At 37.0% G+C, this 61,115-nt stretch overlaps 2 protein-coding genes across 2 annotated transcripts; one reads left to right on the forward strand and one right to left on the reverse strand.

Moving 5' to 3' along the window:
- Positions 1-44,825: 44,825 nt before the first annotated feature.
- On the reverse strand, positions 44,826-48,414 carry LOC139716655 (metalloproteinase inhibitor 3-like). The gene is made up of 4 exons (XM_071628183.1): positions 48,411-48,414; positions 47,180-47,419; positions 46,283-46,410; positions 44,826-45,053 (listed from the first exon to the last, which is right to left on the reverse strand). Exons 1-4 carry the CDS (start codon positions 48,412-48,414, stop codon positions 44,826-44,828), a joined length of 600 nt encoding a protein of 199 aa, XP_071484284.1.
- Positions 48,415-52,918: 4,504 nt separating this feature from the next.
- LOC139716662 (uncharacterized) lies at positions 52,919-59,752 on the forward strand. The gene is made up of 4 exons (XM_071628188.1): positions 52,919-55,530; positions 56,296-56,445; positions 57,106-57,321; positions 58,227-59,752. Exons 1-4 carry the CDS (start codon positions 52,959-52,961, stop codon positions 58,532-58,534), a joined length of 3,246 nt encoding a protein of 1,081 aa, XP_071484289.1. The 5' UTR covers positions 52,919-52,958; the 3' UTR covers positions 58,535-59,752.
- Positions 59,753-61,115: the final 1,363 nt, after the last annotated feature.

The raw sequence follows: 61,115 nt of genomic DNA on the forward strand, positions 1-61,115 counted from the left end.
GTTTCCATAAACTTCCTGGAAAAAAAGCTGGCAAATACTTTGGTCATGCACACTTTGCACACCTGTTGACTTTTATAAGCATACTTCATTACTGAATGAAGAAGCATATTGATCATATTGCTGCTTCCTTGAAAAAAGGTTAGTTTTGTCAGTATTTTCTCAACAGCTTAGCCTTTAAAATTGAAAGGAACAAAAATGCAACACAAATGTAAATGACATGTTTAAGGAATGAAGAAAACAAGTCCTAGCAAGCAAACTTTTGTACAAATGAAATTATGTTTTCATGTAAATTGATGATTATGAATATGTATACTACATTCATGTGTTCATCTGTCTTAGTGTGCATGCAGTCTTAATTCACTGCAAAATAGGATCATATGCCTTGCTTTAAATCTTTAACAATAGATGTACACTCAGAATCAAAGAGTTAAACAATTGTATCTTTTTTTTTATTTTACTGCTCATCTACAAAGCTAAGAATGTTTTGCAGATTGTGTTATCACACCATACATTCATGGCAATTATTTCTTCTCTCTAAATGAAATATCCTTACCAACACTCTCAGCTGATCTAATGTTGAATAAATCTACCATCAAGTCTTCATTTTTTTTTTGTAAAGCACTTGTCAAAGATTAGCTTAAACTGCAAATAGGTTCAACAGATATAAAATGAAAGGAGCAATTGAATTTCCCTTTATTTTCTGTAAATGTGCTCTACATTTGACTTCTTAACCCCCCAAGAAATCTGTACAAGACCTTCTAGGGTTTGCTCCATAGCCAAGATCAAGATTGTTCAGACATCTTAAAGGGTGTGTACAGTTCTGGTCGAGGTGAAGATTTAGCTTTTAACGTTTTGTGAGATATTCAGAAAACACTCTATGAGATGTCAAAGAGCATGCAGTTCTAAGGGGTATCAAAAGTTTATTCGATGAAAATCGGTTTTGAAATGGCTGAGATATCCAAAAACAAGGTGAAACAAAGAGATACTAATAAAGTTGGGGCATGTCGCCTTTTTTTATTAGCACTTTTTTGGATATCTCAGCCATTTGAAAACCAATTTTCATCAAATAAACGTTGAATCCTTCTTAAAATTACATGCTCTTTCATATTTCATAAGAGGCTTTTCATTATCTCACTTAGGAATGTTCAAAACATGAATCCCTACCTCAACCAGTACTATACAGTCCCTTTAACTCCCCAAAATCATGTTTTGTTTTGTTTTTTATTCTGTAGCAGTTTGTCTTGTTTTGATGATTTCTTCTTTTTTTAATTGAGGCTTCTCATTCACTTAGGACATGCAATGCTGTATTATTTTGATCATAGCTCTACGAATGTTATTCTCTATCGATTGGTAATGCAGTATCACAATGGTGATAGTATACAAATATTGACTGCTCATGAGGATGATGGTGGAAATTATCATTCCCGAGGTGCTTTTCATACCGACCCTTCTATCAACCCGAGGCGTTAGCCGAGGGGTGATGGAAGGGACGGTATGAAAAGCACCGAGGGAGTGATAATTTCCTCCACCATCCGAATACAGAGCAGTTAATATTTGTTTTATATACCTCATCGTTTAAGACTTAACCAAGATCTAGGGCTAGACAAATACGAAGTAGTTGTAAATTAGGCCTAAACGTTAGCCCTAAAATCAGGCCACAGCCTGCGCTTGCTTGCATGGTTTTCGTGCATTTCGTAGACTACCCAGTATGCACGGTACATTGTACTCACTCACACGGCCTTCGGCGAGCTCCTGCATAAAATCGTGGCAGTAGATTATAGTATACATCCAGTTTCCCGTCGCTCGTGTTTCAATTTGATATTTCCAACATGCTGAGATTTGTCTCTGCTTCGGGATCGTAAGAAATCTTAATTGCAAAGTGTACGATCTTTGATCCAGCTCACTTCAAATCACGGAGGAGCGCTCGATCACCATGCCAAGTTGAAACATGCCTGCTGTGCGATGATTTTGCATGACTTGTGTTTACAGTATACGATGCGCGTAGTGAACGTCTTTGGGTGGAGGGGTTGCGGACACCGCGCGCGAAGTCTAGTGTACTTAATTATGTGTACAAAAGTCGCGGAGGGTTTACAAATTCTATCACGAGGGTTTTGCCTTTCTATCACGAGGGTTTTGCCTTTCTATCACTTACATGAAAACCCTAAGGCAAGATAGACGGGACTACACCTTGTCACGTGATATACTTTTGACCAATCAGAGATACGAATCTCACTTATGAGGTATATAATAACTGTTTTGGAGATAATGATGTTATATAGCCTATGATGTATGAAGTATCAAAACAGGAGAAAAGGTGTGCCTTTAAGCGTTTTATGTTTTAATAGTCAAGTTTCTCCATCAGGAACTATGCATTGTTAAATTAGTTGTATCCAATATCTGTGTGTTCCTTAGCATTGCCTTCTACCATTACACCATGACTCCAAAATTACACATTTTAACTACCTTTAAAGGTGTGAGCACCACGGAACCGGAACATCCCCATTTTGCAGAGACACACCTCCACTGGTTGTGTCCTTGGTGGCCAAATAAATCAGATAATTGTTTACCCACATTTTGACACACCAAATTCCACCTAATAACCTCCATCTAATCACTTATATCAGGCTGATACAGGTGTACACGTGTATGTATTTGAAAAGAGAGGGTAATCTTCTGCTGGTTGGTAACATCATGCATGCAGTTTAAGATGTACAATTATATATATGAATGAAGAGTTTGTTCGCAAAAACCGATAAGTCCATCTTTGCCAAATGGAGATATTTGCAATTAAAGGTCAAGAAAAATAAAGAGAATAATAAGAAAATTTTGCTTCTTTTGACCATAACTTCAAAATGCACCTTTATATGTAGTGACCAATATATCATTTAATAGGTATTATTTTGTGCTTTATGACAGAAACCGTACTTCAAAATCTTCAAAAATGGAGTTATCGATTTTTGCGAACAAGCTCTTCATATCAAGTGTCTATTTTTTCAACTGCCTGTTGTGACTGATTATTCAATAGTCCTAGTTGAAATTGGAGCATTTTTTTTTCCAAATCAATACTTTTGGAGATTTTGCTGCTTTTCAAGTATATGAAATCCAAAATAAGAATACACAAACTAGTCCCATTTTGCACAAAAACAGCCAAATCATATAACGTGTTCTCCACAAGCTTATTCGTTACAGAAGGTGTTTACTGTGAACGTCACATTTTATGGATCTGCGCCCGATTTTATAGTCAAGGTTTATTGTCAAGATACAGGATGGAGTCCACATTTTTTACATTGTTCTGTCATTTTTCTTTCCTTTTTGATTTTCTCTCCTTCAAGATCACATACATTCCAATCTGATTGAATAGTCTCCCGTATCCTTGATGTTATTGGTGGGGGAAGTGTTTGTGAAACAGATTCTCTTTGAACAAAGAGAAAATGGAGCTGCGGCTTCCATAATTTCCTTGTCCAGTGATATTTGCGCACTCGTGCAGTCGTGCACGTTTTCACTGGAAATTCGTCCACATTCTTTCAAAGGAATTTTTATGAGGTTCATTTCGTCTGCCCCTGACATACTTGAAATAATTTGGAGTTTCAGCCAGTGCCTGATAGACGTAAATACCATTAATTACTCCGTCTGAAATACACTCTTATTTCCATGGCAACCATTCTGTTAAGCAATCTTGAAGAAGGAGGTTTGTTCACTGTTGCGTCCCACCCCGGCCTCCAACGGTAAATGGGAGGATTTCTGGCATTATCCATAAATCAAACATGCGCACAGTTGTTGAACAATGACCTTGATGCTTCAAGGTGGTGATCTGACCCCTTGGGGGTGGGGCAAAATTTACTCCAAAAAATGGCATAAAAGAACAAAAAGTGCCAGACTTGCTAAGGCCTAAAGTAGTGAAAAAGTACCCCTGCCTGCTCGAGAGGGCAAAGATAAGATGTAAACACAAGTTTTTAGTCTCTCTCCTGATTCTGGATATGTATGCATAGTAGACAATCACAATTTTAACAGTGACAAATGGGATAAATTTTAAGGTAGGTTACACACACAAAAAAGAGGAAAATATGTAAAATTGCTGTATTAAAGCAAAATATCATGTTTCATTTTCCCTAAATTACATCACAAGTTTCTATTGAGAATTCTGACGATGAGAAAGTGATGGATATGGAATCTGACCACAATAGTCGGATTAAATTCGTTGCATATTCCATCGCCAGGAAAGGGGTATAAAAAGTTACCATGCAACCAAAGTGCTTTTCCACATGTCTGTTTGATGCCATTGCACTTAACCCATAAACTGGTATGTTTTATACCTTTTTGATAATATCAGCTGGCATCTGTGATGAAAATTCATGATATTTTACTTGAATATATTTATTTTCATCAAGGCAATGTAGAAGACATGAGTTTAATCATGAGAATTAAGTTTCACTGCTACAAATGATTTCCAAATATGCATTTATTGCACGAAGTACCTCAGGAAAAAAATATCATATGGGACTACACGGACAGTGCAGACATGCTTCACAATTACACAAACATTTTAGCAATGAGAAGAGATAAATACCTAGAAATTTCTGTATTGGCTTCCTAAGATACCAATCTACACAATTAGGTAGAAAATGTAAAAACTAAACAACAGTAAAATTAGAAAAATATAATTTTTCGTATTTTGTAACAAAAAAAAATATGGTATTTTCAACAGGAAATCCTGAGTTTGGCATAAGATATTGTAATAATAGTTGAAATTCATCAATATGAAATCTTATTTGTTAAAAAAAACAATCTATCCTCTTCAAAATCATATGTAACATGACATAAATAATAGACATATTATATTTTTGAATAATTTCCACAAATTTGAATGGCGGAGAAACCAGAAATGCTTAAAAGAATATGGTTGTGGGTGTAAAAACATAATGGATGGCAAAAAGACTCATCAAGGTGTGGCATATTGTGATTGTTAGGATGGTGGGGGTGGTTGGAAAATAGACGCTACTCATTCTTGCAATCAGCGTTGTTTGTAATGGGAATGTTAGTCATGTAAATGAGGAAAAGAGCACTCGGATGATTAGTTCCTGTCCCAAGCCGGTCACTAAACTTGATCCAGCACATGCAGGAAACTGACTTGGTGTCTGTCCTTCTGTGCCAAGATTTCTGACCCCTCTCTCTCTTTCTTATTCCTCACTCTATCTTTAGCTCTTGCTCTCTCTCTCTCTCTCTCCTGCCACCCCCTTCTTTTCTTTTTATTTCTCTATCTCACTTCATTGGTTCATTGTCTCAGAAAACAAGCCCGCACTGCCAGCGGGCTGTCAACTACTTTTAGCCAGCGTAGGACAACAGCTCCAAACCACATCGCTCTGAGGGGACAGTCCGTTCGTGCCAGCTCTTCCTGTCTGTCTGTCTGTCCCTCTCTGTGCTTGATACTAGAACTTTCTCTCTCACTCACTTTCCTGCTCTGTCTGACCAAAGACACGCGATGTCCACCTTTTCCCCCCTTGCTGTGCCAAAAAGTTTCGATTTTCTGCTAAAAGGGGTTAGCTGACCAAACTGGCGCTTGTGGTATGTTGACTGCATGCCTCGAGAAACATCTTGCAGTGAATGATATGTTGAGGAGTGAGTGTCCTCTGCAGACTTGTGGTTAAGGGTGCATGGGATTTTGTTTCATCACAAATTGTGATAAACACCCCACCAGAGAAGCCACAAGATCGTGCCTGATAACTTGTCTTCTTTTTTTTTTTTACTTTGTTTACTGAAGAAGACGGTTGCACTTCATTCCAATTGAACTCTAATTGGGAGTCATGTGGTATGTTCACAGTGGGACAGCATTCTTCTCTCATATTTGTGGCAAAGACATCATCCAAATATTCCAAATAAACAGGCTTTAATCTCATTTTGTTCTCTATGTTAAAAGTAAGGTGTATATAATCTTAAAAAAAAATAAATGTGCATGCACACACACACACACACACACACACACACACAAAAGTTTCCATGTAGGCCTACATACACACACAAAAAAAGCATATACACACCTTTAGCCCATATTTGCTGTGATTTACTTGTTATTGATCAAGGTTTTGAAAAACTGTTCCTTGATGATATCAATTACATGCTTCTCATGATTTTTCCCCCTATGTTTCTTACAAATTATTTGTGACTAGTTTCTTAAGCTATTGTCTTACTGTCAAATTTCAGTAATCGTATCGCATCAGAAAGGTTGTGTTTCATTACCAAAAAACAGTATCTGTAAATTCAGAAATAGCCACTGCAATTTAGCTATCCATGGGAATCATTTTCATTTGTTTGAACATTCACGATGTCATGTTGGGCCACAAACCACAGAAGGAATGTGTTCAAGCTGCTCATAATCCAGCCTGCAACTCAAAGAGGATGAAAACAAAAATGACAGGGACACAAAATTCTCCCGCTAGTCAAACTTCACCATGCATGTCCTCTCAAATGCATTTCTAATTAATGTCCGTTTTAGGGGCCTGATGCTATACAAGGCTCAGCGTGACCACTTCGATGATGTCACGCAAACTGTCACCATGGCAGCAAGTCACATCATCTTTTTTTAATGAGAAACACCTGTTGAGTGAGTATGTTGCATTCTGATAAGACCCTTTCACTTTTGCCCTGCGAAAATGATTCTTCGAGTGATCCTTAAATGCTACATGTATATTTTTGGTGGGTAATGAATGCACTTTACGACACCTAGGTCATGGTGGATGTGAAAGTGTTTGCAAGTCATTCTCAATCAGTGTCTATGAGTTGTTGTTTTTTTTTTTTCCTTTTAAGGATATCTCTTGACATTGTAAGCATTCTGAATGTCAGGAAAAGAAAAGAAGAATATAATGTTAGCATTCTGAGGTGATTTCTTGGTCACAAACAAAACATTAAAAAATGTCAAACCATAGTTGCTGGAGCTGAGGACACTACCCATCACCCTTATGGAGAATTACAATGTCTTGCAGACAGTGACACGCGAGCAGTAAAAAGAAAGAAAGAAAAAAAAAAACTTCTTCCAGGCCTGCACACGATATACTTGTCTTGAAAGTATTTTTAATGAAATCAAAATGAAGGACCTGCTGATGGAGATCCACAGTCTGCCAAACCCCCTGTTCAAAGGCAATCCAGTTTATACCAAAACTCGATAAAGAAATGACATATAGAGAATTATCGTATAGCCGACAGATCGTTCAGATGCTAATCTAGACCGTTCTGGAAAACGTTATATAGACGTGCGGTTTCTCACTGCGCGTGCTGTTATGTTTATGAGTGACAGCTGTGAGGTCACCTTTCGTGCCTGCTCCCAGCCCCGCCCAGTTATACCATTCTATGGTTGCCATACGTTCAGATGCACAATGGACATGATGGAATGCTTAATCATTATTGAGTTTTAGTTCAAAACGATGCTCTGACCCTCGTTTCGTTATACGTCGTTTCGTTATACGTCGTTTCGTTATATATCGTGTCGTTATACGTCTTTTCATTAGTCAACGTTCAGACGTATAAATTCATCGTAAATCTTTACCATTTTGGTATAGCTATACCGTTCTGGTATATTTTTTTTTGTGTCTGAACACTCTGAAAGATGAGAATGGATAGATTATGAAAGATGAGACATGGGACTATAAGAAACTTGATGGTTGTTTGTATGAATTGGTTTCATACCATAAATATCCTGTGAAATTCCTGAAAGCTTGGTGATAAGAAGAAAAAAAATATCTCTGGTCTATATTCAACAGGTTTATAAATAGATTCTTCAGTGTTCAGGATCTTTCGAAATCTTCCGCATCATTATCAACCCGTTTTGTATCTGAAAATGTGATTTACAAGGCGCCAGTGCCACCAAAGTTTGCCTATGTTTGACCCAAGCTTCCTGACAAACTTCTGCCAGAAATCATTGCCGTTTATGGCATGGAAAGGGAAAAAAAATCCCCTCAATAAAAAGAAAAGTGACAGAGAACTATAAGTAGGTATCAGACAAGGATATTTCACAAACAGTTTTAACCCCTTCCGTGTTTATATGAACATTGCGGTCCAGTATCTTTCTTTCTCAGGCAGTCCTAATGACATTATACATCACAAATTGGCAATACCAGGATACAGAAACCTTCCTTGTCTTATATATTTCCTTGTTATTTATTATGTGTTTTAAATCATTTTCTTCTTTTTTTTTCTTTACTCCAGCATTGCAAAATCAGAAACACAGATTGGAACATGGTTTAAACAAATAGGTTTTTGTCATTGTCTTATAATTTTGATCATTTAAATGAAATTGAAAGTAAAAATAAAAAGAAATGGTCGGGTTTGTGGAAAGGAGATATAAAACGGTGAAACAAATCTTATCAGTAGTGAAATTTAGAAATAGTAAAAGAAGGGCAATGTTTTATTATTCGAAACTACACCAGGCTATACCAGAAATCTGGTTGACATGAATATCCATTGACAGAGAACAGAATGTTTTATCAAGAACTGCTCCAAACTTTAAGAAATGGGAAAAATGTAAAGAGATTGTGTGATACAACAAACAGATATTTTTATAACCAACTGATAAACCAAGGAGTAATCATACCCAGTATTGTTTCTTTTGGATAATGTATCTGGAATGACGATAACTTGGAATTAAAATGTTTTAACTTGGAATTAAAATGTTTTGTAGGCAACTTGGTCAAAATAAAGGATGACAAATTGAAAGAATTTTAAAGTGTTATATAATTTGTTACTGGTGAAGATGAATTTTGTTCACATGGAAAATAAGTAATAATCCCAAATGTGATATTTGTCAAATAGATGGAGATATAACATGCGCCCTCATTACATATAAACTGAGTTTTTGGAATTATATCTCCTGGCTAATCCAAAAAGGTATTTCATATTCATGTCAATATCAATATTGCACTTTAATTCAAGAGCAATAAAGAGGAGGAAGTAGACAATTTTCTTTAATATAGCATTTTGGTGTGTTCATGGATTGATAATATTAGGCAACAGTTATAAAGGTGTTCATGCCGTCAATCCCTCGTTTGAGGCGAGTCCCCAACTGGGGCATACCCAAAGTGGGGTGCGTATATTTGTCGTTTGGGAGTTGGGAGTCGAAGGACTTGTCCATTGCAAATAAACTTTCTGCTCAAGCGTGTCAAACCTGGAGGCCAAGCCAGGGTTTGATGACTCCAGCAGCTGTCGTATTACGTAAGAGCATGATAAGGATATCTGCCTGTGGCAGACCATTCAAAGTGAACTCAATTTTCTCTATCCTTTCTAAAGTTTTCAATTTTATATTCTATTGAGAAATTCTATGGTCATCCATTTTACATTTCGAATGAAAAAAATTGACCCGTAAATAACGAAAATACAGGAATAAGAAGGAGAGCATTGCTAGTTTGCCGGTGCTGACAATGTGCTATTTGGCAGTGAGTTACAACGGGGAGGTGAGACTACCTCCCTGGTTACAATCAGCCTGCTGACTGGATCATTGAGAAAGCAGCTGTCGTATTACGTAAGAGCATGATAAGGATATCTGCCTGTGGCAGACCATTCAAAGTGAACTCAATTTTCTCTATCCTTTCTAAAGTTTTCAATTTTATATTCTATTGAGAAATTCTATGGTCATCCATTTTACATTTCGAACGAAAAAAATCGACCCGTAAATAACGAAAATACAGGAATAAGAAGGAGAGCATTGCCAGTTTGCCGGTGCTGACAATGTGCTATTTGGCAGTGAGTTACAACGGGGAGGTGAGACTACCTCCCTGGTTACAATCAGCCTGCTGACTGGATCATTGAGAAAGAGAGAGAGAGGGAGAGAGAGAGAGAGAGAGAGAGGGGGGGGGGGGGGGGGGGGGAGAGCGAGGGGGAGAGAGGGAGGGAGAGGGGGGAGAGATGGGGGAGGGAGAAGGGGAGAGCAAAATGGAATGACAATAGTTCCGGTCACTACAGTACAGGCATGCTCTGTCTGCATACGCTGAATGTCTACACTCACACACACACACGTATAGATACACACACACACGCACCATGGAGCTACATGGCCCATGCCAAAACCAAAACAATCTCCTTCTCTCGCGGTGCCCCCCCCCCCCCCCTCCTGTGGCGCTGTGGCGATGACTGATGCTTAGATTAGGCCAGGGTCAAGAAACAGGTGTTTTATATCTTTGACTTTAAGTCATTGATTGCCAAGATATGCACTGGCATTATTTACTGGGGTGTAGCCTCTTCAAACGAGAGATTTGCGTCATGGATTATAGAGAATGTAGATTGAGATTTATGTTTCAATCAGAAGTAGGGAAAAAGGCTTGAGGTAGATAAATCATGTTTTGGCAGACCTTTTTTAAATCTTCCATATGATTTAGTTGATTTTGTTTAATTCTTCACTTTCCTGCTTTGAATATGCGTGCATTAGATAAAAATTTTGATGTTATCATTATCACTTGGAATATGAATAAATGGAATTTGGAAGAAAAAAAGTCACATCACCTATGTATTGTTGCAGCCATGACAATATACATCATAACTTCATTCTATATGGTTGCATTGCTGAACATTCAATTTTGGTAAACATAAATGACTTTGTTTAATCATGTTAAGTAGTGGTTTAACTGTTACAGTGTGCAATTTTCATTCAGTAACTGTTATGTAATAAAGGTAAACTAATGCAGTTAACATTAAGATAGGACTAAGCTCTATGTTCATGTTTTGAGGTACAATACATGTTAGTCCTCCTGTATTTTCTTTTTTTTTTACATTTGACCTTGAGCAATTAGACCATGGCATGAATATTTTTGATTGAAACAGTAATTTACAAAAGGACAAAGTAAAGGACATTTCAAATCTTCAACTCTTATTGGGCCATGTTGTGAATTGATGGTGGTTATAGATATTTAAAAAAAACAAGACTTCATTAACAGAAAATAGGCATTAAAATGCAAGTTAGTAAATATGCACATTTTGTCTGTCTCTGTATTTAGATTTGATTGCTGTCACTAGCTTTGGAGCATTTTGTTGAAAAATCACAAATGGAAGGAAATGGATTTGTTGCTTATTGAGGAAAAGGATATTTGTTGAACAGGGTGGTATATAGTCTATAGTATTGGCTTTTCTCTCTTGCCACTGTCTACCTCTGTATCTCTATCTTTCTGTCTTTATCTATCTATCTTTCTATTTGTCTATCTCTTCCATTCACGCTCACTTCCGAGCACCGATTTCCTGAAAATTTACCATCGGACAAGCGTCACTGGAAAGTGGTCTGACCTTGAACGAAAACTTGGAAAAGAAAAGATCTGCCTGCTGGACACTGCCACAGTCAGGATCAACCTGGTATTTCTTTCAGAATCTTGGGGGGGGGGGAAGGAGGGTGAGGGTGGTGTTTAGTAAGGTTAGACGGGTTGGATGGAGGTGAAACTCAACCGTCCAGCCAGCAGGCAGGCCGCTGTGTGTGTTTATACGTAGTTTTGGTCTGTACGTGACGTCAAATGGGTCCTGGCTATATTTGGACATGGTACTGCCAAAAGTTCAGAGGAAGAGGGAAAGTGTATATGTGTTCACCGGAGCCAAATTAACCTCGTGCTTGCAGGTTCATGGTAGACTTGGGATGCAGTCAAACTCTCCATTGCCTCACCCCCAGTTTTCCTCACTTCTCGGAAAAGAGCTATATTTTTTTCTTTTCTGTTGATTTCTTCCGGAGGCAAATATGTAGAGGACAGACATCAATACCCAGAAATCTGTGCATGTTATGATTTTTTTCTTTCAAAGTTATTAAAAAAGGAATCTCTGACTGAATCCGTATAGATTATGACGCTTTTGCTGTTGTACTTTGAACATAGGCCTATATGTCTAATTTTTTATGCTTCTACACTGTTTTTTAAACACAGCACATCTAGTATTACATGCATGGAGTGATTAATAGCTGGCTAAATGTCACTTTGATGATCTGAAAGGAAACAGTGCAAAATATGATGACAATTATTTTCATAATTGTGTGGCTAAGGCATTTCCTCTTCACTTGCTACTATTTTTTTAACAGCTATACATCTTTTTAAATATTTTTATTCAACTGAGGCTATAATGTAATTCATAATAATGCGTGCTGTGTAAGCCACCATCAATATCCAACAAGAGATTAATATGATGATTTTCTCCATTTATTCAATATCCCACTACATGATATCAATATGAATTAATACAAATCATATGGTATTATGTTTTGATGTTACATGCAAGTATGTGGGATTATGTTGTATATTTTTCTGCAAAGCTATGGCTGTAAGCATATATATCTGTATGTTTACTTTTTACGGGCAGAATTCAAGTAAAGCAAATAAACAATAATTTTCTTCTTCTTCTTCTTCTTCTTCTTCTTCTTCTTCTTCTTCTTCTTCTTCTTCTTCTTCTTCTCCTTCTTCTTTTGTCGAAGGTTGCCACAAAGACATTCCTGAACCAGACACACATTTTCTGATTATTTTTGTCAAAAAGTAGATGAAAAGTTCAGAAGAAAATACCTCTTCAAAATGATTATGAAAATAAAAGAAGTTGACAACCCATTTGCAGATTTCAGAAAAATCCATTAAATGCCCTATTGAAGGGCAGATTATATGGTTAACCCATGGCACTAGTGACATTGAATGCAATATGATATGTACCCTGTGGTCAGTCCCAGCGTTCCTGGTGACCTGTAGCTACCAAGAATCTGGAATGACCATGGGCAAAATAGAAAGGTCAAAGTGTCCAAGTTATTCTTACTGCAATTAAAGGTGCAATACATTTTTTTTATAAACAAAATCCTTTTGTGATTTCTGTCGTCATCATAAGTACAATTACCAGTGAGTAAACTTGTGTTTGTGGCAATTTCCAAAATTGATGTGCGTGATATTGCTTTGTTTAAGTGTGTTCTCTCATTTCTTAGATCATTATTTTTATTACAATGAAACAAACTTGAAAAGAAAAATGCTGATCAAGCTTGTTTTTGTCTTTGTTTGTTCTTTTTTTTTCACATGCCTAATACGTAGCAAAATGGATGAATAAAAAAAGCTCCACTGGGCATTGAATCAGGGTCCCACTTATCAATACAAAAACGCCCATTCCTCAACCACTCTCTCACTGTGTGTTCATATCTTCGGATATCCAAAATGCACATAGTCTATAGACCGATTCGGGTTCGTTGAGGGCAGCAGACAATTTGTGGTGCTGGGCGCAGCCATAAGCTCATTTTGAGGTGTCTTAGCCGACCCCCCCCCCTCTCCCCCACCCCACGGGCAACATGTTTATCGCGCACAAAGGTTCGCGCACTAAGCAAGCATTCGCGCACTCAGTACAAGACGCCTATTGGCTAAAACAACCATGCATCAGTTTTTCATTCCGCGCGCGAAAGGGAGTGGGGGAGAGGGGAGGGGGGTCGGCTGAGACACCGCGTTAATGGCGCTGCCCATGCCAAAAATACACATAGCGCGTCACAGAATCGGTCTATATGTACCAATGTGAATGTTAAATCTTCTGATTGAGGATAGAAATGCACAAAAAGGCCGAAGATTGATTTTATCATACGTTGCATTTTCCCTTTGAGGAAATGCTAGGAATGGATGGCAGTTTTGAAGTATTAAATATCAAAAGTTAAGTTGCATTACTTTTTGAGACCACCAAGAACTCCATGGAATTTCATGATTAAAGAATGAAATGTCAAATATTTGTGATGAGTTCATCAGTCAATGAGAAACTGTATACAGAAAACAGCAGTGATATGGGAAGGGGGACAGGACAGTTAAAGAAAGCGGTGGTATGAAATAACAAAGATATGTGTTACTTACACTCTGGCCTTAAGAGCAAAAACACTGATCTTATGCATTGCAAATAGTCCCCCAAAGTGACTTCTCATTCTTTATTTAAACATGCCTCTGCCCTGACAGGTAATTCTCTCAGAAGTTCAGAGTAGACAGATATTTCATTAACTCTGAGCTTGCCAAAGTTGTAAGTTTGCACCATATGATACACAGAAATCCCATGATAGCAGCAATTTGTATGGTATGTAAAGACTTATGTTCCACTTACAGGAGTTCGGTGTATGGCAGTTCTTGTAGATACCTTTTGATTTAGTAACAAAGTGTTTGCCCACTGTCGATCGAAATCAATTCCCACATTCATTTTCATACTTCATATTCATGGCACTATGTGCAATGCGCTTTCAAATGATATGCCAATTAGATTAAAACTACCCTAAAGTCATTACTAAATCCAGATTAGGGTTCTTTTCCACTTAATATAGAAGGTCATCAATTTAAGTCATCAGAAACTTTCAGTGTTCAATCAAAGTTCTTTAGCAAAGTTGAGTAAGTTTGTGCCTTCATAGTGGACTGCAGGTGAACTAGATGAGTGTCCTATGATGCATGGGCAGTCAGGAATTATTAAGACTGACTGAGCTGCAATTTTCAGGAAAATTCTGCCCACTCTGGTTAAAGTCATGCAGTTTCCCCGTTTTAGACCCAGCAGGATTTGCAGAAAACAGAGATCCATGCTCTCCTCTCACCGAGCCCCAAGTAATGCTGTATTCCTCTTTATCTTACTTGTAATTGACAAAGTATGTCTTGAAATTGCATCCATGGGGTTGCAAACCACTCAGACAGACCTACGCATTATGTGGTGGAAGTCCGGACTCCCCTGGTTGATGTCACCCAGAGTCTTCAATGTGCTCTCAACATGCCTTGTTATCAAAGACAGTCAGCTCAGAGAAGCCATGGGTGATACACAGGAAGCCGTAACAGCAATGATATGTAGGCTGCTCTTGACACTGAGATCTTGGTTTTTTTTTTTAAAAGGAAAAAAAAGAAAAAGAGAGGAACTTGAATTTGCGTCAACAGTGTGAGCCCTAGTAGAGTAGGAAGACATGTGAAAGGAAATATCTGAGTTCTTGCAGCGAAGATGTGTAGTCAATCAGCTTTCATTTCACTTCATCTTAGTGCTTTACAGGAAGGTCAAAAGTAGGTCTATTCAAGTTATCCTTTAAAGTAATCAAAGTCGCTCCTGTACAGTTACATGGTAGAGATATCCAAGTTACCCATCTAAAGTTACCCACTTAGCCTGTCGAGGATGGTTTGATCTTGCTACAGTACAACACGCAATTCCCATAGACACTTGCCTGTGTATACTCGGGACTTGTTCTCAATGGGTTAAAAGTAGATATGATTTCAGTTAGACCGTGCATCCCTTTGGATTTTAATCTACATAACTGGCAGCTCAGCTTTGGATAGGAGGTGAGGTATCTCCATTCTACTGGCTGTTGACAACATTAAGAGAGTGTCGGCCCACCAAGATTGCCTAACACCCAAATAAATCTGGTGACATAGTTATGCTGGATCAGCAAAAGATTAACTAAATTGAATTTGATTGTAAGCTAGGCAAGTTTAACCCATTGAAAAACTAACCCCAATTATACTTGGGTTGCTTTCTGTTGCAAATGCGTGTTACAGCAAAATCAGTTCGTCTTCAAGAAGTTCGAAGACCCCCAAAACATACAGACACTAGAGACAAATGATATGGCTTTTGCAGGCAACACAAAGGATGTATATGTTGCTGTGACATTCTTACACCATGTTCAATGTCTTTGTAGATTCTTCATAAAGCAAACACTAAATGAAATGATATTTTACTGATATTGAGTGTCAATAGCACAAATAAACAAAAAACAAAACAAAACAAAACAAAAAAGAGAATGAGTACATGCTTCCAAATTTGTCAATACTGTCCTTTGTCATTTGTAGAAATATCTTTCAAGTTAAACGATGTTCCTTTGCCATGTCACAAGTCGCCAACTTATACAACCACCGAGTCCTTGAGTGGTCTAATTCTGACTGACCTGGTCCTGTCTAAACACGGCCTTTATTCCGGTACAAAAACAAAGAAAAGACCATTTACTGAAATAGTTACTGGATTCCGGTCATCATAATAGCCTTATTCCATTTGGGAGCTCAAGTTCCGCACAAGATGTAGACTACATCTGCGCAGCTCTTCAGTCACAGTTCAGGTCCAGTGAATGCTGCAGTGGCATATGGATGTGTAGACAGGATATTTGTGGACGAGGTGGACAATGCAACTCCCCCAAGGATATCTACATCTGTTGTTTTCATAAACCTGATTATTTCTTTTAAAGGTCTGGGATGTATACTTTATCCAGATTGATAATAGCTGTCATCTTTATCAGCATAACCCAAGGAAAAAAGCAAAAGAAGAAGGAAAAAACATAAAAGTGTGATTGGATTGGGGATGATGATTTGCTACTTAAGTAAGATACTAGAGGCAGAGACAGAAAGAAATGTAGAGAAACATACCAAGGAGGTATCACGCAAGAGATATACCTTTCACTACCACTTATCCTTAAGAGTTTGCCACAATAGAGGATATAGACAAAAAATGAAAAATAGAAAATATATACATGCATATATATAAGTATATCATGTGTTTACAGAAATGAGCTGTTGGTTTGAAAATAGAATGTAGCAATTGATTAATTGCAAAGTAGAAAAAGAAGAAATCATCACCTTGAAGAAAGGCTAAATAAATTGTTAAGATTTTTTTTTTAATGGTCTTTCCAACTAAAGTGTTTCAGTTTTCTATCAAGATTTAACACGTCGCATATGTTTGACATGTTTACAATCACAAGCATGCATAAAGGAAATAAAAATAGCTGATACCATTTATGGCTAACTACAAAAGTTTAAAGGGGGAAAAAAGTATATTTCGGGGAGGGTAGGATTAACATTAAGAAAAAAAAAAGTTTTGAAACCAGATACGAAGCAGAATTATCTAGACAGATGATGGATGGCGAGTCTGATACTTCTCAAATGCCTTTCAGACATCGAAACTAGGTGAGAAATATACAGCTGTGACAGCCCGAGAGAGATTACCCCCAAACCCTTTAACCGCCAAACAGCAGGAACTGTGCGACAATACTCTCACTCTCAGCTAGCTTGCTGTGAGGCTCTGACATCATTAGGTATCTTTCGTTCATTTGAGCTATTTGTTCAGGATGAAATACTACTCAAACAAAATTTAAAAAGTGGATTTTGATTGCTTAACAGGTTGGTGATGAAGAGGAATCATTTTCTGATGGTTCTATAAATTTGCTTTCTCAGGGGTTCCAATCAACGGTGTGATGATAATCTGTATCTTCAATTCAATCATAATGCATGCAGAAGAAAGTATTATTGAATCAAATCTTACAGAGTCATACAGTGGAGAGTATCAAGTATTAAAGCAGGCCTAGATTTTGTTGATAACTGTCATTGATCCTGTGAGAAAAAAATATTCATTCTGTTCAAATTCATGATCCATGTGTGGCTTGAAGTATGAAAATTTTCAATTCTTTGAGGCATGTTGCCATGCTGTTTTTTTCTTTTAATTTGATATCTTTCAAATGCCTAATTTCTTACATGCTTGATTGCATCTAAACTTTGAAGTCAATTTCCTGAAAACTGAATTTTTCTTATGGTCACCTTTCTATTTTTCAGGCATGGTAAGTCATTAGAAGCTTACATTTTTTTTTTAATGGGAAATAGTGAAATCAGAACATTTTATGTGTGGTGATGTTATCAACCTTTGATCCAGGCATTTCAGTTCTTTGTGAAATGGTGTAGATTTGATTCTGAATTTGCCTTGAATTCCTGAGCTGTCTCCCTGTCACCTTAAGATTTAAGAAATTACCTTTTTTGGTAAATCTTATATAAAGGTCATGTGCTGAATGGTGAAATTTGCCATCAGTTTGAGAACAGATTATGAACTTATCGATGATGCACCTTTGCACTGCATTGCATGGTTAAGATTATTCAAAATGAAGCATTTTCCTCAAAAAGCCGATAATGTTTGATTTCCAAAGTAAAAAGGAAATTTAAGGGAAATGAGAGCTAAGTTGCCTTTCAGGAGCTGGTGCTGGTATCATTGCGTAACCTTATTTCCTTATGTCGTGCTACATGCTACTTCTACGGATGGGTTTCCCTAACAGTGACGCTATACCCATGCTTGTCCCTTTTTTCTCCTTTATCATTACATAATCACGTCAATGATCTGAGGACATTACAACAGGTGAATTCCGATATTACTGGAAAAGCGTCTCAGTCAAGATAGCGTTTGACCCTTACTCTGCAAGTTTCAGAACAAACATGTTGACAAACTAGTGTCTAGACACTCTGTGTTTCTCTACAGGTCTGAGTAATTGACCAATGGGAAGATTAGGGGACAATATCGGTATTTATTAAAAGTATCTGTCGAGTCTGACAAAATATTGTGAAACATTCAATTTTATGAAGGGAGCTTAATTCATACATAGGCTGTGTTGTTATTTCCAGGGGGCATTTCATGAAGCGTTTTGTCAGATATTTCGTCTGACAAACTGTTAAAAGCTACTGAAATCCTTGCCTCTGATTGGCTGAGAGCAATTTGTCTGACAAAGTTGTCGAACAAAATGCTTCATGAAATGCCCCCCAGGACTCTTTAATATTTTCAGGAGGTTGTTCTACACTGTAAACATCATGCACTATTTTATTCAGCATTTTTCGAGTCTTGAATTTTTCTTGAAAGTTTGAAATTGTGGATGTTTTAAATCGCTTGTTAATGGCCCTGTTTATGTCATCCTTCTTATCTGTGACAAAGTCACTGACCCGCCGCCAAATGACACAAGACGAGCCAGAATCGAACAGGAAACAACACGAGAACTGCTTTCCAAAGTCAAGGACAGTGGAAGACCCACTCACAGATACCAGTCTGCCCAATCAGACAATAGCGGAGGAACATTAGCGATTGTCAGGACAACGACCGGCACAAGAATGGCGGTTAAAGGAAGTGGTTGACTGAAAAGCATCTTAAAGTATTGGTTGTGGGTCAGACCATGTCTTCCCTTTGAAGATAAGCAAATTGGGATTTCAGCCTTGTCGCCCTAAAATAATCTTCCTGTCGTTGATTCTAAGCAAAACATTTTGCTCGAATCAGCTTAAAGGGATGGTACAGTATTGGTGGAGATGAGAATTGGGCTTTTAACTTTTTGCGAGATACCAAGAAAACACTTATGAAATAGTACAGAGGTAACCATTTTAAGAGGAATTCAAAGTTTATTTGATGAAAATCGGGTTTGGAAGGACTGAAACATCCAAAAACAAAGTAAAACAATGTAAAGTGTGGGCCCCACACTGAATAGAATTGTTCTGTTTTGGATATCTCAGCCATTTCGAAACCAATTTTCATCAAATAAACATTGAATTCCTCGTGGAATTACATGCTCTTTCATATTTCATACGATGTTCCTCATTATCTCACCAAAAAATGTTAGAAACCTGAAATTAGGTCTCAACTAAAATTATATGATCCCTTTAATGGATGAATCCTGGAAGGACTTTGTATTGAATGGTTCATGCTAGTACAGTTGACTCCCATTATAATGAAGTCCTCGAGACCAGTAGTTTTCTTTTGTCATATCAAAATTTTGTTATTAACCAAATAAATAAACAGTGAAAAATTTGGAGCAGATAATGTTTAGGCCAGAATTTTTACTTTGTTGTTACCAGAATTTCATTATAACTGGAGTTTTTTTTTTTATTTATCTATTTATTTTTAAATCTATTCGTGTTGTTTTCACAGGGTGGCTCCATCAGTGAGTTAAACACTGTTGTTTGTGGAGGCCCTGCATGGACAGCAAACACATGTATTCATAGATATCAAAACTGTGTTCATTATAACAGGAAATGCACTGTATCTAACCTCTTGCCTACTGGAGTTGAAGTGGCTGCTGTTAAAGGTCTATGGATAAATCTGCTTCTGAGAGAGAATTGGTTAATCACATGTCAAGCTCTGTCTTGGGAAGTTACTTGACATGTTTATGTGACTTCCAGTCAACTACAGTACATTTGCATTAGTTTTAAGGCAGTCAAAGTTCCACACACTGTGTCAATCAGATGCCATATACTGGATGACATTTCTCATTGTATAATTGTAATTTTGTAATTTTTGGGTAAGAATTCTAGGCATTTTTTTGTGTGTTGTTTCTTAAAACATTAAAAAGGAACTGTACTTTGGAAAGGAATCACTTTGCTTTAGCAGCATAAGAAGAGTACACCTTTTTTATAACTTTAGGATTAAAATCCTAGTCTTTATCATTTTTCTCTGAATTTTAGATTTGATAATGCTAGTGTTTTTCACAGTTATGTGTAATACACTCTATGCCAACTTGAATATGAGGAATTCTAATATGTTTGCTCAGCAAACTGTTATGTTTTCCTTGATTCTGAGAAAAAAAAAGTTAGTTCTCACGTAAATGCTACATGGCCTCCAAACAAGTGTTGTGAAATTTCTGCTCTTGAGGTTACAGTTCTCATGGTCACTGATGTGCCTATGTCATGTGGGAAAGTGTGACGCGCGTTAATTTTCAAAGTCATTTCCTTGAAAGGTAATTACACTTATGCCAGTTTTTGTGTCTTTACCTGTCTATTCAAAAGACACTGTTGATGTTGTTTTTCTGATTTGATCCATTTGTATGGATTATCATTTCCAGTGACATCACTGTAGATGTAAGAAAGTGGAACCCTCTTAGATCTTAAATGAAAATGATTTTAATTAATCTCACTTGTCAGGGCAATCAACACAAAATCCTGACAGGAAATAGAAAACCATAAATGTAACATTGAGAATGCTGATAAGATATCATTTCATGGTTAGAGCTTAATTGTAATTCATAATTTCACAATAATACCTTGCAATAACATTGACACAGCTGTCAGTGTTTTTTCTTCTTCTTCTATTTGACTGATATTCATAGAGCCTACATACATGGGAACGCTGTTGTGCAACAAGTAAGAAGATGCTGATATCAAAGATGTGTAAATCAGCCCATACAAGCAAGATTTGGGTCAATACCATATAGAACAAAAAACAAAACAGAACACAGAAAAACAAAACAAAACAGAAAAAGTACAAACAAAAGCAACAACAGCCAGGATGTATACCTCTTGTTTTCTGCCTTGCATAGTAACCAAGGCAAAATAGGGAGCCTAAATGTGCTAATGCCTCAATTATGAAGGACAATGCCAAAACAGGAAGGCGCCCAAACAGGAATTTGGAAGCTCACTTTACACAGGGAAATTCCTCCTTGTTTGAATGAAATTTTCTACTCCATAAAAGGGAATACTTCTTATTTTGTTTACGGATGTATAATGATGTATCAAGTGTACACAGGATCCTGGGAAGGACAAATGTAAAAGTTGAACTGCCGCCATTTTCACGACAATTTCCCCAATTGCACCATACCCATATCTCTGCAAAGACCAAATGCACTTTTTTGGTACTGAACTGAAGCCTATTATACCAACAAAACAGAAAAATATTTAAGATTTATGAGCAGTTTTGAACTATTTATCATTATGTTCTGCAGCAAATATCAATTGCATATCCATTGTTTATTTCATCGTTCACTGGAAAAACTGGACTAGCTCTCCAGTCACTAATGTCAAACCCATCCACCCCCCTACTTTAAAAAGAAAACATAGATAAGTGTATTAATCTAGTAATAGACCCATCAGCATTGACAAAACTAAATGTTTTAACACAAGGGGTCTGTTCTTTGCTCCCCCATTTGCACTGTCAGAAAAATAGTGGGAATTTGCCTGCATGCAAAACTTTCATTTTGTGGGGATAAGTGGTAGGCATTTCTCACTCCTCATTATAAGATGTGTGAACTTCCCAAATGGGTGCACAATGTATGGGAAAGTAACCATTCATATCACCAACATGCTTGCACACAAACAGGAGAATCATGAGTTCAAATCTAGGCCCAGGAAATTGTGGTACCAAAAATGAGAATACAACTACTTTCATACTGCTGTAGTCCCCTTGTACCTGCTTTAGAATATATCTGTGGCAAGTATCAGTATGATTATCTTGGTATTGTACCAATCAGGGAGAGTAGGTGCGCCCTCTGTAGACAAAATGTTGCCAAGGATGGACAATATGTGGGATTGTGCATCAGTACTCTTGATAACTGCGCTTTCATTATTTTGATCCATGTCAATACCTGTTGTAATCCTTCAATCCTTCATCACAGGATTAATAAAAGTTTTTAGAAAGGATGGGCCTCACTTGTGAGAAACATCAAAAGCGATTATGTAAAGGTTACTTTGTGATGCCGGCATGTGTGTGATGAAATTACATGTAGATGTGTGTCAAATGCCGAGCGTTTCAGTAGTGCTTCTGTGATCTGTTAGGAACTGTTGAGGAGTGATTCATTAAAAAAATGAAAGAAATCTTAAGAGGTAGAAGAAAAACAAAGACATGAGCATAACATATGGAAGGGAGTATTCCAAGAAAAGAGAGCCACAGGTATGGGTACAAAGTCTTTGACGAACAACAGGGTGATGAGTAACAGCCTAGTGCCTGGTGCACATTCACCCCATGTCTTGGAAATATTAACAAGAGATTAAAAAAGAGAAAGTTGGGGGGGGGGAAGAGTGCCATTGAGGTTCGAGAGGGAGAGAGGATGTGATATGATGCACCAAATATTAGACTTGACGTTTGGCATATTGGAGTGCACAACCCTGCCATTCTTCTTTGCCCCGTTTCATGCAAATGTGCACAACATGTGAGCAGAAAGGGTTAGAGAAATACATGAGTTTCAGTAGATAAATGGAGGAAAAGAAGAGAGAGAGAGAGCAGAAAAAGGGAGAAAAGCTGGACAGGATAACAGGAGGACAGATTTTTTTGATCGATAAACAAGAGGGGGGAAGAGCCAGGAGTGGAGGAAGAGGTGAGGGAGGGAGGAATCTGATACAATCACACTGTCAACTGCTTTCGATGTGCATAGGTGTCAGTTGCTCACGTTTTGTGGATGAGTTTACATCCTTGGGACATTCTTTGTCCTCATCCTTGAAAACAGAAAGAAAATTAGACAACACATGATATTGTGACATATTGCAACACATGTGATCAAAGATATGTAGATGCAGAGATATCCAGAGAAACAAAAAGACAGTTGGAAAGATAAGTGCTAGACATATTTGATGAATAAACACCCAAGGGGGGGGGGAGATGGAGAGAAATATGGGGTGCATTCTTGACTGTCGAGTTATCTAAATCGCCCTGTCTTGAAAATGCAGAGAACATATGAAAGAAAAAATATATATATAAATCTGTATACTGTAGAACATGATATATTCGAGGCATGAAATGTTCGCGAATTGGAGCTGACGGCCTTTTTCATGGCACGAAATTTTCCCGAATTGCCAATGGCGTTCAATACGTATAGTGTAGACAAGAACTTTTGTGTGCATTTTAATTTCGCGAATCTTGGCACTCGCAAAATTCACAAAATTAAGATGCATGAGAGCATTCCTCGTTTTACAGTATTTATAGTTAGATTGATAGATAGAGAGAGAAAGGTAATGAGAGAGAGATTTTTAGGTATGGACAGAAAAGTAGGAGGGCTAGAGATAGGGGAAAGCTGGGGGAGATTCATGATGTCAGTTGTTTAATTCATACGGATTAGATAAGTGTACACACCTCTCACACATCTTCGCCCATTCATAGGAAATGAAAACTGTACACAGCATATAAAGAAAATCAAAGGTATATGGAAGTGTAAATACATAGCAATGTAGCAAGGTAGATATACCTAAAAAGAGAAAAATGAGAAATGGAGAGAATGGATCAGTGGGTAGAAAAAACATAATAGTGGAAATAATATGGATAGATGGGTAGATATGTCTATAAAGATGTAATATATGTGACGCATTCGTTTTTGTCAATTGGCAATGTATGTCATGAGATGAGCGTACACCCCTTCAGACTTATTCGCCCCATGTCTGGAAAACATAGACCACTTGAACTGAAAAGGTTAGAGAAATATATGTGTACATAGATTGATAGTTTAATTGATCACTTGATAGCTATAGACATTTATTGATTTAATAGGCATGTAGGAGAGGTAGAGATGAGGAAATTGGGAGAAAGAGAGACAGACTGACTGACAGACAGACAGAAAGAGAGAGACAGAGAGGAGAGAGAGAGACTAGATATGTGATGTATTCAAAATGTCATCCCTGCTTGCCCTATTTCTGGCAGATGTAGACAACATGTGTACTTTAAAAAATAGATAAATAAAAAAGGGAGAGAAACGTATATGCCAATGAATAGAAGGGTGGATATATGAGACATATATTATATACAAATATATATTTATATATTTGCATATATAATACATATATGAGAGAAAGAGAGAGAAAGGATGGGAGGGAGAGATATGCGTTCATTTGAAAGTTAGAAGGGTAGCAATATAGGGAGGAAGGTGAGGGATAAGAAGAGAAAGGCAGAGAGAAGGGCAGATGGGTTGAAGGACTTTGCCAGTGATAATAGGACAGCCAGTGATTGTATGTGATATCCAGGGACCAGCAAGGAAATGGTCCATTATGGCTGGCTGCCACCAATCACAGACAGCCAGCAGTTGCCCAAGTTTAGATTTTTTTTCTTCTTCTGCATTTTTATTTTCTTCATGTGTGTGTGTGTGTGTGTGTCTGTGAATCTTAACCTGAATGTGATTATGCAAACTACTGTCTGTCTGTCTGTCTGTATACGTGATGCTTTGACTTACGAGATGTAAAAGACAGTAGAAGAGTAACAGAGAAATAAACACTGGTTGAAATCAATCCAACATCAAAGAAGGCACGTACACTTTTAATTGTGCAGCATCCCAGATCAGAAACAACCACCCCTAACCCCTCCCAAGCAAATCAAAGCAAATATAAAAGGGGATTATACCTGTCAGAAATGTTTCACAACTGGTTTTAAAAAAAAGATAAAAGAATATGGCTCAAGGTTCTTATTAACCTGTTGAGGACAGATTGAGTTTGCTTACAACACACATTTTCCATAGACACCTGCCCGAGTATGCTCAGGACTTGTCTTCAATGGGTTAAAATCTTTTTATTTTCATCAGCACTAATGCATTTGTTGCAAATAAAAATTATACATTCAGAGGTGTGCTCTGGAACACATGGAAAAAAAAATCAACTGCCGTACACTGACATTAAAATGCCTCATCTGTGGTAAGCATTTGGTCTGTATGATGTAATGTAAGAAACATTAAAGAATATTACAATATATCTTTCATATTTCATGTCCGCTTCAATTCTCTGTCACACTTCTCTTATAACTTTTTGTGTACCACAGTGTAAACTCCTGTGTGCTAAGTAATTATGAGACTGCAATACATGGCCACTTTTGGAAAACATTCTGTTTTTCAAAGTTATGTAACCTTTTGATAGAAGCATTTAAAAATGTACAAAGTGAACACTCCAGGAAAATTCAACAGTGTTTGACATTTTCTTATACATTTGGATGCTGCAAAAACACAAAACAGGAGAAATTGTTATTATCTTTAAACTGTCCTGAATGCATGGTTGGGTGTTCATAGAAGTAGAACGAATGTAGGAAGCATGCATAAATTCTACACATGTGAAATTGTTTAGCAAGTGGTATTGCAATGGAAATGCATTGCTACATGATTGTAGTATGTGAGCCCTTTTTGTCATCATCCTTGTTCAATGTAATTTGTTTTGAGTTTTCCTGAGGATTGGTTTATCTGCTCAAGAACTACAATAAATTGCACAAATCTATGCATTGCACTATCAATTTATGGGAAATTATTAAAATTGTCTGGAATTCTTGCAGTGCAATGCAAAAAATGTCAATCCTTAATTCTTAATCAAATTTTTTTGCTCTCTCGATAGGCATCGCAATGTATAAATCAATCTAGATTTTTTTCCAACTCTCTCAAAAATTTGCCCTGCACGGTGTGTGTGAACGGTGGCACTGAATAAAATTGATTTTTGCATCACGATGCAAAAAGTGATTACTCCTGCGAGTGAATACAGCTGTTAGTGCTAAAGAAACTTTTCAAATCTGACAGGCAGGGGATAAACACAAAGACAAACATCACTGCAAGGTCATTTTTTTCCAAGTATTATATCAAAGGAAGGAAACAAATTTAAGCTCAGAGGACAGGATAAAGAGGTTCGTATTTTTGCAATGATGAGTAAATTTAGTTTCTTTTTGCATATTTATGGGTGGAAGTGATGTAAAATACAAGGCTATTTATGCTGTCCCACAAGTTAATCTTGTTATATTCTTGTGTGTATTTCTGTCTTTACCCTCTTTTTGTGTGTGTGTCCTCTCTTTGTCAACCAATTTCCCCTATCCTGACAAGTTCAATAGGGAGATGATGAGAAGGCAGGTGGTATAGGAAGTTACAGAATCGATGTGGAGTTTGTTACTTTGCCGAAGAAAGACTCAACTGTAAAATTTTAAGTAGTAAATAGTAGAGACTTTGTATTCTTGATTTTAAGAGCTGCCACTCTGACAAAAAAATAAAGAATGTAAAGAAAAATAACAAAAAATGCTGGTCTAGGAAATAATGTTTGGAAGTGCAGGTCTATCTAAATGATGTAAATATTTCTATCTTAATTCAATCTTTTTTTCTGTTTTTTAGAAGTTATCACATATTTGTGAATGTTATGCTTGTTTTGTCATTCTCATATTGCTGCACTGGACGAGGTTGGCAGCCCTCAGGGGAAAAATGTAGCGGAAAAAATATGCACAATACAGAATTATGTATTTAAGATTGCGTAATTTAATCTCTCCAGATTTTATTACAAATTTGCGATGGAAAAATATATCGCAAGTCATTTTCTGTGTGGAAATTGATTCACAAGATGCTGAATCACTTAATCTAATTTACCTGCACAATCCCCTTATACAACCATGAAAGTTACAATTTTGTAGATTTCATTAAAAACTTGCTCTTGACAGATGTAAGTTGAATCTATCAAAATTTGTCATTTCCTCTCCTCCCTTCCTCCCCTTTTCCTACTGAAACATTTTGTTAATTCTTTCTTTTCTCTTTCTTTCTTTTATTTCTCATTTCTGCCGTGTCTTTATCATATTTCCCCTTCCACCCTTTCCTACTTCTAATGCAACCTATTGACATTCTGTAATCTCTACCTTTCTCCTTTTCTTTCTCTTTGTATCTCACCTGACATCAAAATTTCAAAAAATCTTGTGGAGGAACATGCAGTTTAGGATATGTATTCACAATATACTTTTTTTATAGTTTAACCTGACTGCATGTGTGTATACTTTTTGCTTTGATTCATGTCTGTTTTCTTTCTCCTCCCTCTCTTTATCTATCTATCTATCTATCTATCTATCTATCTAACAATCTATCTATCTGTCTATCTATCTATCTGTCTATCTATCTATCTATCTATCTATCTATCTATTTATCTTTTTATCATCTAGCAGTTTTGATTAAAGTGTATGAATCCTTTCATTGTTATTACGTGCCAAACATATATTTTCATTATTCTTACATACACACACACACACACACACACACACAAGGTGGCAGTTTAACTTATCTTTTTTTTTGTTTCCATTTCTCTTTCTGCTTCCATCCACACAGTCTATAGATGCATGTATAACACAAGCATGATAGCTTCCTCATTCATATATAATGAAAGTCATTTTTTTAACCCCCTACTACTACTCGCTTTCTCTTCTTTGGTTGCCAGTCAGTCAATATGCACTTGTCAGGATAGAGCTATTGTAATTCCATTGACCATCTGTTGAGCTGGGACTGTTTAGCCTCCAAGAGGCTAGCGGAAAGAGTCCATTTAAAGTCAGTGTCCATTTCAATAAAGACAGTGGGATGGGTCATCCTCCTATCCTCAAGACCCAGTGGGGGGAAGAAGACAGGAAGCCGTGGACAATGGAAAATATTGGGCGGTTGGTATTTTAGGGAGAGGAAAGGGGGCATTGATTCATATTCCTCAGGAAGTATGACCGGACAATATCATCAATTCCAGACCTATTGACCTGCAACTATTGGTCATGGAGACTTGATGCTAAAAATTCTGTGGAAAAAGTCGTGCCATTCTTTTCACTTAGTTCAATCTCCACTGTGCACCTAAGTCACTAATTGTTTTATCATAACTTAGGGATGTTGTTGGGTCGATTTTAGCCGTGGAGATGTCACAAATTGGAACCAATAATGGAATAAAAGCACAACTTTGAAGCACCGTTTTCACATTGAATGAGATAGTCCTATGCATCGGTGGCATGGTGTCAGTCACCATCATGAATTGTTTAGTTGGTATATCAATTTTGGACTTTTGTGTGTGAAAGATGCAAACTTTCTTCTGATTTCTTCTTTTCCTTTTTTACACGTCCTGGATTTATAAGAAAAAAATACCAATGTGATTATAGTGTTGCTGCATTTTCATCCAAAAGGTTTTTTTTTAAAATGTCCTCAATATCCTACACATCTTGCAGTCTTTTTGTTTTAATCTATTAAAGAAAGTAACATGTTTCACTGCTGTTGTTTTTATGTGGTTTTTGTTTTTTGTATTTGTGGTTGTGCTGTTTATTGTAATTCTATTTTTTATTGTTGCGGTGATGTTCTTGGAAGAGGCACCTTGCGTGAACTTTCCGCAACTTTGGTTTGGGCTGACTATCTTGGTTTGGGCTGACTATCTTGGTCCCACCTCCGCACAGGAAGTGTTGGCCATAGACTGCCAATTAAACCTGCTGATTGGCCACTCACTCCGCAATGGAGTGAGGAACACAGACGGTCGATACCGCAGGGAAATCGGAAAGCGTGTGAGAGTGAACGAAGCCAAGATGGAAACCTCTGACAGGAATACTCATTCATAGGGAGGAAGCATTGGATGAATTAAAGGAAAGATGAGTGAGAGTTATTAGGATTTATCAGACATATTTCAGTTTTACTTTGTTAGCTATTGCAGACTTAGCTAAGATTGCAGATGACATCATTTCAACAAGATGTCATGTTCTGAAATTATGGCACCCCTTCCCCCCCCCCCCCACAAAAAAAAAAAAGAGAGAGAGAGAGAGAGAAAATGCAGATTTCATATGGTCAAAAGTCTATGTGAAGTTTATTACAGAAGTGATGAAGATTTTTTTTTTTTAAACCTCTTTTTACTGTCACGATCTGAACTGAAATGCACTGGAATTAAATTGAAACACTGTGCTTTAATTTTAGGAGTACTGTCGTATTCCCACTTAGATGACAGAAAGTTCTCGAAGTAAAGAACTTTTTTTATTTCACTGCAGAAATAAGTTATTGAGTTTTGTATAGGAGGACAAAATGTTATTGTTCAAAAAATAGGTGAAAATTTACCATTTTGTAGAAGTTCCCAGAGTATACAGAAAAGAAAAATATAGATATATAAAGCTGGATTTCCTAGATTAGCCATCATCCCAGCAATTACACATTTCAATAAGAATGAAAAGGGATTAAGAGGGAATTGTGAACATTTGATGCAAAATATTTTGACCTTTGTTGTTTGAAAAAAAAAATGTTATTGCTCATCCAGTAAAGTTGATGGCAGAATTTTACATCTGCAAGGAGTAAGTGTCACACAATAATGCAACTTTTGATTGTCAAAAGTAATGAAATGGAACTAAAATTGAAGTAGTGTCTTTTCTCATGATCATTGCACATTTTTAATGTCATGCACTTTATACCCACAACGCTCATCCATTTGTTTCTGACATTTGCCTTACAGTCAGACAATGGTTATATCATTCTGGAATCACAGGGGTTATTTCTATCTGACATTTCCCTTAATATATTCAGACAATAGAAGCGACATTTTAGAATCAGATGGGTTATTTGTATCTGACATTTTCATTATTATTCAGACAATAGAGACATGATTCTGGATTGACATAGGGCCATTCGTCTCTGATTTCCCTTATACTCAGATAATAGAAACATTATTTTGAAACCACATGGGACAGTGTATTCTGTGTCTGTCATACTTGGCATACAGCAAAACTTATCATTATGGTATTGAGATCCTAAAAAAGATCATGTAAATAAGAGAAAATTGTTTTCCTTTCTTCAAAAGCAAAAAAAAACCACAAACAAACAAACAAACAAAACAAAACAAAGCAACAACATCAACCTGATGAAAGTTTTGGTTTTGTGAACATCTGTTGTAGTCATTTTCTTTTCATTTCATTTTCATTTCATTTAGCGAGTTTTCCACACAAATTGCCTTTGTAACATACATCTACATATCAATGAATAGTACTTTAGTAGAATTTGGAAAGTCAGTGAATACAAACTTAATTGTAAATATTTCTTGATACAGAATGGATTTGAATTAGTAGAAGTATGTCATATTTATTTATGATAAGCAATGAAAGGCACTTGTGCCAGTGATATCAAGTTTGTGTGTTGAAGTAAGTTTACCCCTTATTTTTCCATGTTCATGTTAGTAACCTCAAAGAGCATGCCTGGTTTGTGTTTACAAGCACAAGGCATGGTGCCAAGTATATGACACTGTTTATCAGCTAAAAACACAGTTGACACAGTAAGAGTTAACATTTAAGGATTTGTTACAAGTGTAAACACACTGATGGCATGAAAGTAATATTGAAGACTAATGTCGTCATTTCACTTTCTGTTGAGAGATTATTGGGAAAAAAAAACAGTTTCCTTTGTACAGTGAAATTAGTTGTGATTAATAAGTTTATGGGATAAAATGTTTGAGAGAGATTAATAAAATCCTGCTCACATCCAGTCCATCCAATGGAATATTAGAACTGACAATCTGAAAAGAGAGGGAAAAAAGGAAAATCTTAGAACTGAAAATGTAGGCAGGTCTGATTCAGTTAAAGATGTCTAGACAGAAGATAATCTGAAGGAAAAGCTATAAGAGAGAATCCTACGCTAACTGAATGTTGACAGTCCCAATCGGGCACCATTGAGGTGGGTGATGGATCGTCATGCGACTTTCCCAGTAAGGAGTGACTAAACTTCTCTGATTAAACATCCAATGTTCTCTTTCGCACCAATCGTGCCAGATTTCGGGGGCCCCAGAATTCTCTTGAGGAATTAATTTGTCGAGAAGAATCATCTCAGAGCGTGATTAATGAGCCTGGGCTTAATCTTTGGGGCAGATGAACCAGAGATGAGTATGGAATGGATTTCATTTAATGGGGAATTTGACCCATTCCACACTGAATTTTGAAATCCCCATAGACTTAATACACAGGCCACCAGGTTCCCATATGGAATGGGTTAAGTGAATGGGTGATGAATTACTCATTTTGAATGAAATACACCAAATGCTGAATTTCCACTATTGTGATCGCACCTATATAGTGCACCCAATTTAAGACTGTGCAATCTCTTTCTTTTCTTTTTTTTTTTTTTTTTTTTTTTTTTTTTTAGGGGGGGGGGGGACTTTTGTTTTCGCAACACCTGTATAACAATATCATAAATCCAAAGTTTAAGCAGTATCCTGATGAGCTTGCCTAAATTGTACATGAAGCTGTCATTAATTTGATAGGCAAGTGGCCTCAAAAATAAGATGAGCAGTAATTGTAGGCACTAGAACAATCAACACAATTCCTTGTGTTCATGCCCATGATTAGAAATTAAACACCTGTGTATTACAAAATCGTATTGCATATACATAGGGGACAGAATAAAGGGCTTAGTTCCTTGTCCATAAAAAAAAAAAGCATATGAAGAAAAGACACTGATTTATAATCATCATTTTACAGGACAGTATAATCTGGGTCAAATCACTTTGGAACTAAAAGTTTTGTTCAGAAATTAAAAAAACAACAAACAGGTCCTTCATTTGTTATATAGTATCATTACCTGCTTGAAAAGCTTTTCAAAATCACTTTGAGAGATCATACACAGTGAACAAAATATCAATGTTCTGCTGTTTTCGGGGGGGGGGGGGCAAATTGTAATCTGGGTCAAAATCACTTCAGACCCGCCCCCTTGCCCCCCTGTGGCCCTTCTGAGAGATAGACTTCTAAAGATTCAGGAAGGGGCATATTTTATATTTCCTGCTTTGGGAGATCAAATTCCTATTTTTCTTCAAAATTTCTATATTTCTGGCAGTTCCAGTATATTTGTTTTCCTACCTGTCTTTCAGTGTCAGTTTTCTCTCCCTTTCCCTCTTCTCTTTCTACCTCTCTCTCTCTCCCTCTTTCTCTCCCTCTCTTTCTCTGTCTTTTGCTCTCCATCTTTTCTCTATCTATTAATCTACTGTAAAAGTGGAAATTTTTGCGGTGTTGAAATTTTCACACATTTCTCACAACCCGAAACAAGCACAAAAATAAAAGCACGCGAATATTTTTGTTTTCCATATGTTCCAGCAGTTAATGACTTGATTCCGCGGATTAAAAACATGCGAAACTCTTCTTACCCTGCCTAGTGCGAAAAATTAGTCGTGCAAAAAAAAACTGCAAAATGCTTTTACAGTATCTATCTACATTGTATAGAGAGGTCTATATACAGTTGTAAAACCAGAAATTTTTGTGTGCATGAACTTTTTGCAAATTTCTCAAGGAACCAGATTTTGCCCAAGTAAAAATGCACATAAAAGTGTTTGTCGACACAATGCATTGAATGCCTGTAGCGGTTCACAAAATTTTCTTGCTGTGAAAAAAAAAGCCATCTGCTCCAATTTGGGTATATGTCTGGTTTTACTGTATTTATCTGTCTATTTGAAGTGCACCTGTGTACTGGTATCTGTGATTTATCTATCCACTACGTATGTTTATAGTGTCTTTGCAAATCAGGATAGTGTTAAACCTGGTTTGAAAATGAGCCCATTCATTTTGACACCCCTCCCCCCCCCCCAAAAAAAAAAGTATAAATGTACTGTAAAACAAGGAATGTTTTGTGTGCATTTTGATTTCGCGAATTTCGCGAGAGCCAAGATGTGCAAAATTAAGATGCACATGAAAGTTCTTGTCTACACTATACACACTGAATGTTAGAGGCAACTCGCGAAAATGTCATGCCGCGAAGAAGGCCGTCACCTCCAATTCGCGAAAATTTCGTGCAGCAAAAATATCATGTTTTACAGTAGTCTTTTTAGCCTCTTTTTATATACAGGACTAGATTATGCTTAACAATTGAGGGTCTACCTGTTATTGCATTCTGTGGTTATATAGTGCGCATGGCCCTTTTCTTGTGGTTTGATGAGTAGAATTCCAAAACAGATTCAGGATATGAACAAAAGTTAACCAAACACATCTCATGCTTTCATGCACCAGGGTGGGGCAGAGTGGAATTTGTGGATACTGTAAAACCACAAATTTGCACTTGCATGACTTTCGCAATCTTCACGAGGAACCAAAATTCTGTAAAGTAAAACGAGCACAAAAAATTTTGTCTACACAGTGTATTGAATGACAGTGGCAATTCATGAAAGTTTTAAGCTGCGAATGTTTCTATTGCTACAGTAATGTCACAAGACCAAAGAAAGTAAATGAATTTAAAACACTGTGTACATTTCAGACATACTTTCCTGCTTTATTTTCTTTTGGAGGTTTTCTGAGAGTATGCTAGAACTCACTTATCAACTTTTGGTAAGAAATCAGAATGTAAGAAAATCTTTATGTTTCCCTTAAAATGTTTAGTACCTCTTATACTAAATAAGACGTGTGCAGCATGAAGAGCACTAAGTATAGCTGATTTCTGCTTTCTTGAATCCCAAGCACCAGAGGAAATGGTGCATGATACTTTACAAGTAAAGAAGGATAGATTAATTGCCACTTTAATTCAATCACCGAAGGTAGGAACAAGATATCCTGTATTACGTAGACTCCCTCAAATTCCACAGAATGCACTCCACTGCAAATTGCGTCGAAAATACTCCGTGACTAGCAAGCACGTGAGCAAATGATTGGTCAAGCGAGGGAGTCAAGAGGACGTTTCTCCATGATAAAGGTCTAAATCGAGCTGGCTGCAGCATTTTGCAAGTCACTTGTCATCAGCTGGAATGGACATTGAGGAGTACATGGAAATTTGACCGGGTCTTTTTTACGACTTCCCCTTGGCTCTTGTCAGATCATGAAGCTAGTAACTCCATGGTCAGATGAAGGACCTTTCTCATGACGTCTGCTAGGTGACCTTCAGTGACCCCCCCCCCCCCCAAGTAAAAGTAAAGAAGAAAGTGAATCAAAACAGAACTAAAAAGGAAAAATAAGAGAGGTAAAAGAAAATATTCCCTGTAGCTAGCAAGACAGAAACTTGTGTATTGTTATTGGTCCTGTTTGTGTTTACGGTGAGTGACATTTTGACATTGCATTCCTCAAAGGGTTAGAAATCATTAGCTTGTTGAAGACAGGCTGATTTTTCTGCAACATGCATCTCCCATTTACCCCAGCCCGAGAATAGTCTCAGGACTAGTCTTCAATGGGGTAATATTGGGACTGAAAATTTTTTCTCTCTCTCTGCATTTGACATACATTTACAAGCTGTCATGACTCAATGTTGTTGTTTTGTGTACATGTTTTCTTCTCTGTCATCTTTCTAGGAAACTGTAATTTCTTCTTTAGAGAAATAAAGAGAATATTTTCCTGCACCCTCTAGGCATATGAGTGCATGCATGCCAACAGGATGATGTGATCATTTTGGTCAAGGCTAGCCATCTAGAGTGAATATAAATCCTTCGTCAAGGCTCACTCTGATGAGTAGGGAAGATCAAAACAAGCAGAACCATAGAAGTTTAGATAAGCCATGCATGAAAACTTAAGCTCTCTGATTAAAAAAATAATAATGATGATAATAACCCGTTGAGGATTAGCCTATTTTTGCTATATATACTGCACACATTTCATGTAGACACCTTCTTGAGCACACCCAGGACCATTGTTCAGTGGGTTAACATGTTTTCAGGAAATATTAACATTGATCACCAAAGCATATGTGACCGTGCACCTCAAAACGAACATAAAGTCGCACACACAGATTTTGCGTGAGGACTGAAAATAAGTGAAATGGGTCAACCTAGCCGAACTTGACGATAGTGCTACTGCTTTGAAAGTTGGCATTAATTATGGACAGAATGTGTTAATGAGGCATGCTTAATTTCAGTTTAATCTGATAATCCCTTCATTGTTGTTACTCTGGTGGTTTACTTCCTGTTTTTTGTCCCATTCATCGCACAGCCAGCATGGTTTGGTAAAGATTAAGCGCGTGAATAGACACTGTACTTCAGAGCCTCTTTTCTCAGTTCACACTTTTCCTGGGTTTGTGCTTTCTTTCCAATATTTAGATAGGTTAGGAGAGTCCATTTGATTTGAATTATACATCATTTTAAAGCTTAAAGTCTGCTCTTTCAGAATGTGTCTTAACTAAAAATTCATGTCTGGCGACTTTTTGTTTGTTTTGAGGTGCAGAGTCACATATACAAATATGATAATGACATCACCTCAAAACTCTTCCATTGGTTTTTGGAGTATAGGGACATTATCATAAATGGTACATCTGCCTATCTGTAGCAATGGTGTCCAGTGTTTTGATATGCCACAATGACTTATGTGGTCTGCCCTCTATAGTTTAAAGTTATACATCTTTCCATGTTCGTCACTTTTACACATTGTTCAAGTGTCTCAACTTTCAGGCAAGTGAGGTAACATTGGCAATTCATAGACAAAAGGGGGCGCTACTTGCTCTATATACACAGTCACATTGAACATTGATCATTTGCTTATTCTGTGAACTCACAATTTTGTGCATCATCTTGTTGCTTGGTTTTCTGAAAGACACATTTGAAATGAGGCAACCTGACAATAAATTTCTTATATGCTGTATATTTGTCCAGGGACGTTTGTCAAATTGTCAGTGGATAGTTCCTTTTCTACTAGAGTCAAGAGATGTAGAATGAGAAAAAAAAAATGGCCATCATTGGCAAAGTGTGAGAGTTAAGTCCCCCAGAAATTCATGTGGAAACAAAATTGTTTCTAAATCACTCAGTCTGAATTATGTGTGTACTATTGGATGTGTGATGAATTCTGTATAAAATTTTCATTTGTAGTCTGCAAAGAGGGAACAATATTATGTTAATTGATAATGATGCCCACCAATCATTTTAGAAACTTTTATTATGTGTTGTCTGTGGAAAGTGTATCCTTAAAATGTTCATTTTTCGTCCAAATGAATTAAAATCTAATTGCAAGAGCTGTGATTGAAGATGGTAAAGCAAGACTTCTAGCTGTCTCCAGCAACTCTTATGATTGTATCTGATGGTTTCCAAAAAAAAAATATATATATATATACCTAGGGTTTAGAATACAATGCCCAACTCTCATTTGATTGCAGTGATGATTATGATTAAGACAATTATAACTAGAGAAGCACTCTGAGAGTGCAGACCTCCGCCAAGCATGCAGCTCATTTCCACCACTGATCTTGTTCTTCCATAGAGATACATGTATCAGTGATTTCCACCCATACATACTTATAGCATTGTGTGCTGAAAGTCACCCGATTTCCTAATATAGAAGCCTTTGTTACGTCATAAACCCTCAGCTGCACGGCGCACCTCACCCTAGCAGAAACTAGAGCACGCACTTTAGTGCGCGCATGCAAACCTCAATACGCACAGCCTGAACTCCCAAGTTCATTGACCCTACCTGCCAAAATGTCAAAAATCCTTCATAAATTCCCAAAAAATTCTCGGATCGCTACTGAAATTTGATCATCTGTTACTTGTATCATTCTAAACCTTTCCTGCAAGTTTCATCCAAATCCGTTAACTACTTTTTGAGTTATTTTGCACACGGACAAACTAACTAACTAACTAACAAATGAACACACAAACCAACGGTAACGAAAACATAACCTCCTCCCTTGGCGGAGGTAATAATGACAATGTTGATGAACAACAACAACAACCACAATACTGATATGAACAAACAATTGGGCTTTTTTTTAAGTTTAAGAGGGAAAATTAAATTTGACTTTCATTCTGTCATCTGTATGTAGCTCTGTAGATGCCATTTAGTCATCCTTGCTTAATCTTATTATCTAAATCACACCTGATTTACTATAAAAATGAAAATATGATTGTTAATAAGCAGATAGACTTTGCACATGGCTTAGAGGGTGTGTACAGTTCTGGTTGAGGTGAGGATTTAGCTTTTAACGTTTTGCGAGATATTCAAAAACCACTCTATGAGATGTCAAAGAACATGCAATTCTAAGGGGTATCAAAAGTTCATTTGATGAAAATAGGTTTTGAAATGGCTGAGATATCCAAAAACACGGTGAACCAAAGAGATCCTAATAAAAGGCGTGGCCTGTCGCCTTTTATTGTTATCACTTTTTTTGATATCTCAGCCATTTGAAAACCAATTTTCATCAAATAAACGTTGAATCCTTCTTAAAATTACATGTTCTTTCATATTTCATAAGAGGTTTCTCATTATCTCACTTAGGAATGTTCAAAACATGAATCCCTACCTCAACCAGTACTGTACAGTCCCTTTAAGTCAAGCAACATGACATTTTGTTTAGGTCAGCCATAAGCAGAAGCAGAGTTACACTAAGGAAAGCATTATTACAGTGTTTATAGCCTATGTGTTCCACTTTGGCATGTGACATAAAACTTAATTGATATTTTCCATGGCAGCAGTATAGCACCATCACTTGATGATTAGGCTGATGTATTTGTGACCCTGCACCACAAAACAAACAAAAAGTCGCCAGACATGGATTTTTGGTTAAGCTCAGATTCTGAAAAAGCAGACTCTAAGCTTTAAAATGATGTGTGAGTCAATTTAAATGGATTCTTCAAACCTATAAAAATATTGTAAAGAAAGCCCACACTCTACAAAAGTTGGAAATGAGAAAAGAGGCTCTGAAGTACAGGGTCTATTCAAGTGCTTAATCTTTACTAAGCCGTGCTACCTGTGCTATGAATGGGAAAAAAAGAAACATGATGCACACCACTGGAGCAACAACAATGGAGGGATTATCGGATTAAGCTGAAATTGAGCATGTTCTATTAACACATTCTGTCCATGATTAATGTTGACTTTCAAAGCAGTAGCATCATCCTTTTAAAAGTTATTAGAGTTGAAAGTGAAGAGTGTGCAGAGGATTTTCAAGAAATGAAAAGCGACCTCTAAGAAAAACCTGATCACACTTCTCTACCAAAAAAGGGGTTGTAGAAAAACTACTGAAAACCCACTTTCCCATTCAATTTATGATCCCAAACTCAAGAATAATGTGGAAGGAGAATATCTCTTTCTGAAAATGTAGAAAACTCAAAATTGATTAGGTTGACCCGTATCACCTTTCTTGAGTCCTCACGTAATATCAAGGGGTGCGACTTTTTGTTTGTTTTGTGATGCACGGTCACATTTACTCACTAGCATCGAGAGTTTTTCCATCACAACTTGAAAGAGAACATTGGGTTTTGCAAAGGATAATGGAACATCTGAAGTATTTGTATGTCAAGGTTGTACATTTGTTCGCATGTTCTCACAAATGTAGCCCATTGTGCACAACTGTGATAATATGGATGTGTGAAAGACTTGTATCATGCTGTCATCACAAACTTGTATTTTCAATACTTGATCATCCGTCAGAGCAATAGTGTTCTAGCGCCCTCGTATGGGACAATCATGCCATTCTCACTGTGGAAATAGCCATCACGAGGTCCCTCTGTGTAAGCTGCATTCATGCCAGAATACTTTCAAGTATTAAGCAATTCAATTAATTCTTTACTTCCTTATCTATTTGCAAAGATTCAGAGTTTTTGTCCAAAGGAAGTCTGTAGATTAGGAAATTTAAACAAACCAATTAGGGACAAAATGTTAATACCAGTACAGATCTCAAAACATTTTAAATTGTGCATTGTGTTATTTGCAGAAGACATGAATAAGATTGAGTATGTACACCATGATTTCTTTGAAACTGTGTTGCAAAATATTGCAACTTTTGTGACAAGAATAGTGTGTCTAATCTTCATGATATTGATATGCCTCTATGTTTGTATGTTTGTGTCTTCATGTAGCTGAGACTATTCTCATCCAACCCTCCCTTTCTTTCTCCCCCCCCCCTTCTCTCTCTCTCTCTCCTCTCTCTCTCCCTCTCTCTCTCCCTCTCTCCTTGTCTGTCTGACTGTCTGTCTGTCTCTCTGTCTCTTTCTTCCACTCTTTCTCTCTTTCTCTCTCTATTTCTGTCTTTCTCATTTTTTCTACATTTCTCCATACTTGGTTAATTTGCATTGTATTAAGAAAAAAAAAAAGCTTTCTTCATCAATTTATCCGAATACTTTTATTAGTAGTACTGCCTATATTTTGTCTTTTGTTTATTGATTATTAATGTCCATGTTTGAGGGTGAGCGCTACATTTTGTTTCACCTAATTTAGCGTGATTCTTCTTCTCTGACAGAATATGAACTCTTCCATCACCATGAGTCAGGAAAATTTGACAAACACAAGAGCACAAATTTTGGTAAAACTGGCAAATAAAGCCAATTTGTGTAATAGATGTTGATCTTCACATGAACAGTGGGTTGAACACAAGGTTTGAGATCCAGTATATGTAAGGATGCAAATTTAAAGTGCCTGAACTATGATTATAAAGGGGTATCCCAGGAGTTTAATATAGTTTATGATCACAACTTTGATATGCAAAAGTGATCTGCCTGTCAACTTCTTCCTTTTTGGTTATATGTAAAAATTTTATTGCAATACTTTTCAGTTATTCAGTCCATATGAAAATAACTCTCCCATTATATCTTCTTCTTTGATTTAAATCAGAATAGGGCATGTTGTGGAGATTTTCGTACAAGCATACTTTAATGGGAGTCATTTGAAGCAACAATATTTTGATGTCGCCTTTTTTGCTTAAAGGTGCATAGTCCTGGTAGTGTAGAGGGTGCTGTTGATGATACTGCCGATCACCGTTAGCATTGATACAAAGATTACCGAAGTTGAGCTGTCATCAAGAGTAAAGTGCGTAGGTATTGCTAAGTAACGTTGCCTTCGTTGTCTTCTCTGCACGTCGCGCAGTCTGTAGTAATGCCAGGGTGCGTGCATATGTGCTTGTTATTATGACATCACAAAAGAAGTTTGCTAAAGCTGTCATCCCCCTCAGCCGAATCATGAGCCAAACTGTGATCGGACCACTGACTACAGTGGATCGGACTTCTTCGGACTCGGGGAAGTGGGCCAAAGTGTAAGCGCTAAAGAGGAGTTGATAGCGTAGGTCTCTATACGAAACTTGCGCCGTTTTGACTAAAACACCGGGACCATGCACCTTCAAATAGCTGAGACCAACTCTGGTAGTCTATAACAAAATTGAGGACTTGTGGACTTAGCAATTTCACAACTCTAACTTTTGATTTGTAGTCATGTGTGTATTGAAACTTCTTCTGGTTACTTTAGATGATTTCCTTCTGATTTTTCTCAATTTGTTAGGATACAGATCCTGCTTCATTCATTCAAACTGGACCTCATCGATGACCAGTTAGTGCAGCTGAATATATAGGCTATCCAGCCATCTTGTCAGATGGAAAATGAAAACTACAATAGAATGTATTGCCAGTATTTGTTTAACTTGTTAAACTGCTAAAGCTGGTAATAGTGCATTACAATTATATATATATATATATATATATATATATATATATATATATATATATATATATATATATATATATATATATATATATATATATATATATATATATATATATATATATATATATATATATATATATATATATATATGTATATACATATATATATATATATATATCCCTAGTTGGCACCTTAGGGAGACATATTGGGGGGAAGTGTCTTCATTAGGGAGACAACTGGTCATTAGGGAGACAATTTTCGTGTCTCCATTGCGTAAACTGCCATTGAACATGTATATAAAAATTTGCATATAAAACAAATGGAAATGTCTTCCAAATGACCCATCTAGGAGTATATATATATATATATATATATATATATATATATATCTCATTATTATTATCATTTATTGTTATTATTATTATTATTATTATGTACTAGAATTGCTTGGCTCACATCAGTGGAGTGCATACTTATGACAGATTATAAGTAATACTGTATATTGTTGTGGCAGGGGAATTTGTTCCCATCTTATGTAATGCAAATCATGGAAATATTGTATAGTGATTTTTTTTCCTCTCTCATTCAGTACAAGAATAACCAATGTTATACATAAGAGTTTGTCTCTATTGTTTGTATCAAAAAAGTATCAAAATGTCTTATCCACAGACTGAAATATTACTGTTGCATGCCTAATGTATTGTAGTTATTAACTTTTGTTGCTTCATCTTTTCAGCAAATAACATGTCCTGCTGTGAAGTATAACTGCTTTGAAACATAAACATAAAGTGCCACAGAAATGTTACAGATACTGGATACTATATTGATTTTGTATTCACACAACAGAGGAAACAAAATGAGAGTATATTGATAATGATGTTGATATATGAATCAACCATTTATTTACAAAATATATAAACATTGCCACCATAGGCAACAGTAGGCAGGTATATGTACATATTTACAATGTATGTTTTATCTGTACAGGAATTGAGTAAAGAAAAATATGATTTAGTACAGTATTTACACATGATTGCAATACAAAAGCCAAAATAATACACAACAGTAGTGATACAATAACACTACAATTACTGGCTGCACATACAGATATAGCTAGCATAGATTATGCACACATTTTTATAATACTGCTGTTATTGCAGTAAAACTTTTTATATATATATACAATATTGAACAAAAGCATCACACAATTTCCCCCCCCCCCCCCCCCCCCCGAGACTCCATAAAATCCTAATCATACTGCTTACATAACATTCGCATCAGCATGTAACTCTTAGGCATTATCAAGCAAGCACAAAGATACATGTGTATAGAAAGATTGCCACACAATATTAGGATCAATTAAAGATTGTTTCATGTCTTTCTAACTTGTAAAAAATCTATGCTATGTCTAACAGGAAGTATTGTAGGAATATCTAACCTTCATCACTATATTTTTTTAAATCTTGAATGTTTTTGTAGGCTTGGAAATCTATACACTACCAACCTGTATTCTTTTGGTTTTTAAATCTATTTTGCTTTTTACAGAGAAAGACATTTAATTGTTCACATAGTCAGTAATAATCTACTTTAGATTTACGCACAAAACATGTGTGTATATCCAATATAATGATGTGAATTTTTGCCGCATTTGGGGCAAAGAGGGGCATGTAAAAACACACATTTGTACTGATTCAATAATCATGATCATTTAGCAAATCTCACAAAACTGCTTAAAGGATACTTTCCATCGTACTGTATCGAAATATGTATTTTGTGAGTTGACACTGGAAATCTATCAATTGAAATCATATAAAACAATTTTCAGCAACAGATTTGAGTCAGACTTTGCTAATGATCATAGTCTAAGAAGGATAGTTCATGTTTCAGACCCCTAACAATGGATCAGGCATTATTTCTTTCACATCTTGATCAATCAGCCTTTTCCCTTACATCTGCCATATTCAAGAAATTTCACCACATTTGGAAGAAAAATTAATCACACTTGCTTTCCAGGCAGTGTGATATTGACAGTTTATATTAACAAATTGACACATAATAATTGGCATAGTACCTCATTTGATTTCCAATTCTTGTCTTTTTTTTTTCTTTTTCTATCATCACATTTTTGTCACAGATAAGAAATATGCATAAGAAAAAATAGGGACAAGAATATAAAGCACTATATATGTGGCTGTATGTTACAAGCATGGTTTCAGTTTTAAAGCTTATAGTAAAGCTTAACCCCCTTACTATTACCTTACTATTAGGAGCATCTAGGATCCTGTAGAAAGTCTGTGGGGGTTTCAGACTGTGCAGGAAATGGCTTAAGTCAACCCTTACTATGCTTTCTTCACTAACTGGTGTGGATGTCTTGAAATTAATTGCCAGTGAATAGAGATGACCCAATTACTGTGGCCTTCTTGTTTAACTGAGACACATTGTTATGCCTGAGTGAGCTAGCTAATTCGCAGATAGGTCAAGTTTTAAAGGAATTATCTGAATGCTGATGAAAAAGCATGGCAAGTTAAAGCTCAGTTCCTGGGCACATACATTGTGTAAACATTTACACATATTAAAAGGATGAAAGCTTGCGCACTGTTTAGGATATTGCCTTTTCATAGGTTGTTGATATGCATTTGTCTCAGCATTTTATTTTTCTACAGGAGCATTTGAATATAATGATGAAATAAGATATTGGCGGATCAGCTTTGGGAATCTTTCTAACATTAGCAAGAATATGCTCTATGATAGGACCTACTTCTACAAGGATATAAGAAACATAGTTTGAAATACAGTTACAGTAATGTAATGGGGCAGACTTTATTTCAGTTTCTTAAGTGGAATGGTAGGCTTAGAAGTTTCATAATTTCATAGTTTGGTTTACGCTTCAGAGTAAAACAATCTAAATGAATCCAAAAATTGTAAGGTTTCATCTTCAAACTACTAATCAATGTAAAACACTGGTAAACTATTCTGGACATACAATATATCTACAAAGTATTGAAGTGATGCTATTAAAATAATTTTGAAAAACTGATATCCGTATACAGATTATTTTACTAAGAAGAAAAATCTAATTACAAATCAAAGGGAAACAAAGGTCTTTCATAATCACACACTTGTAAGGATAAAACTCTTCATTTCATGTTTTCACTAAGTTGATGCGAAAGGTTACAAATGGTTCTCAAGGAATGAAAACTAGCTTATACCTTTACTGAAACTGCCTCTGTGATCGATCATACAGACACATTTTCAATATAGAAGAAATTTGGTACTCTATATTCATATCGATAAATATAGATCAGTTGGATCGCTTACTCTAATATTTGTCTTATCAATATTTGGGAGAACACAGGTCTTCAAGTAAATCTAGAAGTATAAATCTTTGAATCAAAATTCGTAAATGTTTTAAAGCATTTGGCATAGGAATTGTAAGAGATTTGCATACTTAATACCATTTCTGTTGTGCTAATGCACTACCTTATCCGTCAGTAAGTTAATTGACCACTGACATTGACTCACAGTCAAAAGACAAATCCATTCCACCACCAGGGGAGGGGGTATTCAAATTCAACGTGAATTGCATTCCCCAGCCATGCCATTTGCTCTTTTTTTCCTATTCAAATCATGTTGCATTAAGCATTCATTCCTTCAAGCGTATGGCACAATGTGCCTAGTTGATACCGTTTGCTGACTACTGCTAGTCACCTGGGGTGAACCATGAGGGGTTGGTATCCTTCTCTCATTTTCTTGAGTCAAATATCACATTGCAGTTATCGCCAATGTCTCACTTGCCATGATAACTACGTTGTATCATGCAAAACAAATCAAGTGTTCTCTTGCATGTGTGTATTGTCCGCATTAATTGCTCAACCTGATATCACTCCTTGGGCTGTAGTCAGGACTTGGTCGCCTTCTGTTGCACATAGCAAATATCGCATGGTTGCTCTCATCATTGTCTCAGTTGCCATGACAACTATTAAAACAAAGCAAATCAAACATTCTCTTGCACATGTATATTGTCTACGTTGCTCAAGTTGGTACCACTTCTTGGGCTGTTAGGACTCGGCCGCCGTCTGTTGCATATAGCAAAAATCGCGTGGTTGCTCTCGTCATTGTCTCAGTTGCCATGACAACTATTAAACAAAACAAATCAAATGTTCTCATGCGCGTGTGTATTGTCCTCATTGCTCAAGTAGGTACCACTTCTTGGGTTGTTAGAACTTGGCCGCCTTCTGTTGCATGTAGCAAATATCACATGGTTGTTCTCACCATTGTCTCAGTTGCCTTGACAACTATTAAAACAAAACAAATCAAATGTTCTCTTGCATATGTGTATATTGTCCATGTTGCTCAAGTTGATTGGGCTGTTAGGACTTGGCTGCCTTCTTGACTCTGTTCTGCCGCATCAGCATGCGATTCCGGTAGCAACCCTTGAGGTTGAATGACCGGTACCAGCCGCAGTTGCCGTTGCCGAAGCGGATGCAGCGCGAGTGCTTGGCTTCGCAGTCATCGTCATCGTAGCGCAGCCCAGAGAGATCCCAGTGGCACATGCTGGTGCTTTGCTGCTTGCAGTTGCCGCTGAAGCATAGGCTGATCTGTGTTCAGAGACAAAGATAAAGATAAAAGTTAAGGAGATTACATTAATGGTGTTGAAGGTTCTAAGTCGGTATAAGCATCCTGTGAGCAAATGTACCATGTCCCTTGAAATTATGTATATGTGACCGTGCACCTCAAAACTAACATAAAGTCGCACACATTGATTTTGCGTGAGGACTGAAAATAAGTGAAATGGGTCAACCTAGCCGAACTTGACTTTTTCATATTTTCTGAAAGAGCGGGTCTTCTTTTACATTATGCTAAAATTTGGTATCATAAAACGGGCAGGAAGGTGTGTTTTTTAGCAATTTATCTCGAACATTTTTGGTAGAATAGTGTGATTAGGTTTGTCTTTAGAATCCCTTTTTCATTTCTAAAATAACTTGTCCACACTCTTCGCTTTCAACTCTAATAACTTTTGAAAGGATAGTGCTCCTGCTTTGAAAGTTGGCATTAATTATGGACAGAATGTGTTAATGAGGCATGCTTAATTTCAGTTGAATCTGATAATCCCTTCATTGTTGTTACTCTGGTGGTTTACTTCCTGTTTTTTGTCCCATTCATCGAACAGCCAGCACGGTTTTGGTAAAGATTATGCGTTTGAATAGACACTGCACTTCAGAGCCTCTTTTCTCAGTTCACACTTTTCCTGAGTTTGTGCTTTCTTTCCAGTATTTAGATAGGTTAGGAGAGTCCATTTGATTTGAGTTATACATCATTTTAAAGCTTAAAGTCTGCTCTTTCAGGATAATGGTCTTAACTAAAAATTCATGTCTGGCGACTTTTTGTTTGTTTTGAGGTGCAGGGTCACATATACAAATATGACCCTGATGCACTCAGGCACTTCTTTGCTGCATTGTTCCTTAAATGCTTTTGAAGTATAGGTTAAGAAGTTACATTAGCATATCACAATCACTGACCTTTGTTTGAACCTATTTTGTTTTTAAAATTAAGAAAGATCTGTACTTTAAAACAAAAAACTACTACAGTAAATTCTTCGGAACGAAATGGCCTTAATTCCCCTTTTGTACCCTTCCACATGGGCGATACCAAGAACTAGGAGCGTTTCAGCAAGCATTAGTCAGATATTTTTTCTGACAAATTTGCTCTTAGCCAATCAGATACAAGGATTTCAGTCGCTTATAACAGTTTGTCAGAAAAAAAAAGATATCTGACATAACGCTTGATGAAATGCCCCTTGCATTGCATAATAATTCTGAAATCCTACCTGACAAGTATCACAGTACTGTCTGTACAGATATCGCACTCCTTGTTTTTGCATCTTGGTCAAATCTGCATACTCGATCACCCAGTCGCAAGCTCCAACATTATAGCGGCCTGTCTCATCCCACGTTCCTGAATGAGATGATAATGAAAGATGGAATGAAGGATTAAGATAATTCTTCAGATCAAAAACATGCAAAAACACCATGTGATTTCATTCCAGTTTGTATTAGATATACTTTCTTTAAGCCATTGCATACCAGAGTGGGATGTCCATTGTCTTTTCTATGGAGAATTGCAAGAATTTGGATGCAACAGCTTGGATACCTCTAATGTTATTCAGATTGTTCTCTTCAGTTTGTAGACTGCAAACCAAGAATTTGAAGAAGGAGCTAATTGTTAATGTATTTTGCAAAAGTCAGATAATGATCATTGCTCTTATCAATATCTCCATTTCCATGGCAACTACGAAATAAATTGTGATTTCTAGGAAAGGGAATGGGATATGTGTTTCCTTCTTTTTAAAACAGACATTGAGTGATGAGTTTAATACCTGAGTACTAGATAACTCATCCATAGGCCTATGTTAACAGAGGGAAGAAGTTAAGGGACAGAATAACTTTTCCTTTTCTGATTGTAAATACTGAGACTGGTTTACAAATCTGCATAGCATGTAGTATATATTGACAGCAAATGCCAGCTGATTTCTCCCCAACCCCACCCCAAATACAATATAATAATAGTGAAATAAGGGAGAAAAGAGTGGGAGGAGAAATAGGAGAAAGAGAAGAAGGTTAATGTTCACAGTGTATAAGGGATCATAACTGCCAGTGATGTCAAGCATGGGCTCATCAGGGGGGATTACCGTTTGCAGACATGACACAGGTCAAAACCAACTCACCTGTGATGATGTAGACATGTCCCTTCCTGAGGCGCGGGAGGCCACACCCGTTATCGTGTCTCAGCATCATCGCCTCCACATGCCGGTGGAGCCCCATCTCACCGTCTCCCTTATAGATGCGCTCCACCTTGACGATGTAAGCAGTCACCCCATCCTCAATGTCCAGGGGAGCAATATCGTGCCCTCCCTCATCCACCCGGTCAGACATGCTTAGCCTCCCGAGGATCTTTCCGCGCACAACTGCAGACACAAAAGAGATAAAGCACAAAAACAATAACAAATTAAACTGTTACTTTATTACAAAATGCAGCACTGGATAGTGAATTTCTATGCAGATTGGATGTCATAGGATAAGAAAATGTAGTTTTGTAAAAGTTTGAGTTTAAAATTGTCTGCAAAAAAAAAATTACTTCATTGTCTGTAAGAATTGTAACCCAAAGCATGATAAAGAATATGTGTCAGAAATGTAATTATAAAGCAGAAATCTTTTGCAGTCTGAAATTCATCAAAGTGTTCGGGAACTGAATCCGACCTCACAAGGAATGAAATATTACAGTAAGGATGAAAGACACTTTTCTGTTTTATTCTATCAAATGTTCTATTTTTGGATTAAGATGATAATTCTGAAGAGGTCACACTATGACACAGTTTTGTAACTTTGGAAGGACTTCAGTCTTTTGGGATTAGACACGTTTTGAAGCCCGTCAAAATCTCTGCTACTATTTTGACTCATCATCGCTGCAATCTGGATAACGTTCTTCCCTCTCCGATGGTATCAAGGGTGGAAAATTGTCAGCCGGCGTAGATGGATGGGTGATATGCGAGGCGATGGGAATGATAATGGATGTTGTGATTAAAGAACTCTATGGGAGTACATGAATGGGAAATCCCACAGATACTAAGTGGATGATGTTTAAATTAACCCCTTCCTCCTCTCCTCTTATACCTCACTCCAATCAAAAAACTCATTCCTGTATGTCTTCTCGTCTCTTTGAGAGAGCGCTCGCCACAGAACCATGGAATAGATGTGACCATGCCTCACTAAACCCACAGAAGACATGGAGATACAAGTCATGGATCAATAGATAATGCGTCAAAGTTTTGGCGTTTTCTGAATGAGTAATCCCTACATATATACCTTAAACTTAGGCCACACACACACACGGCAAAAAAAAAATGAAAAGAAGAAGAATGAGTTAGTGTAATGGGAGTTTTGTACAGTTCTGTATACCCATGTTTCCTAGTCCTAACATTACTCTTCTATATTTTCTTCCCATGAGAACCATAATGAAAGTAAACTTGAAAGCTCTGTAACTATGGACATGCAACACTTGCATAATTTATGTTGTAGCTTCATGCTATAACTTTTGAAAATAATGACCGTGGGAATTTGTAAACAGTCAACAGTTGTACTGATCTTTGATGTAAACATGTAAAGAGTGTGCTATTAACCCGTTGAGGACGAGTCCCGAGTATACTCGGGCAAGCGTCTATGGGAAATGCGTGTTGTAGCAAAATCAAACCGTCCTCAACGGGTTAAGCGAGTATACTCTAAACCTTCAGAGTAATCTGATAGTCCAGCAGTATCATAGTGGTTTCTGTCGAGTTTGAATCTCTACACTCCAGTAGACTTTAAAAACCCAACAACTTTAAAGTTCTTATTCACAAACCTGATGCTCCTTAAAAGTGAGATTTTCTGACACATATTTCAGCTGGTTGGAAACATCCAATTTTGATGACTTCTGCATCATGTTATTAGAGTTGGGAACCTCTTCGTGTGGAATACAACCTGCAGTCAAATTTTTATGCAGTGCTTTTTGTTGTATTATTGATGCAAAGTCACATCTGATAAAGCACACGCCTGATCTGAAATTGATGGTCAAGGGTAGCTGACCTAATTTGTCACTTTGTAGCCTAGCCTTGGTACATGTCTATGCTATTTTTGATGATTTTGATTTCCCTCATATGTTGCTGTGGATATTGCTGATGGTCAAACTGTTGAGATTCTTGAGATTAAGGAAGCATATTCCCCCATGAAATATCAGCTTGGGATGTCCATGTTGAGATCTTGAGATCATCAGACTTGACCTTGTTACTCTCCTCATGGTCCAGGGTACCCTCCCGACCCTTTGACCTTTTGTGAATACTTGATGCATATCCCCTCGGGTGGATGTCTAGGTCAGCTGTGCGAAGGGCGCTAGACAATGTGCCTGCCCCTTCCCACTCCCCACCCCCCTGCTGCCCACCCACCCGCCCCAACTCCACTTTCCATTAGCCAGTCGTATCAGTACCCACATGTTGCAGCTTCCATTAGGGACGTCCTGTCCTACCAAGGCGGAGCCACCATGTGTCCTGGCCTCACAATTAAGTCTAATTCTACAGTTCCTGTATCATGGTCTTGGACCAGACCAAGTATATTTTTACTCCCCTACCCAACCACCACCCCCCCCCCCTCCCCAGCACACACCCCAGCTCCTCCTCATCTCATTCTATCTCCAGTAGAGTTTATGCCACCATATAGATAAACAAATGATAACAAAGAAAGTAGCTAATGTGAAGCTATAGTTAACAGATCATAGGGATGACTCCTCTATGTGGTAATGGTGAAGACACATCAAGGAGAATGCACATGGCAGTTTGATAGAATACAATAATCATATTTCTTTTGTTCATCTTTGAAGAGCTAATATCCATGTGCACGCCTTTTCATTATCAAAGTAACATAATATGCATGTTACTCTTTGAAGTGATTATTCAAAAGCTGTATTTCATTTTGATACAAGTGTACCCCTCCCCCCCCCCCAAAAAAAAAAAAAAAAAAAAAAATCATCACAGGTCCCAAGACCTACAAAGAGCACCTCCACCTGTGTTCAAGTTTATGGAGCAGGTATGGAGGAACACCTGTTACCCAGTCATTGTTACCCCCTGGAGGGGCTACTCATTTAACCCATCAAGTCCTGGGCAATTTTTTTGCAGCAGCAATCTTATCATTAAATTGGCAACTCTGAATTCTGCTTTATTCCTGTTCTATATTAGAATGATTAGATGGAATTAATTGAATTTCTTTTTTAAAAATGAGACAGAAATTTACAGAATTTACCAAAAGCTGAGATGATGCAAATGAGGCCATCACTTACACATAAACAACAGATGACTCTATTGAATATTTCATTCAACCTTTAACCTGTAGAGTTCCGAGTATACTCGGGCAAGTGTCTATGGGAAATGCTTGTTGTAGCAAAATCAGTCTGTCCTCAGTGGGTTAAAAGACTCAAATAAACTTATATTCTACCTCATGAAACATTAATACTGAATAGTAAAAAAAATGATTGATGGGTTAAAATGAGAGTCCCAACTTGTCACTAGGGTGAAACTTTGATGAACAGAATAAAATCAAGCAAACAGAACAGTAATTAAGGTAAGACCAATTATGATGTGGATTTTTTTTTTGATACATAATCGTGTCATCAGTGGCAGTCACATGATCATGTTATATGAGGCGATATTGTCATTGCCCTGCAAGACTTCCATTTAGTTGCATACATGTCTTTTCATTGGAATATCTCATTTTTCTGCACATGAAATACAAGAAAAAATCTTATTCTCATGAAATTGTTCTTGGGTGTTAAATACTGAATAATGATTTCATAACTTTAAAGAGGTCTCATTGCTCTGAAGAAAATGAAAATTTTATGACATTTTCATATAGAAAATAATGGGAGATTTGTGAGGCAATGACATCATCAAGTTGAATATGCATGCGCATTTGTTAGCAATATCTGTGCCGTAATCCGTTGACTCTTCATCACACGTACTGACTCTATAGGAGGGATCGTGTTTACAAGTAATTCACATGTGGGTCATTCCATGAAGTTGGGTACACAATGGGCAGTACTGTTCATCATGTTATGTATCTGTTTTCAGAGGTCCCAACAAAAGTTATTTTAATCTAATATCCACATTGTCTGATTAATGAGGAGTGATAGAATATATTATCAAAAGGGCATAGTTGAGACTTTATGAAAATCCCGTTTTTTGATGATTAAAAATGTTATTTTTTTGTAATTTTTGTGTTTCTTTTGTGACATCAAAACATTGTTTGTGTTGTTTGAATATTAAATAAATACAATTTACAGTAAAGAAAAATGAGTTGTGTATTTATTCACATTATTAACTCTCATAGTCGGCACTAATAGACAATTCCCCAATGAAGAGGTTTTTCTTGGAAAATTACCTCTTATGAGATCATGTTACTATCGTAACATTTCGTGTCCGCGAAATGGTAATGAGGATTAAATATTTGCGAGTGGAAAACTGCAGAAATACGAGAGAAACATGGCAAGAAATGTCTTATATATGTTTGTTGTCAATGGATCTTTAAAACTGTGAAAAGAAACAATCGCGTTTGACTGCTTTTGGAAAATACGGAGGAATAAGGTGCTTGTATATTTTCTTCGTGTCCGTGGAAAAAGTTACGATGGGAACAATTCTCCACGATCCATTCGGCAAATGACGTACGCTCACGAGTTGACGACACATTGCCCGGGTTTCCGGATGATGCGACTTGAATGTGACGAGTGCGATCGGCTTGCAGACGACCGGTTAGAACAGCTCAAGCCGCTTTTGTGTTTCGTGGGCAGCTGTTACCATGGAAACGACGTGTCGCTTTTGACAAGGTAGGCTAGCTATCTTTCTCATGTTCTGACATGATCGTATCGTACTTATATTACACTTTATGATCGATATTTCGTAGATTATACCCACAGTTAACGAAATTGTGTGGGCAGAGCCTCGAAGAATATTTCATTAAAAAAAAAACCACAATCGGCGCGAGTAAAGTAATTCGTAATGATATTGCATCTTTAGTCCCACTCGTGTCTTTTTATGTAAGTAAATACATGTAGTTGATTACACATGGAAGTCTGGTGGTAAACGACGACATCAGCGCCCTTTAGTAGTATCGAGTCTAGACTAGTATGACCAAGGAGGTACTACGCTTGCCTAGTACCTCCTTGGGGCTTGGTATGACCTCTTGCTGTAGTATAAGACTTCCTTATTGAGTTATCACCACATAAACCAAACGTAATTTATTGGTGAGATAGTTTGCTGAGAACAAGGTTCCACAAGGACAGGCGCATGCAGAAGAACGTCGCACGCTATTCTCGACGATATTTCCGTATGGGATGACCTCATCGAGAGTGTGACAACACGATGTCAATATGCAGGATTTATAGCACATTCTGAGCTAAATTTTAGGTCATTTAGAAAATAAAATATTTCACTAAGGAGGCTGACAATCGCTAGTTTACCGAAACTAGGGGCCCTCAACCATACAAGTTACTACTAATATGACACTAGTCTCTGTCTATCTTACAAACGGCAAAATTTGCACATGAAGTTTACTTCGCTAGTGTTTCTAAGTTTAAAAATGACCATTTAATCGCAGAGGGCACCCTTCAAAATACAATTCAAATAATGCCATTAATATACAACCCAATATAAATTTGAGGTACAGTGGAAACTCGATATAAAGATCAGTGTTCTACTGTTCTTTATAACAAGATTCCCCTGTATTAAAAAATGTAGTGTTCATATTTACCTAGAAGGTTGCCAGAATATATATTGTAATCTGCAAATCATATTTGAACTACATTTCAGTTTTAATTTTATTTTAATTTTAATGTTGTCTTTTCCCCCCTACAGCCCCCCCCCCCCCCCCCCCCCCCCTCCTTCCAACTTATGATTACTTCAAGTTCAGGCTGGTTAAACACCGATAGACATGGCTAAGAAAAAGCCTTTCCATCTTCGGTTGCGATGTAGTATTGATTCGGAGGCCCGGAAGCCCTCAAAAAAACAGTCAACAGTAAAGTTAGTAAACAGTAATGAAGCTGCTTCCCGAACAACAAAGTGGCGACATAAGTTGAAGGCCAACAACCCACAAGAATACACAAAATTGTTGAAAAAAGCTGCGGAATATAACAAGTTACAGAGGATCGAAATGTCCCTAGCGGAGTCCACCTTAAAGAAGAGAAATATCTCCACTGAAGAGAAGGAAAAGTCTGAAAAGTTCCTAGAACAAAAGAAGCGGTGTAATGCGACTGCAGCTCTGCGAATGAGGAAAATGAGAGCAAAGAAAAAGGAGGAGCAACTACGGCTTCAATCAAACAAAATGAAACAAACACCTAGCACCAGAGCTCAAGACAAAAGGCAAAAAGAAAAATTACAAGCACAGGCAAGAAAGAAGCGAGAGAGACGAGCAGCAATGTCAAAAGAAGAACATGAGCAATACAACGCAATGCGACGAGAGAAATACAAGCAGAAAAAAGAAAAAGAAAAGCTTATGTGGATTGAATCGCAGAAGCTCAAGGCTCGAGAAGCAGAGCTAAAGAAAGAAGAGGAACGTTTGAAAGAAATTGCAGAGGCATTCGATCAGAAACATGCGGAGTTGGAAGTCACTCGCAAGAAACTCTCATCTGCAGGATGTGACGTGAGAAGTTCTTCGGCTAGAAGAAAAAGTTTGGAGAGAGTAAGGGCAGTTATGCCACAAGACCGAGAAAAGTGTGTTTCTACGATGATAGATCTATTTCAGAAGTCCTCTCCAAAAAAGCGTGCAGCACTGAAGAAGAGAGGAATGCACACTGGCCTTGAGGATGCCCATCATGAAGTCCAAAATCTCCTGACATCAAGCATTAGTGAGGAAATGGGCAGACTAAAGAGGAGCAAGAAGAAGAAAGACCTAGAAAAAAGAAGGAATATTGCTGCATCACTAAAGATCTTGAGCAAGTACCGACTTCAGAAAAAAGGATCGGCTCTCTTGCAGATGGGCCGCAAGATCATCTCCTCGGCAAGCAAGAAGAAGCAAATGCACGACAAGAGAAAGCTGTCCCCAGAGGTAGCAAGCGCAGTCATCTCGTTCTACGAAGAATCAGCCATCGACCTGCCTGATAAGAAAATGGTATCCATGAAGACCATGAAAAATATTCGATATCTTCAACAGTCAGTGGCGGCTTTGTTCTTGAAGTTCAAATCACAGAATCCAGACATGAAAGTAGGTGCAAAAACATTCTACAGCCTCCGGCCACATCATGTAAAGCTCCAAGGATCAATCAAATTCAGGGCATGTTTGTGCGAATACTGCACAAATATTGAGTTGAAGGCAACAGCAATTAATAATTTAGCACACAGTTACGGAATGAAGTCCTTCTTTGATGGCGTTCACTCAGTGAATCGCGTCACAATGTGTCCCAAGTCTGAAGGAGCGAAGACGTACATGCGACATTGCTCCGAGAGGAAATGCAAAGAATGTGGTCCCAAATTGTTGAGATCTTACCTGAGACCGCTGGTGGAAAAACACGGCCCTAAGCATATGACATGGAAGAAATGGATTCGGGTCAGAGTGGACGAGAATGGGAAGACGATCACCAAGCAACAGATTGTCACCAACGACGGGACAGTATCTCAATGTCTGGAGGAACTTGAAGGGGAGACGGTCACTATCAGTAAGCATCTGCATAGTGCGTCTTGGCAATCTCAGCAGTTTGCTACACTTACCAAGGACATGCCAAACAACTGGGTCGTCATGGTCTTGGACTTTGCAGAGAACTTTGTATGCAAGTACCAAGACGAAATACAAAGCGCACATTGGTATCACACAAACGTCACAATCCACCCTATTGTTTGCTATCACAGATGTCCAACATGTGATGAGACAATGCAGGAGTCACTCGTCTTCATAACAGGCGATAATCGACATACATATCATGCAGTGCACCAGTTCATGTCACAGGCAGTACAGCATCTCCGGCAAAACATGGAAATTGACAAGATCATCAGATTTACAGATCAATGTGCAGCCCAATACAAAAGTAGAGGACCATTCAAGGACATTGCTCTTGCACAGCAACATTACCAAGTTCCAGTAGAGCATCACTATTTTGGTGCCAGACATGGGAAAGGTCCGAGCGATGGGGAAACGGCTGTTGTGAAACGACAAGCTTCATTAGCTATTAGTTCTGGGCGTAAAGTAATGAACAATGCAAAAGATGTATATGAGTTCTGCCAAGATGAATTGACAATACAACCAAGCCAAGCCGAATGTCTCCACTTTCAACGGAAAGTGTTCTTCGTAGAGGAAATGAATCACAACAGAGATCACAAGGACGTCCAGACCATCAAGGGCACCAGGCAACTGCACTGTGTAAAGGGTGAAAGCAGTGGACGGCTGTGGACAAGGAACCTGTCTTGTTTCTGTAAAGGCTGTGTTCTCGGGAATCAGCAGTGTGACAGCAGAGGGACTGTAGATGACTGGAAAAGTGAAAAGCTGTTTGCTGCTACGATTGAGACATCTCATGGTAAGAACTAAATTAACCTTAATATTTACCTAGAAGGTTGCCAATATATATATTCATTTAGTATTATTGACTAATGCTAGTTATTTGTGATCCAAGCAGAAAGTTTTCAAACAGACCCATCTTATTCATTGGTTGTTTTAAAGTCAGTGGTTAATATTGTGGGTCGATTTAAAAAATTGTACAACTGCGATGTCTAAGCAGTGTAACAATGTTCAAGTGGATGAATAAACGGCCAAGAATATAAAAGTTTTGAAAATCCTGCCTTCACTATCCAGATTTCTATGAATAAAGAATGAACCATTTCAGTAACAGTTTATTCAACACTATAGCCAATGGGGAAATTTGAGCATCGTAAAACAGTCATTGCAAATTTACATTTTTGCAGTAGTATTTAAATTATCATTTTCACAGCAATTTTTGCAGGGCTTCATTTCTACACTATATCAGATTTACTAGTAGCACGTGGGACCATGTAGCTCAGATTTTTTTCAACTGGATTCATTGTTAACCAATGCCTTTAACATATATTTCTGTAAGTCCAGGGTTTTTGAAAGATGTTCTTAAACTTATAACTCATGAATTGCTGCTGCACATTACACCATTGTCTTGCCATACGCTGCCACGATGACCAAATGTTGTTCTATACTACAGAGTTAAATATGTGCGCACTATCTGTACATATTTTTCTTTGGATAGACCAATGTTTTTGTTCGTTACAGAGTGGTACAACAGCAAAATTGTGTAAGTGTGAGGTGTTCTTTACAGATACAGGTGATACTGAAGACCCGTCTTCCATGACTGTTGCAGATGATGACTTGGATGCTGACGGCCCGTCTTCCATGACTGATGCAGATGATTACTGGGAAAGCGAATCCTCCCCTTCCTCTTCACCTGTGAAACAACTGCATGTTACCGGTTTGTACAAATCAGTAATATCGCTGTTTATGTTTTCTTCAACCCTTTTTTATATTAGGGAGTTAATTTTGGCGATATGAAAAACAGTTTATTTGTCCCTCGGATGAAACATTTAAGGTAGCCAATGCCTTTTGCAGAGCCCACAAAATGCCCCAATCATTGTTTGAAACCAAAGATATTAGTATTTGGGCAATATCTGTGAAATTTCGAAATCAAAAGTTGTGTAGAATTCAAAAGATAACAGTTGTAGTGTAGTCGGCATTCAAGCAACAACAGTGCATTTATCGTTCGGGGACTGTAATATAATACTTAAAATCCAAATAATAATGTCAGTAGGTATACGAATGTCATAGTAAAGAATTCACTTATTTCTTTTTGCTGTATTTTTAGTGATAAAATATACCATGAACATGATCAATCGATCAAACAGGTCTGTAAAAGGTAGACTAAGTCTAGAATAAATGTAAGGCCTTATAATAAATATACCAAAATAATTTGAATCATAGTTTTCAACTTAACTCCATAAATAAAGTTGCACAGAGGTTTCACAATATTGTCTGCTTGAATACTGTAGTGTTCCCACTAATTCTGACAAATTTCATGCAAAAGTCATTGTCTACCATTAAGGTCTTTTTTATGTATAATCTTCAACTTTCACAGATAACGTGGTCATAGGTGTTCCAACTTCCCACCCGCCTTCTACGTCTGACAGACAGCTTCCCGTTGAAGTCCCAACTTCTAACTTGCTGTCTACTGGTACTGAGCTTCATGTTGAAGACCAAACCTCTCACTCGTCAACGTGTGACACACAGCTTCACATGGAACTCCCTACTTCTCACTCGCCATCTACTGCTGGCACTCGGGTTCATGTTACAGGTTTGTAAAAATTATTTTTTACATCTCAACTTTCAAAGTTCAATTCAAGATTCAAATAATTTACTATCATGCACTGAAGCATAGAAATCATTTCAAATTTTCTGATATACAAAGGAAAAAAATGGCAAGTGGTATAATGTTAACAAATGTACTTAAGATTTTACTTGTTCTAATCATTGAAATTGGTCCCTGCACATGTATTGATGTTCTTGGCAATTTAGGTTTTAACAATCATAGCGCACATGGATTGGAACCCCACCAGCATGAACCCAAACACATGCGCACACACACACATTTATACATACCTCACAAATGAACACACACCTGCAAATGTCCCCATTTTTAACGCTTAAGTCCACCCACACCAAAATACTGATGTGCACTTAAACACCTCAGTGACCTCACCCACTGCAATGCGTATGTATCCACGTGCACTTACAGCATGGAGTCAGCATGAACACACACGTGGGACACATGCTCACCTGCACCCAATTCTAGTCCCAAAATGTCTGTGTTATTTATGTTTAAAGTTAATATACCCAATTGCACATGCAATATATTATGTACATGTGAAGGGATATTTTTTTCCCAACAAGTTAATCACACCTCCACTTTATGCATATTTAGGGAGGCTGTTACAAGATTTATGGAGAGACATACCAGTTCAATTCTGTTCAAATGAGTTTTTCTGTGGATCAAAATTCTCTTTCAGAATAACTATGTCTGAATGCAGGAGGATGTATGTCTTCTTTCATATTAAAGATCACTGGAGATCCTTTTACTGATTATGTTACGTGCAGTACTGGTTATCTGAGAATTGTCTATTGGTGACAGTTTTCTTCTATTTTGCAAAAGCATTGTTAACTTTATAATTTTAGATATTTTATCTTTATTCATATATACAGCTTATCGCCAAACTCAGGACCTTCAAACTGGGGATTTTGTTGCCGTTGTATATGGTAAGACGTGGTGGGTCGGAGAAGTCCTGGAGCTGAAAGGAGAAGATGCACATATCAACTTCTTACTCAATAAGGGTGATAACAAGTACTCTTGGCCAGACAAACCGGAGCAAGACTGGATTCGGAGAACTGGGATCTTTGCCATCTTCCCCTCTCCACCAATTCCTGTGTCCTCAAGACATCTTGGATTTGAAGAAAACACTTTTCGTTCACTGGCAACTAGAATCGACACATTCATCAATCTTGAAGAATAGGATTAGTAGGACAGGATGCTGCATTTTAGAACAGGAACATGTATATGTGAATTAAAACAGCCTCAGGACAGCTTTGGCATTCTTCAAATTTTCTAAAATGTTTTATTGGAAGAGTATATGTAAGGAATAAAATACAATGTTTAATGGTGAAAATTCACCTTCCGTATCTCATTCCATTGTATGTTTGCCTTTTTTCATTCTTCCCATGAAAGATATTAAAATTAGCAAATGCCGAAGCTGTTTCGATCCTTTTATGTTATGAGGCACTACTGGCCAGGATCTCCTGCACATCATTCAGTGTAGAGTCTTAGTGCTGTAGTATTCGGTTATTTTAAAACCCAGTTAACCTACTTCAAAAATATGGTTGTGTTTCGGTCATATAATGTACAAATTTTTATACAGGTTGTACATATTCCTTCATTATTTTGCAGGTAATATTTATAGTGATAATTTTACTCGTAATTCTATTTGTAATAATATTTTCAGAACATAATGAGAATCAAAACAGTTATCCAAACCCAAACCATTTTGACCAAAGACGGTTTGGTTACTGCTTTGTTAACCTTTTTACTACAGCACTAGTGTAGACGTGCAGGACTGCGCTGCAGTCATCAGCTGAGGAGCTAGTAGCATGTGGCCTCAACTAGAACAAAATGCAAATGAAAGTATGGGTTATTTGGAATTTTTCATGTGAAAAATGAAGTTTGAATTCTGAATCAAAACATTGATTGAAAAACAAACACACATGCTCATATAAAAAACTGTTGACAACTCATGAGAAACAGGAAAATCTTAAATCAACAAGATATTGTTATAATTCATGGTTTAGGAACTTAATTTTTAATTCATTTAATAGAATTGATATTTGTATGCTAATCAGAAATCAAGTTTTTATGTGACATTACTTTAATACTAAATAGAATGACACAAGTTAACAATACAGGGGAACCGAGAACAAGATTCTTAAATTTCTTGGGACCATCAAAGTTAGATTGCTGTATTGAATCCTTGATAGTATCAGGGCTATTATACATAAGTATTATGAGTATAGGGAACTTCATTATAGTGAGGTCCTTAAGACCATATAAATTAGTGTGTTATATTGTAAATATGTTCTACTAGTAACACAAAAGAATACAAAGAAGTGGGACAAGAAAGATTACATTGTAGTAGTGGAGTTCGTCAGATCAGTGTTCTACTGTTCTTTATAACAAGATTCCCCTGTATTAAAAAATGTAGTGTTCATCACAACGGCGATGGCAAAGAAATTCAAAGTTAGAATTCCTGTAATAACTTCAAAACTTGAACAAAAGCAAAATGCAGGCACTATGTGACTAAAATTAAAAGTATTGTAATAAAATAGTATCAATATAATGTACATGCAAGAATATGGATGTAAATATAAAAGTCACTGTAACTTGAAAACGCATTGATAAACCAATACAAGAACTGGAGTGCCAAAAATATTAGTAAGGTAACATGCAAGAAAATGTGAATATGAGTTGTAACAAAATCTGAAGATATTGGGAATTTCATTTTGAATTAATGAATAAAATTATAATTCTGTCGTTCAATATGTCATTGTGATAGGCATGCACATTAAATTTGAGCCTACCCAGACTACATGCATCAAGTTTTCTGTAATCTGTACATTGTGTAGGAGGAAAGATAATCTTTCAAAGAAGGGTAAACGATTGTAATTAATTAAAATTATCCATGTGATTGCTTATTTTTGTTCAATTAAAAGCTGTTCTTGAAGAAAATCAAACAAAAATAATGAGATACATGCATTATTTGAGTAAAACTAGCAATTTGATGTTTCACGTGTAACAGGACGCCGGTATCTTGGTGTCTTTGTTACATGTGAAACCACCAAATAAACTTTGGGACAAATACATTATGATTATAAGAATAAAATTCTTATATATATCTTTATATAATTATTCTCAGTCATTACTTGAAATTTAAAAATGTTGAAAGTCTGATAAATCGAAAGACAAATTTATTGTTTCACATGTAACAGGACACCAGAATCTTTGTGTAATTGTTACATGTGAAACCTTAAAATGAAGTTTGGGCAAATAGTCATTTTGTATATGTGTCCGCATCTTTACTCTCCGATCTTATTTAAACATTAACCTGTCCTCTTATGCTTCACTCTATTTCCTTTATTATTCATGCTACATTTAAAAGAATATTAACAAATAGGACACTATTTTAGTGTTTCACATGTAACGGGACACCGGTATCTTGGTGTCTTTGTTACATGTGAAACCACCAAATAAACTTTGGGACAAATACATTATAATTATAAGAATAAAATTCTTATATATATCTTTATATAATTATTCTCAGTCATTACTTGAAATTTAAAAATGTTGAAAGTCTTATAAATCGAGAGACAAATTTATTGTTTCACATGTAACAGGACACCATAATCTCTGTGTAATTGTTACCTGTGAAACCTTAAAATGAAGTTTGGGCAAATAGTCATTTTCTGTATGTCCGCATCTTTACTCTCCGATCTTATTTAAACATCAACCTGTCCTCTTATGCTTCACTCTATTTCCTTTATTATTCA

The sequence above is a fragment of the Diadema antillarum genome, unplaced genomic scaffold (assembly GCF_040938485.1).
Source record: "Diadema antillarum isolate AM-2024a unplaced genomic scaffold, OU_Dant_1.0 scf00000068, whole genome shotgun sequence".
Lineage (NCBI taxonomy): Eukaryota > Metazoa > Echinodermata > Echinoidea > Diadematoida > Diadematidae > Diadema > Diadema antillarum.

Bases quoted from the DNA above. Each gene is read 5' to 3' on its own strand.
- LOC139716655 (XM_071628183.1), bottom strand. The intron at 46,411-47,179 runs GTGAGTTGGTTT...CATCTCATTCAG, and splicing joins ACATGTCTACATCATCACAG to GAACGTGGGATGAGACAGGC. The intron at 45,054-46,282 runs GTAGGATTTCAG...CTCTGAACACAG, and splicing joins AGTACTGTGATACTTGTCAG to ATCAGCCTATGCTTCAGCGG.
- LOC139716662 (XM_071628188.1), top strand. From the start codon at position 52,959: ATGGCTAAGAAAAAGCCTTTCCATCTTCGGTTGCGATGTAGTATTGAT. The intron at 55,531-56,295 runs GTAAGAACTAAA...TGTTCTTTACAG, and splicing joins TACGATTGAGACATCTCATG to ATACAGGTGATACTGAAGAC. The intron at 57,322-58,226 runs GTTTGTAAAAAT...TCATATATACAG, and splicing joins CACTCGGGTTCATGTTACAG to CTTATCGCCAAACTCAGGAC.